The sequence below is a fragment of the Sprattus sprattus genome (assembly GCF_963457725.1).
Source record: "Sprattus sprattus genome assembly, chromosome: 12".
Classification (NCBI taxonomy): Eukaryota; Metazoa; Chordata; class Actinopteri; order Clupeiformes; family Clupeidae; genus Sprattus; species Sprattus sprattus.
Window position 1 is genome coordinate 6892425 of NC_137910.1, and position 72089 is coordinate 6964513.

General features: G+C 42.4%; 3 protein-coding genes across 5 annotated transcripts in view; all 3 read left to right on the forward strand.

Moving 5' to 3' along the window:
* Positions 1-401: 401 nt before the first annotated feature.
* On the forward strand, positions 402-18424 carry LOC308373157 (uncharacterized protein; the record flags this gene model as incomplete). Its single annotated transcript, XM_080848572.1, has 25 exons — positions 402-480; positions 1149-1272; positions 2915-3320; positions 3507-3584; positions 4016-4111; positions 4479-4532; positions 8181-8234; positions 8328-8381; positions 8485-8538; positions 8696-8749; positions 8890-8943; positions 9064-9117; positions 9815-9868; positions 10226-10279; positions 10370-10423; positions 10517-10570; positions 10799-10870; positions 10957-10992; positions 13619-13663; positions 13760-13792; positions 14645-14791; positions 15545-15721; positions 16645-16735; positions 17782-17859; positions 18144-18424. 25 exons carry the CDS (start codon positions 402-404, stop codon positions 18422-18424), a joined length of 2337 nt encoding a protein of 778 aa, XP_080704698.1.
* A 4833-nt stretch (positions 18425-23257) lies between these two features.
* On the forward strand, positions 23258-59187 carry col21a1 (collagen, type XXI, alpha 1). Its single transcript, XM_080849390.1, has 29 exons — positions 23258-23413; positions 26780-26910; positions 27252-27812; positions 29258-29423; positions 29592-29820; positions 30540-30713; positions 30979-31056; positions 33409-33498; positions 34013-34075; positions 37643-37696; positions 38265-38318; positions 38660-38713; positions 40394-40447; positions 40558-40611; positions 40932-40985; positions 41522-41575; positions 46672-46716; positions 47050-47103; positions 47359-47412; positions 48128-48181; positions 49025-49096; positions 53728-53763; positions 54802-54846; positions 54980-55012; positions 55414-55560; positions 55886-55940; positions 56666-56857; positions 57295-57372; positions 57791-59187. The coding sequence occupies exons 2-29, from the start codon at positions 26811-26813 to the stop codon at positions 57976-57978; spliced, it is 2892 nt and encodes a 963-aa protein (XP_080705516.1). The 5' UTR covers positions 23258-23413; positions 26780-26810; the 3' UTR covers positions 57979-59187.
* A 1631-nt stretch (positions 59188-60818) lies between these two features.
* Positions 60819-72089, forward strand: part of bmp5 (bone morphogenetic protein 5) — a gene marked incomplete at its 3' end in the record, with an annotated part of 15458 nt that continues 4187 nt past the window's right edge. For 2 of the 3 annotated variants that reach the window (XM_080849312.1, XM_080849313.1), the window contains exons 1-3: positions 60819-61716; positions 65325-65517; positions 68885-69037. In XM_080849312.1, the coding sequence (XP_080705438.1) occupies positions 61227-61716; positions 65325-65517; positions 68885-69037 (836 nt within the window). In that variant the 5' untranslated portion in view covers positions 60819-61226. The remainder of the gene's footprint in view (positions 61717-65324; positions 65518-68884; positions 69038-72089) is intronic. The other variant, XM_080849311.1, reaches the window with a different exon arrangement.

The window sequence follows — 72089 nt, forward strand, 5'->3', positions numbered from 1 at the left end:
CCCTTTTGCTGTAGGCTATAACTTGGTCATTGTCATTGACTCGGTCGCTTGGGTTTTCTTTTTTCCATGGAGACATTAACACATGTTAATATCACTATTAAAAATGACTTACATAAACTAAGTGTTTGTCAGATTTATTTTCAGAATCAAGGTATCGTTGCCATAGTCAGTGCAATGACAGTGGTTTTCGAAGGAGAGTATAGTTATAAAATGTGTTAGGCCTACACTTTGGGCAAAATTTCCAGACTAGATACATAACAGCAGTCTATAACCACAACCTTTCAAACTATTTTTTTTGTAATCCTATAATTTCGAGTGATTATTCATTTGCTTTTTCAATTAACCCCTATCATGATATTTCTTCTAGGAACATTTAATTCCTGACTGTCAAACTTTTGAAAATGCCAGCTTTTGACGAAATGCTGGTGGTTAAGGTTCTTCTCGTCCTCTTTGGATACATTACATGCCAGGATTTGCCAAGTGAGTGATTCACAGTCCCTGTGTATTGTTATCATCTGCAACAAAGCGTTAACGACTGAAAAACTCGACCACGTAAGCTCGTGATAAACAGGCGCGAGATCCCTCCGAGGTCATATGAAGGGTCATGAGCCAAATTATGAATGGGTTTAACGTGCAGGCACATATTTAGCCGCTAGGTGACAGTGTGAGCTTAACTACTGACATCTCATGGCAAGCCATGTTCACTGAAGGATGTATACTGACACGCTTGTCATAAGAAGGGCACGTTCTTGATCCCCATGTCACCCACATGTTTGTACTGATACATCAGGAAAAAGAAAGTGTAAACTAAGTGATTTTTATTTTGCCTAGCCAAATTGCCACATCACAAGGAGTGTGTACAATTATTCATTGAAAATATAAGGTGGTTATACTTCAGAAAAAGTAAATTAATCTGGAGTCATCTAAAAAGCATTGTAATGACACTAAATGTAATACTCTTCTCTTGTACTCTACTTTTGTACTCTGACTATTTTGTTGATGATGCCCAGTCTAATCTCTATGGTCACAACCTCACCATCAAGACCTTTGTAGATTTAAACACTCCGTCACTGAGTGAGCATTGTTTGACAATATGACAGTCCAACCCCATCTCCCAGATCACTAACACCAGGGCTGTTTATTTTCAGGCTTTGACCTCTTGGAGGAGTTTGCCTTGTCAGAGTCCACAGGGGTGAGGGTGGTGGACGGATCCGAACCAGATGCAGTGGCCTACAGGGTCAACCCCTCCCTCCACCTCAGGAAGACAATGAGGTACCGCGCGGAGCTGTAGCTCAAAATCCAGCACTGCTCATCCACAATCACCATCTTCAATGTGGTCTTCAATTTAATTTGGCTAGGGATGAACGCTAACGAGTGTAGGTCTTACTTATATGGACTAATATGGGATCAATCAGTGTCTCATATCATGAACAGCTCAGGGCAGTGCCAGGCTATCTAGATAATTAATTTGCCAGGAGGATTGGCCATGATATGGTCTTTTAAATATGATCTTTTCTAATCTACGTGGTAGAAGCAGCAGTGTTCAGTGAAGTAAAATCTTAAAAGAAAAGATTTCCTTTTTGTCATCACCCACCCCAGTGACTCCCCATGGCTTACTGATTGACAGAAGACAAATCTGGTTCTATTCACTCTATTCTATTGAGAATTCCCAGACTATACTCCCAGGTAAACGGAGCTGAGATCAAGTCTGGCAGCACTTTGCCAGAGCGCATTCACATCCTTGGCAGCTTGAACCTGATGACACTGCCAAAATTGTATTCAGATCAGCATGTGAGGGACTCAGCTCCTCTTAAAAATGTTAAGGGAGACAGAACACCATAAAAAAAGACACAGACAATTCAGGACCTCAGGATAGCGAGTGTGCTTATTTGAAATGTAATCATGAGTCACTCAAACCCTCATCTTTTGAAAGTGTAGTTAAAAGGGAAAAGGTTTCCATCACCTCTGCTCATCAGCTGAGGGCAATCATGCCCACCTCCAAACAATAGCTTTCATTTCCTTTTCTACACATGGCCTCTGCCTTGTCTGTTGGTTGCCCAGGGTTTTAAAATGAAGACTGGGAATGGGTCAGTGTATTGGAAGCTTAGCGTACTTTCGTATAAAACAATAAGGGGCTATGGGTGAACCACACAACAGAAATCACAACTTACTGTCAAAATGTTAAATGAACTTGGCTACCCTACTACCACTAAGAAAGTGGTAAGCTATGTTATAAGAAATGCTTGATCATCTCAATTTCTTAAAGAGTGACTGGCATACAGGTTGCATATAATTAGAATTAACTCATTGTAGAGTGTCTTGAGCTCGTAGCAGTGTCTCTCTCTCTCTCCCCCCCCCCCCTCTGCTTGTGAGGCTTGTGAGTGGTTAATCCATGTGTTGGGTCTTTCCTTTTTGTGTCGGGGCCAACTACGCTGTCCTCGCTGAACTCCCATTGCCTGACAACGAGGCAGTGTTTGTGTACGGAGTAGGGGGAACCACACCACTATAAATCAACGACAAATTGTGGGGAGAATTGGGATCGGCAACAGCACATGGGAAACAATGAAGGGGCTAGATTGGGCAACGTTGCACATTGTGAACGCTTTTGCGTTTGAACCGGAGTGCTTTTATTTCCACATAAAAAACAAGCACGGAACTACACAGAGGAACACAAAACCTCCGATCCACAAACAGGCAGCGCTGAGAGTGAATAAAATGTTTTAACAGTAAACAGTCAACAGTTTGGTTTCACTTAGTGTGCGGACTCATTGAAGATTGAGGCCTTTGTTATGCAACACATGGCCGCACTGAGATCTGCTCAACATACGCTCAAGTTGATTAATCGACTCCCTTGTGTCTCTTTTACGTTCTTGACATGTGACACCTCGTAACTTTCCATGATGCCTTGGTGCAGAGACGTATACCCCGACGGCCTCCCCACCGACTACTCCATCATCGCTACGTTCAAGATGACCAAAGACGCCGCCAAGACGTCCTGGAACCTGTGGCAGGTCAGCGACCCGCAGGGCCGGGAGCAGGTGGGCCTACGTTTCCACGGCAACACGCGCACGCTGGACTTCTTCTACGCGGGGCCGCGGGGCACCCAGATGCTGCGCACCTTCGAGGGGGTGGAGAAGCTGTTCGACGGCGAGTGGCACAAGCTGGCCATGAGCGTCAAGGGAGGTGAGGCGAAGCTGCTGGTGGACTGCGCGGAGGTGAGCGCCGAGCACATCGATGAGCCAAGGCCCGTCATCCGCCAAGGGTACACGTCCATCGTGAAGAGGGCAGCCAGGGACCGCAAAAGAGAACGCACTGTCCAAGTAAGTATTGGACACAAGGGTGAGATGACCCATTTTGAGCGTGACAATGAGAGATGAACTTTCTGAGTATGTTGCCATTGTCTACACAATTGAAACATTTCCATGTTTATTTATGAAGGTGCTCGAACCTACAACTACAAGGTAGCATTGCTATGGTCCAGCTCACACTGTTCCATCTTATCACAGGTGGACGTTCAGAAGATGCAGGTGTCCTGTGACGCTGATCAGGCCTATTCTGAGGGGTGCTGTGAGCTCTCGAACGTGGTGAGCCGCCATTTTGTGCTCAGTCTACAGTGACTGTTTAGGATCAGAACGCAGAATGCAGCCAGTGTAGTCTTGCCAAACTTGCGTTGTCCCAATGCCAGGTTGATTGTAACAGCCCATACAAATGTAAAATCTGTTTGTCGTCCTGTCTGCCTTTGCCTGTTAACTGCTAAACGTGAACGTAAATGAATAATAATGAAAGAATATCAAAGTGAATTAGTATTTAGCGTCGTATGGTACAGAGTGCTGTCTGTTAGATAATTTTTTATTTATTTATGTATTTATTGGTTTATTTGATAGGGACCATGCATATTCATGAACATTGTATATAAAACACCATGTAAATATGCCAGAGTTAGTAAAAATTACTACTTTCCATCTGCAGTCCCTAGGCTGATTGGCTGACTGTTTGCCATCTCCTCTTTTCCCAGTGCGGTGGGTATGCAGAGATTGGCCTCACGGCTGGCCGGGCCTCATGCAAGTGTGCTAATGGACAGCCAGGTGTGCAGGGGAAACCAGGTCCAAAGGTAACAGCTTCACAGTGCCAGAGTAGTGTCTTCTGTCCATTACAGACACACACACACACACACACACACATACACACACACACACACACACACACATACACACACTCACACACACACACACACACACACACACACACAATCACACACTCACACACACACACAGAGACATGCTCGCTCAGAAGCCAAACTCATTTAGTAGATTTGTACACAAATAGACTGTCACAGCACCCCACATACTCAGCAGAAAAGTAAACACAGAGACATGTAGACGTAATATTCATAGTCACACCCACGCAGTTTCGTACAGTAGCAGCTCACATGCTATGCTTTGGTGGTCATGATGTTTATCTCATCTGTACATCCATAGGGACACAGAGGTTTCCAAGGCAACACAGGAGACACAGGAAAAATGGGAAACTGGGTAAGATTCAAAACACACACACACACTCAAACACACACTCAAACACATGCACACCCATGCACACAAAAGTCATTTGCGTGCTAATTGAAAGTGATTATGGGAACGTCTGGAAAGGGGTCCCCTGCACTGCCTGTTTCAAATGAACCAGACTGAGACCGGAGCTGAGAGTTAAAGTGTGAGTGTGAGTGTGTGGATGAAACTGGAAAAGCCCCCGTTTAAGAGAGAGAAGTGAAGTTGTGGAAAATGGCAGTGGACGCATAACTATGAGACGGCATGATGGAAACAGGGCTGCAGGCAGGACCGTCTCGAGACGGTAAACACTCTGGGCTCGCTCTTTCTCCCCTTTCTTTCTCCCTTTCTTTCTCTCTCTCCCTCTCCCCCCCCCTCCTCTCTCTCTCTTTCTCGCTCTCCTTCTCTCTCTCCCCTCCTCTCTCTCTCTTTCTTTCTCTCCTTCTCTCTGTCCCCTCCTCTCTCTCTCTTTCTTTCTCTCCTTCTCTCCTTCTCTCTCTCCCCTCCTCTCTCTCTCTTTCTCTCTTCTTTCTCTCCTTCTCTCTCTCCCCTCCTGTCTTTCTCTTTCTTTCTCTCCTTCTCTCTCTCCCCTCCTCTCTCTCTCACTCTTTCTCTCTCTCTCTCTTTCGCTCTCTCTCTCTCTCTTTCTGTGCTGGAGGAATTGTCTTCAGTGCGTCTGTCAGGATAAAGAAACTTAATTGACTCAATTGAAATGGAAGTCACAGATTGTGAAACCCATAAACAGGCTTTCCCCATATGACGAACATTTCCAACTGCTTTATTAAGTGCGCACCTTTTCGGTACGCGTTATAAAACACTTGGAAGTGGACTGACAGGAATGTTTTGGAGCTGAAACGAATATATCCCACATTTCTGAGTGGTTCAGTGTTTTCACCCCCTTTTTCTCCAAAACATTATCTGTCTTTCAGTCCCGCTTGCCCCAGTGCCACAACACACACACACACACACACACACACACACACACACACACACACACACACACACACACACACACATTTTCAACTGCTTTATTAAGTGCGCACCTTTTCGGTACACGTTAAAAAACACTTGGAAGTGGGCTTACAGTAATGTTTTTGAGCTGAAACGTATATATCACATCTCTGAGTGGTTCATTGTTTTCACTCCTTTTTCTCCAAAACATCATCTGTCTTTCAGTCCCGCTTGCCCCAGTGCCACAACACACACACACACACACACACACACACACACACACACACACACACACACACACACACACACACACACACACACATAAACAGCCGACTCATAATAGAGAAACTACTCAATCTTGCTTGAAGCACTAGGGAATTCATTTCGAATGGCAAACCTTAAACCATGCTGGATATAGTTAACATTCTCAGTCAAGCACTAATACAAACAGTATTTTTCATTTTTAGTGTGTAATTCTAATAGACAGGCAAGGGATTTCATATTTCACAGGCTTGTAAACTCACTTTGAGCCTATCCACTGGAATGGGCGTTGCAAAGGTTTTCAAACAAGGAGGGAAAGGAAAGAACACTCTGGTTTGTGTACCAAATAAATAGGATGGATTGGAACCCCATAAAAGCGTCCCGACATAGCCAGGAGGCTGAAAAAAAGTGCCATTAGATCCAGGGTATGTCCCAGACTGATCGTCCTAATTAAAAGACAGGATGTAATTACTTGTATACATTTTGTCTCGACGAACATGGCCATGTTTGCATGCCACCCCCTGGGCAAAAGACACAAGTTTTTTTCCACTCCAGAGTTATGACTAATTTACCCCCTTTCATGTGGTTCCAGTTTCTCAGCGGTGTTCCAGAAGAATCTGGAACAGACAAAAACAGTATCTTTTTTAAACATGACCCGGAGAAAATGTGCAGATTCTCAGTTGACTGTCTATTTACAGGAGAGGGGGAAGAGGAAACAATGTCTTGTACGGCACATGAGGGGAAGGGATTTACCCGCACGTTTCCTACGTTACAGGGCACAGGTTTAGTGTTCCACGACGCGTTGTATAATGTTTTACCGGTGAAAGTAAGGTTGCGTGTCGGGAGGACACCCAAGTGTATGGACGATGAACACACATGCGCACATACCCACACAGCCACACACACGTTTTCTCACATACTCAGAGAGACAAAGGGAAAGACAGAAACTCCCACTCACACACACACACACACACTCACACTCACACACACAAGGACAGTAACAGTGAAAGAAAACTAGTCACACACAAATTCAGTCATACATGCAGAGGGAGAGAGAGAGAGAGAGAGAGAGAGAAACAGAGTCTGCACACTAACAATCACAGACAAACAGTGACACAGATAGAGAGAGAAAGGGAGCATGCACACTAACAATCTCAGACACACACACACACACAGTGATTGAGAGAGAGCCTGCTTAGACCTAAAAAGGGAGGGGGGTAACATCTGCCCTCTGTGATTCAGCCAAGCCCCCACACCCCCCGCTGGTGAGTGAATCACAGAGCTTGGCCATGTTTAAAACCCTCTCTGCTGGAGCCAAAGAGGTGCATTTCCTGACCAGGAGTTGTGTGCTGTCCTTCTGCTCCTGAGTGTGGTCCCTGCTCTGCTCCCACCACTCGCCCCTTCCTCTCTCTTCATCACTCCATCATCTCTCTCTCTCTCTCTTTCTCTCTCTCTCTCTCTCTCTCTCTCTCTCTCTACATCACTCTCTCTCTCTCTCTCTCTGTCCTTCTGCTCCTGAGTGTGGTCCCCGCTCTGCTCCCACCACTCGCCCCTTCACAATCACAGTCACGCTCAGGGTATTCCCTCTTGGCTCACGGAACCCGGGCTGTCATCGGACGCTTTGAAAATAGAACTCTTCCTGAAACGCGTAGGTGTGTGTGTGTGTGTGTGTGTGTGTGTGTGTGTGTGTGTGTGTGTGAGTGTGTGTGTGTGTGTGTGTGTGTGTGTGTGTGTGTGTGTGAGTGTGTGTGTGTGTGTGTGTGTGTGTGTGTGTATGAATGTGTGTGAGTGTGTGTGTGTGTGTGTGTGTGTGTGTGTGTGTGTGTGTGTGTCTCAGCCGTTAGCTGAGTGGGTCATACCTTTTGCTCTGGGAATAGTGAAGGGAAGGATGCAGTTAGGGTTAATAGGGGCTGAGGGCTTGGCTGAATCACAGAGGGCAGATGTTACTCCCTGCCTTTTAGATCTGTGCAGGGTCTCTCCCAACCCCCCTGTGTGTTTATATCTGTGTGTCTGCAACTGTTAGTGTCTCTGTCTCTCTCTCTCTCTTTTCTCTCTCTCTCTCTCTCTCCCTCTCTCTCTCTCTCTCTCTCTCTCTGACATACTCTTTTGTCCAGGGTATCATATATATATATATATAGATGTACTATTCCCTCAGTATTTAAGCATTAACATATGGACAGTGAGGCATATTTGTCATCTACACTAAACAATCCAAAAATAAGGTCTAAATATGAAGCAGCCGATAGCCTGCCTCTCTTGTGGAGCTGCAGCCTCCAGCCATCTCTGCAATGAAATAAAGAGAGCTGTCATTGCTTACACACCTCTTTGGGCCAAGGCCAGTGAGGTTCATCCCAGAAGCACTGGCCTGCAGTGTTTTTGCTCTATGATGTCTGTCTGCTTATAAATCCCCCTATTTCCAACCAACAGGGGGTGCGCGGAGAAACCGGAGATTATGGAAACATCGGAGAAACCGGCCCCAAGGTAGGAGCAAGCTCCTCTATGACTGGCGGCTGTGACTATCGTTAGCCTGTATGCTAAACATTAAACTTGTGTATCCAACATGTGTGCCCTTAGGGTGTTGGGGGCATCGAAGGCGAACAGGGAATGAGAGGACTCTATGGCCAAGAGGTAATACATCATCTCCAAATCACGAATCAGCTCCTCATCCTCCTTCCTGCTGCTTAGCTGTGTTGGGTTGTGCCAAATGATTTGACTTATTTCCCTTAAACAGGGAGACAGGGGCCCCAAGGGCCTGAAAGGATTACCAGGTGCCGCAGGCTTCAAGGTAGGATGCCGTCTCTTGTTTGTGTTTGTGTGCATGCTAACTCGGCTGTGGTTATTGACAGACAAAGACAGAGTGATGCTCCATGCGGGACACATTTGAAAGAGTAACGACCACGGCATGAGGTAACGACAGGACCTCTGTGCTCTGTTAATTACAGGGCGTGCGGGGACCGTCGGGAGATTTGGGGCCTCAAGGAGAGCAGGGAGAAGTGGTATGTTCTTTGGAAATTAATCCGCTGGACGGATGATCCCTTTTCCTGATCCCGTTCCGAAAGTGTTTCCCTTTGACGTTTTAATGACGAGGAAAAAAACATCGAGGCCTCTTCACCTCCTATTTCTCTCTCTCTTCCAGGGTGCCTCAGGTGATACAGGATTCAAGGGTATTCCAGGATACCAGGGCGTGAAGGTGAAACACCCTCTTCTGCCACTCTGTCTCTCGTTCTTTTTTTTTGCATTACTTTCGCATTCGTTTAACTCTCCCAAAACTGTGCCGATATTTAAGCATTATTGCATGTCTGTTTTGTAGGGACAAGAAGGCCGGACTGGTCGAGATGGACCCCTTGGACCCCAAGGGTCCCAGGTATGTTAACTAGCCTCACCACTGGCCCCTCGTCCACCATTAGTCATCATAAGGACATTTAAGACCCAAGCGCCACCCTTAAATCCAAAAAGCCTGCCACCTAGGGGATTGCCCAGGCAGGCAGGCAGGCATACTCAAGGAATGATTCATTCAGTTAAAGCGGGGGAGTGGAGGCCTTGTGATTTGCAAAATTCTTTGGCGCTTGAGCTTCACTCCACATACAGCAGCAGCAGCACCTGGAGCAGAGCGGTGCTGTTGAGATCCTTGGGGGGGGGGGGGTCACGGTGAGTTAGTGCTTCCCTCCCAACAGCCCCCATCTGACTGAGACGAACGGATTTGCCACCAGCAGGGCCATCAGGGAGAGGGTCCACTGCAGAAGGTCTGGGATTCAGATTCCCCATCACCTCCCCAAGGAATGGCCCAAGCCTCTGGGACACACTTCCCAGATCAACACAAGAATGTTGGAATGTTAGCTGGTCCCACACAGACAGAGAAGCTCTCGCTGTAGTTTCCTGCCGTACCTTTCGTACCACACTGATAAAGCACAGTGAATGCACTGTAGCTTCTATCACCACTAGAAAAAGACCTTATGAGGACTTCTAAAGGAAGGTTTTGATATTTGACACACTGACTGTATGGTTATGTGCCTAATCAGATCCTATAACTGTGGCATCTTTCCTCTTCTCTCTTCTGATAGGGTATTGTTGGTGATCCTGGAGAACGCGGAGCAGCAGGCGAGAAGGGAAAACCTGTACGTATGCCTTTCTGTTCATTATTCCTCTCCCCTGTAACTGATTTTATTCATTTATTTGATCTGGTTTTAGATTTTAATGAAAATGTTCTTTTTTTAAGGGTGTTCAAGGAGGACAGGGAAAAGTTGGTGGCCTAGGACAAAAGGTCAGCATAACTGAAATGACAATGACATTTCACTTTTTCATATTTTACAACAGCGTGCCAACATACAGTATCTGTCAATTTAATTCAAAGTCGTTTTGCATATCAGGTATATGAACAATGGCAGCTTCTGTGATGTTTCGAGACAAATTTTTTTGATTGAATAATGTCATATCATCAGTAAATATGATCAGTTATCATTGATTGATTGCAGGGAATTGTGGGAGATCCAGGTTTGCCAGGAAGAGATGGAGATGCTGGTGTGGAGGTATGTTTTGGTCTCTTGTGCCTAATCCTGACACTTTTGTCTTCTGGTTTAAACTTCTACTTTGAGACTTTTCTAATTCCCGCCCTTTAGGCCTACCAAGGACGACAGGGCAAAGATGGCAGGGGTGGACTGCTTGGAACAAGGGTAATAAATACAGACTAAAAGTGCCGTTTGTGATTTGTTATTGAGCGTGTCAGTCAATGGATTTGTTGGATAACACCCTTTCACGTCCACCAGGGTGAGAAGGGAGCAGTGGGACCTCCTGGGAACATGGGACCTCAAGGCCAGACCGTAAGCCCTCTTTCCAGGCCCGCAAAAGGCCATTTCCATTATTCTCTGTATCAGAGTTTTCTTGTGTAAAAAAACAAGGGGGGTTCACAGTATTCCCCTATTTCCCGGGATTTCCTCTCCTGCACAGATATCAGATGAATAGTTGTGTGTTGTCTCCAGAGAGAGCAGACCGTAGAGAAAATAAAAGTTTTGCCTTCAGGTAGATTTATAAAATGTTACTCACTTCAGGGCCTGAGAGGTTACAAGGGCTCCGCCGCGAAGCCAGGAAGGCCCGGATTTATCGGACCCCCAGGACCCACGGTGAGCGTTCCGGACAAATATTTCGCCTGCCTTTGAAATACAAGTTAATTCTCTCCAAAACACTAAAACATGGCGTGTCTCCACAGGGCCACATAGGATTACCTGGCCGCCCAGGTCCCAAGGTAATGAACTTTATACATTTAACTGCATTGTTAGCCTCACGAACGGAATCTTTATTGCCTGATTATTTATGCTTCGCGGGTGGCTTTCAGCTGGCAGCCAGCAGCTTGAATCTATCCCTCACCTAATCACCTGATTAAATGCTGTGCTGTTAGCAGTCGATAAACCATAGCAGGGTCTCTTCCGTAGAGGTAAGCTAGCTCTGTGATCATCTACCGTGATGTTGAGGCACTGCAAACATGGTGTTCTGTTATGGTATTCACAGTGTTCTTGTCACAGCATTTAGGGCCACGCCACGGCTCACATTCATCTCTGTCTATGCACGGCCATGGCGGGTGCAGATGTCAGGGTCAGCCTAGCCCAGCACTGTATCATGTAGCACCATATGGTTTCCATAGTCCTCCTCAGTCCTCTGCTGGTAACCACACATACAGTAAGCCCCCCTATGAGGCAAAGCAGGCACACAATTGAATAATTCTTTGAGATGTCCAGACAAAGTTTTTTACTCTGATGGGTGGGGTGGGGGGGGGGGAGTATTTTTAGATTTCCTGGTAAGTCCCAGCCTCAACATCTGGACCTTTGGTCCCTGCGTTTGCTAGAGGCCACTTAGGCACCTGTGTTTCATGTTTTCAAGATGCCTCTCAACAACAGCAGAAAGGGCCCTCTGTAAAGTGAGGTAACAGCTTGCAAAAAAAATAACAGCCCCTGACAGTAATCTGGTGAGTCACAAGTTTCAAGGTAATATCGAACAAATATGTGCTCTTGTGTTCACTGGGCGAGATACATTAAATATATTCTTACAGCTCAATACATAGGGAACATAGACGCATGAACCTAACAGATTCAAGGCCTGCCATGTTTTTGAAACGCGACCATGTCTGATCTCAGCCTATCAGACTGCGGAGTGCACATGCTGGGTTTCGGACGGCCAGCTGGCACAAACGTTGGTCACACACTACAGAGTGTGTGTGACTGAAACCACAGGCTCTTCTGTTCTATGTCCAGTGACAGTTCTCCATTAGAAGGGAATCCTTTTGAAACGTTCTCCGACACCAGATAAAAGCAGAGCTCGCACCAATCGAAAGTAAGTAGTCCAAACACTGTTAAAATATGGCTGGCATACAAGAACACATAAATGCCATTGCAAAATGTTCACAAACTAAGGGACCCTACATGGATGGGTTCAGCCTTGAAGTAAATCTGATCTTCTAAATAGAGTGTCATTGAAGAGACCAAAGGAATCTGACCCTGTGCCAATAATCTGAACTGACTCTGATCTTCTGATCTGCAGTCGTCTTAGTGTGGTTCCTGCCTTGTTTATTTATTCAGACGTCAGTAGCATCTGTAGATTAGTATAATGAAGGGATTTCATTAGAGAACCTGACACTTTGGAGTGCTTGTCTAGTCTTTACACTCCAACATCAAATAGAACTTAGCGGTCATAATATCTTCAGCACTGATATGAAATCAATAATACTGACAGTACTAGAGTTATAACAGGGTAGCGTGACCAGAGATAGTGGCCAAATGCATAACAGGCCATAAGAGGGCATTGCTCAGAGGATGAGTATGTATTTAGACTTTTATTTATGCGTTTATTTGAAAAGGGACAGTGTACATTGATAAACAATTCCCAGAAAATGTAAATGCACCGGAATTAGCTAGGTTAGCTAGTTTTAATCCGTTGTCCCTTGGCAGGGCATGACAGAGAGATATGGAAATAAAAGAAATAATATTAAAAAATTATATAATCAAAAGAAATAATAATAATAAAAAAAGATAAGCAACAGTTTGACAAAACAGTGCAATTAAGAAAACAAATTGTAAAAACCAGACAGACATACAAGGTATGACAAGACAGACTACAGGATGTCATCTCCATATTTTCCATCTATGCACACCTGCCTGAACTCATCAGTATCACTCTTGATTAGCCAGAGAGGAAGAGCTTAATAGAGAATCTCTGTATTAAACTTCACATTTAGATTGACTTCACAGCATGGTATAGATATATATGCCGTATTTAGACATGCTGTTTGGGATTAAATCATATGCACCTGGCATCATTATAGCTATACAGTGCAGACTTGCCAGCAGGAATGAAGGAGCTCTGTCCGTTTCAGCAGGGGTGATGCCAGACCCAGGAACCCCTCTGCTCTCCCTGGTGGCCGAGCTGATGTCTCAGTGTAGACAGCCACGTCCAGACCTGGAGATTGCAGCAGTGTGATCTGGGACTGTGTGTTGGCTTTCAATTATTACCCAGAGGTTTGGATGGAGAAGTCACAGAAGCTGGAGATGATGGGAATTTAAATATCAGCTGGAGAGATGGGCCCCTCTTAATGTTTCCCTTCTGTTTACTGACTCTCTCAGTCAAGCCCATGGAGAGAGACAACCGCAGATTACATTGATTAATGAACAGTCCCAAGGGCTGAGAGAAATAACGTGTCAAAGAACTATGCAGATCAAGAGAGGCTTGATGAGTATAGGCTTCTTTTATACTCATTACTGTGGGTATATTTCAGCACAGACTGACAGCTATGGTGATACCTACAAAAATGAAAATGTGAATTATTGCATCTTGTCAAATGGCATTTCAATCACTGAAATAGTTTGTTTGTTTTTTTTCAGGGGGATACAGGTATACGAGGAATCCAGGGTGTCAAGGGTGGAGAGGTATGAAGAGTTCTAGGAGATGACTGTGTTCAGAGACATTGTTGTATATTATGTAACCTTAGTTATCATTGTCTAATATGTACTTTCTTTTCCAAGGGGGACAAAGGCAGTAAAGGTCCCAAAGGCCAGGTGAGAAATTCTATAATATTTCTGTCAGCCTTAATTTGATGCTGATATTGATGATGGTATTCATTGATTTACTGATATTGATTCCTTTGAACTGGAAGAGACCTGGAGCAGGTCCCAGCTCATAAGGGGGACCCATCTGCTTGGTACATGAATCAATTAGGATAAAACATATTAGCATATCTGCGGCATAAATACACTCAAGGATGTATACAAGATTGATACGTAGTGGATACAAATGGAGAGCGGAGCCAGCATTCAAAGTATGTGGTTGTACAACAGCTTGGTAGGTATACAGTGTGGTTATAAGGTAAGCAGAGCTATGAAAAATATGTCAATGATGGCATTATACTGCAGGTAAATAGGCGGTATAAAATAGATATATAAGATCATTTCACTGTACATTACAGTGTACAACCTGTGTGGTTTAGTTGTGTACATTACACAGTCGGTGTGGTTTAGTTGTGTGTTGCTTACACTTTTAAGTTTTGATGAGTTTTGATTTTTTTCTGATAGCAGATGATGCTGGAATGGACCTGGGGGGTTGAGAGGATCCCTTCTAGACTCAGGCTCAAATAAACTTTGGGATTAAATCATATGCACCTGGCATCATTATAGCTATACAGTGCAGACTTTCCAGCAGGAATGAAGGAGCTGTGTCCGTTTCAGCAGGGGTGATGCCAGACCCAGGAACCCCTCTGCTCTCCCTGATGGCCTAGGCCCTAGCTGATGTCTCACTGTAGACAGCACGTCCAGAGCTGGAGATTGCAGCAGTGTGATCTGGGACTGTGTGTTGGCTTTAAATTATTACCCTCAAATAAACTATGGTGACCATTAATCATTTTCCCCCTCAAGGTTGGTGACGGAGGCCCCCTAGGGCCCCAGGGAGTGCAGGGCGTGCGGGGCCCAGGAGGAGAGCCCGGTCGCAAAGGGCCCGTGGGAACCAAAGGCATCCGGGGCGAGGGAGGCCTACTAGGCTTCCAGGGCCTGCCAGGACCACCTGTAAGTGCAGACACACACACACACACACACACACACACACACACACACACACAGACGGGGCTGGGATGAGCTGTGCAACGTTTAAGCTGTTGAGTAACTTTGTTTTGGGAGTCTTCCACGCAAGTGTTTGGAATAAAGATTTTATTAACCACTGGGATTTGAAATGGAATGGAATCTTCGCCAGTGTTACCTTAACTAAGCTATGAGTCATGTGGTAAAACAGATCGAAATGTTACACATACTGCCATTACGAATACAAATCATTCCAAGTTCATCTTAAGCGCGCTAATGTATACAATAGTGTATCCTCGACTTAGAAATGTTGGCAAAAAGTACCTCTAAAGGTGCTTCGACTTGTCTTCCCGAACTTATCTTCACTCTTTTCATTTTAGATTTTACCAGATAATCAAAGTCCCACACCCATATGTCATCAAAGCTTGTGTGAGACCCAGTTGTTATGGCGCTTGGCACATTCAATATGTGGTAACCATTTTGGTGTCAAGAATGCTAGTAAATGGTTTCTCATTAGTGTTGCTCTTTCTGCAACAGGCAGGAAAGCTTTTCATTTTGTACGGCCGTAAACCCATAATGAGCCTAACGAAATATTGTTGGCTGTATTTGTTTCTCGTTCATTACGCTGCCACCCATTTTCCTGCCTACCTCCGGGGGTTAAACGTTAAACGTTTTTTTTGTTCCGTGTCCCAGACTTGGGCCAACGCCAGTCATGTATGTGGTAATGATTTTCTCGCTCAGGGCCCGACCCTCTCCGCGCAGCACGTCATCGAGGTCTGCAAGCGCGTCGCCCTTGAGCAGATGTCCACCTTCGCCAACTCTGTGAAGCGGACGTGCGCCGCCGTCTGCCCCCTCTACGGAGACGTGCCCATGGGTGCCCCTGGACCCCCCGGTCAAAAGGGACCCCCTGGACCAGCCGTAAGTCCATCTCCCGATTCTCCTCAAAGATCCCTTGTGGTGAATAAATGTGGACCAATGCATGGTTGTGTTCAGCTGTGTGTAAGTGTCTGTAAAAAAGCAGCACATGCTGTTAAGTCTCTGTTGACAGGAGGAGGACTCTGCAGCCCACAAACGCATTGTTTCAGGCTTCATTGCCTTTGTAGACCTGTAGCCATAAAACAAAGGATGGGATCAGGCTCTATATATTATTTATCTTCGCCTCTCCTGGGCCAGCTTACATCCTCACCGATATTGCAAGGGCCCTCGAGTGAAAAACACTGGAGTCTTTGGCAGCCCGGCCTGGAATTAAGGCGTTCAGAATTTCCGAGTCCCCATGAAGACAAATAAGAACTCACAGACGAGACGAGGCACTTGCCTCTGCGTTCAATAACTCTTGGAGAGGACGGCCGTCTGAGCGGGAAGTGGAGAGGCCTTTCCCCATTTCTCTTGAAGGGCTCGTTTGAACCCCCTCAGACATCCCCTCTCAAGTGGCCCTAATGTGGATGAAAGTACATGGGGTTTCCACCGCAAAAACATCATAGGAATATGCATCAGCCACAGGTTCCTCTGGCCTGGCACCTCATGACATTAATATTTACTACTGGGACTTCAAGTGATAATGATAAGTAGTTAAGGTAAAATAAATGTTCAGCAAAAACTGTCATTCTTAGTTCAGGATGGCCAAAAAGCCACATGTATTGCCCCATTGCCTATTCAGAAGTCTGTCTACTTCTCATCCCTTAACATGTCATAAGATCAGATCAGCAGCTCCTACAGTCTTGCATTCTCATCACAACGATGTAATGTCTATGAACTTGTTAGATGTTAGATGCCAAAAATGTGTAGCTTAACATGCTTGAGTAGTAAAGAGCACAGACATAAAGGTTTTAATATGACTGTAGGGTGACCCTGGTACTGATGGTGTTGATGGTGAAGAGGGACAACAAGGCTTCTATGGAGAGGCTGGTGACCCAGGTAGAGCAGGATCGGGAGGTAAGGATCTGATATATATTCTACATGGCTTAAGAATCATTACATTTTCCTCTGTAGATTTGTAACACTTTGGTCATTGATGTAAGTCATTAACATTGGATTAGTGAGGCTGAAAAAAAAAACCTGGTCTGAGGTTCACTTAGCAGAAATAAAACCATGACTATTGACTATTCTCAGATGAGAGGACAGAACAGCACAGTGAATGACTTACAAAGTAATAGTGAAGTAACATCAAACATGATATCCAGGGCCAGATGATGATCATTTTAATAATAAATGAACTGGCCATGTACTGAACACTGACATAATTGAAGAGAACAATGTACTTCTCACATTAGTATATGTTATTACAAGATATGCTTATGGGTCAAATAATGATTAGATCTGTGGGTGTAGTGTGGGATGAGACCTATTTAGTAATGGGTCATAATATGTACCTACACACATGATACATACATAGTATACATACATGGTACATGGGTTTATGTATTCTTAAGTACATTGTGTTAAGGAAACTTAAGTCAACCCACATTTTAACAATTATAGTTAAATATGCATGAAAATATAACGGAGCTTAGCAGGTGGGAGAGTACCCACAAATGTTAGCAGGGGGTTAGCTCCAGCACTCCCATTGGCTGTAAGATGTTAATAATTAGGGGTTCACTTTACTGATCCCCAAAAGGTCTCATAAATACTGTAAGTAGGTACTGTAGGGACCCAAGGTTTTGTTTGCATTGGTATAATCGCAGTGGTGTAAGGATCATTTACCACTCCAGGAGTTCTCACGAGTCAGACCATCTCAACGTATTGTTATTTGATCCGCCATGAAGTCACATGTATGGTACAGTTCCCGAGCCAAGCCAATGAAATTAAAGAGTATTTACAAGCCGTTTTATACATTTATTCCGCCGATGATCTCAGTAACACACATGGTCGTTAATCACGACAAACAGCGTGTTCCTATGTACCAGCTTTCTCCCCAGGGCACAGCAGTCAAGCATGGGGGTTGTTAAGCATCACTGTAAATGGTTTTCTCTGTGTCCCAGGTGAAGAAGGAGAACAAGGAGATAAAGGAGCCAAGGGCTACGGCCTGCCGGGCTACATGGGAGACCAGGGTTCATTGGGTAACTTCATCTTGCCATTCATTCAACTAAATGTTTCCATACCATAGTTTGTGCTGCTCACCTTTCAGCATGTATAGCTTTTGTGAGACGTTGTGGCATCAGCATAAGGTACTTTCGTATCAGTGTAACAGACATTTCATCATGTCATTCTGTGTCACGCTATTCTGTGTAATAATCCATATCACAACCAGCACTGACCAGTGCTCAATGGAAGCTCGGCCACATCTGTGTCCAAATCATGTCCTCCTATACATTTAGTGTTTTTACTTCATCCACAACAACAGGTCAGAGAGGCAGGGTTGGACGAGCCTTTAATGGACGTGCTGGAGAGACGGGCGAGAGAGGCCATGGTGGACGCCCCGGCCTCAGGGGTCATCCTGGCCTGCGTGGGGTACCCGGGCTTTGCCTGACCAGCGGCTGCGCTGACCTTGGCACAAGCGGAAGTGGCGCCCCCCTGGCCCAAGTACCCCAAGTACCAGAACCAGAACCTGAACCTGAACCTGAACCTGTCCGCCCAGCATCCAGGCCACAGTCTCCCCCCAGGCGCTTCCGAGGACGCGGTTAAAACCATCGACAAATGAAGGCAAAACTAAACAAACACTTTTTAGTCACTTTTTTTAAGGGTGGGGTTGGTAGAAAAGGAGAAGAACCTTGCTGTTCATGCGAAGGTCTGCCTATGATTGGAAAATGGTGAAATATGTAAATATGTGTGCCAAATCTGTATTGACAAAGACTGAAACACACTCACTGCTCTTTTGTTTCGTTCACCATTCAGTCTTTAACATCAGGAAGGAAAAACAACCAAGAAACTTTAAGGAAGGCAGGTGGATTATTATTTGACTTGATTTCGAGTTATCCTCGGTCATCGCTTTTGGACTTGGAATATTACTGTTCTTTGTAATAAAATGTGGAAAAAAACTACTAGCTTTGCCATGCCACCTTTTCCACTGTTTCTTATGATGAATGAGTTGTACTGTGTTCTGTATTTGAGCAATGCTGGATCTTGAACATAACCACAGGGTAATGATCCTCTCAAATTATGTGATTTCAGCTCCATTATGATAGGAATAAATGAGTTGTAATCACTTAATAATAACATATCATTAGATCAAGATAAGCAAGTATCTACCCTCCTAAGGCTTGCCAGCACGCAATTAAAAAATGTGTCAGATTATGCACACAACCTGGTGTAGGGCATTATTTTAGCCACAGTGTGGCACATAGTCTGTTTACCAGCATGGACGTTTGAGTAGCAGCTTTTCTTCAACGTCTTTCAATAGTCAATTATTTCAGATGTTCAATATTCCTGGGACGTTTTTAGAGGATGTGTTTGTGCATGGTTCTTTCTATATCATGTTGCCGTGTTATTATTTAATACTCTGTTATCCATTTAACAACAAAAAACTTGGATTAAACGAATTTGCAATGTAGCAATGCTACATTGAAATTGTGAAAGGAACTGTTTCAGATGTGAGTCGAGATGTTTGTTGCATTTGGGTGTCAGAATCTGATTTGGTGTTCATGACTTCAAGACAGAGTTGATATAGCCTTACACAGTTAAGAATAATTACAGTTGCAACATTTCCTGGTACAAAATATTTGTCTTTACTCTGTTCTTTTGGCCTTTTGTCCACAATCGCTTCTCTCCATTTCACGTGCAGACTAAGTCACCATCTTTGAAAAGCGTGCTTTGTCACACACTTTGGTGAACAGGTTTTGTTTTTTGACAAAAAATACTAAAACAGATCTATGAACATGTGTCCAACAGGCATCTGAACTAAAGAAAAATCCAAACAAGTTTTGCCCTTGCAACCCAAACCCATATAGATCCGTGTACACAAGTCACATTTAAAGTGCAAAACTCTATTGCAATGCGCTTTCCTGTAACGTATGAAGAGTGGTCATCTTTCAGTAAGTTTCATCTGTGAAACCATGCATTACACTGGTGCCCGTTCTCTGGTTCGCTTACATTCAATAATTAAGTTTTGTGCATTTTTCTCAATTGTTCTGAACACAATGTGCAACAACTTCTGTTCGTCTTAGTCATGCTGTGGTATAGAGCATAATATCTTCCCTGGCTGCCCTGAGAAGGGAAATAAGTAAGTATGCATACTGGTACAGTTTAGGGCACTGAAGTACACGACCATTTTTTGTGTTTCTGCTGACTGGAGTTAATAGACGCCTACTGCACCTGACCATTGTGTCGAGAGCTTCCTGTGTAATATAGCCTCCTACCCGAGGTCCATCATTCCATTCCCACTCATGGTCCTGTGGGGTGAAAGAGAGAGGCCACACTGAATGTTTGGAGGTTCTCTTTTTTTTCTCAGTCCTGTTTCCTGGCCATCCTCTCTTCCTCCATCTCTCCCTTTTCTTCTCTCTCTCTCTCCATGTTCCTCTTCTGAGAGGCCATCTTTCTTCTCTTGTACTTCTGATGACACCTTCCCCCCACTGCAGTGGAAGTCTCTCTCTCTCTCCCTCTCTCTCTCTCTCTCTCTCTCTCTCTCTCTCTCTCTCTCTCTCTCTTCTCTCTCTGTCTCTGTGGTGTTCTGTCTCCAGCGCGTTACAGCCAGTTCCTTCCATGGAAACTCTTAATATTTTGCTCCATCTCATTTCCCCGATGCCTCGGTCCATTCGCCCGTCTCAGCACCACGTCGAGCAGATCTCCCCGGTGCAAACCGCACAAGTGATCATACTAATTGCCGTTTATTGCATGGAATTATAAACCATTACTGCTCAACCACTATCCTTTGCCAAAACAAAGACTGACTGTTGCTTTTGCTGAAGTTCACAGTAAGGCTAATAAAAGAAGGTTTTAAAAAGAGAAAGCAGCTTTATTGTGCTTCTGGTTAACCATGATGAACTCTTATTTGGGACCAAATTAGCACATGAAACCCTAAAAGTGAGTGGGTTAGCGAGAGGCGACTAAAAGGGAAAACAATGAAGGTTATTTTATACAACCACAGAAACAACAATACAGTGTGCGTATGGTCTCAGCAATATAGTAAAGGGATTTGCTTTGCATATCCGTGTCTGTATGTCTATTGTCAAGCTGGCTGCATTCAGCTACCCGGCCATACAATAACATTACACGTAATGCAAACCACACATGTTCTGTTTTGACCATTATGAAACAGGGACGGGCCTTCAAACCCTGGACTGTGTCCTTGCCATTGGTCTCCAAGTTTGACGGAATGCCCCGTCTTCGGAGCCCCCACTGTACATTTTAATTACTGGCAGCCCGGTGTTAGGACTCCCCACAAATCCGAGAGGGGTTTTCCAGTTTTCCAGGTGTCCCTCCGTGTGCGGATCAAGCAGCGCCATGCAACTCTCTGATTAGGCATTTGTCAAGACTGGAGTCAGGGCTGCCAGAACAATGTCAGCAGACCGGGCCTCTACATGACAGAGCTCGGAGACCTCGAGCCTCCCAGCGCTGACAGAGGGAGCCAGCCGGGGCTTTAGACAGCAGTTCATGTCCAATACATTAGCTGGAGGACATTTTTTCACTCCAGCATAACACTGTTTTTCGAAAAGTTCTGTAACATTTATAGCTTCTACGTATGTGCATTTAACAAAAACACTCTGGCTTACAAATGACATAGAAAAAAGCGGAGGGTTGTGTTATTTTAGAAAAAAATGCTTATGGTTTGCAATGCCAGTGTTATTAAAAGCTTGGGTCACTAACAGGCTTTGTGCTCCAGTGATCCCTCAACTCCATTCTGCCTATTATGCCCTCACAGTAAATGTAGTTTCACATTAAATGCTAGAATCTGTTGATAAGTTCTCCTAAATGCCTTCCATACCTCATTGATATAGCCAACCCTTTGTCTAGCACCAACCAAGACCATATAAAATGAATTGTTTACTGCATAAGGCAACACAATTAAATCATCAATGTACAATGATCATGAATTAAGATGCCATAAGGAATATCTGCATGTTTAAATCAGGACCATCCACGCCATTATTCTAATTTAATGATAATATAATGATAATTTAGGATGTAATGTCACTTTAAAGTTGTATTCTCTGTTGGGATTCATGTTGTGTGGTTGTGGGCTGTGACTTGCCCAGGCTAGTGTGTGCTGTCAAACTGGGGGTTGATCTCCTCAGAGAATGCGGGTGATGATCCTGCAGAATTTGAGTTGATGGAGGGTTGCGTGGGCAGGAGCGAATATTGCTGCTAGTCTCTACTTCCTGAATCACTCCCCACCTGTCGGTCTAATCAAGTCTCTTCCATAACAGAGCCACTGTTATGAGAATTTTTTTGCTGCTCTAAGTACTACTATGGTATGAGCTGCATTTGTTCTGGCATGACAGCTGAACAACTATTAAACTATCTGGACCACAATCTGTATGCAATGTCAGTGTCTCCGAGAACTCTGAACAACGTCCCTTTTCACACTATGAACTGACAGCAGGCCTATATGGCAGTATGGTAATACACAGGGACTGAGAATAGCTGTACAAGGTCAACTCCATTCATGCACAACAAAAAAAGCATTTATAACTTCCCCTAAGATTACATCAGTTATTGTTATGTTACCCAACAAGGATTATTTGAACAGCTCACAATGGAGAGGGATGAGACATCAATTCAAAATAGAATTGGCTGTTTGTAGGTAGTGAATGATAACCACCTAAAATACCCTAATTACATCTGACATTTAAGGTCAATGTGATGTTCAAAAACACCCTGCTGCACATTGAATCCTTCAACAGGACCACACACACAGCGCAGCAAATTCTGGACACAGCGAGAGAATGTGAATGTAAACAGTTTCGGGAGTAAAGGTGATCAAGTCCCATTAAAAACAAACTGATAAAGAGACTTCTACAAATGGGCCATTTCAAAAACATTCTGTCCTATCTAATCTGCAATTGCCTTCCAGAATCCCTCACATACTCTTTAATCACCCAACCATCATACTAAATCCAAATCCCTAAAGCTTGGAAGGATGTTGCCGGCATTACTACTATTTTCCTCTAGCTTCGACAAAAAGGGGGCTGTTCTTTTTTAAATATTTTTTTTCTAAGCTTTTCTTATCTGTGTCTCTTTCCACCCACTGTAATTGAGAGTGGCTACAGTCCAACAGATCTATGCTGGAGGAACTGAGAGAGACGAAAGAGAGAGAGAGAGAGAGAGAGAAGGGAGAGAGGATGTGCAAGAGAGAGAAAGAGGGATAGAGAGTGAGAGAGGAGGAGAGAGAGTTCAAGTGAGTGGGGGGTGGGAGAGAGGGGTTGAGAGAGGGAGAGAGAGCAATTGAGAGAGAGAGAGAGAGAGAGAGAAGTAGAAGGGGAGATAGAGGGTGAGGACAAGCAACAGAGAGAGATAGAGAGAGAGAAAAAGTTGGAGAGAGGGAGCAGGGGGAGAGGGAGAGTTGGAAGTTGGAAAGTGACTGGAGAGGGCAGGCTTTCACAGTGGAGGAACATCTGCAGCGCTGCAGCCTTCTCTTTGCACTCTGCACAGCCAACGCTATGGAACTCTAATGAAGAGGTGAGGAGAGCAGGGGACTGCTTTAGGAAAGGGTCGTGCCTCAGCCAACCTCGGCATCAGGTAACCTCTGTTTTCGCTTCGCCAGACAGGGCAAAACTGTCTCGTGCCGTAACCTGCAGGCGTGGATGTGTTTAGGCTCACGAGGCACGTGTCCTTCTGAACTTCTTCTGCAGTCTGTCAGCATTTCTGTCTGTTCTTCTCCTTCTTTTTCTTCTTCTTGTTAAGTTATTAATCAAAATATCCATCAGAACATGCTAACACAAAAAAATGACATGTAGACTTAATCATACCATTTAACATGCACTGCTGTCGAAACATCCCGTGCGTATGCATTCAGAAGACCTCACTCAGTACATGTGTGCTTTTTAATGTAGCTAACATGCTCTGACTCGTTCCATGTTTGTGTTGGTTTGCAAGTGATCACGATATGCAGTCTGATCCTTTAATTGGGCTAAAACAGTACATTTAAGTCACATAACAAAGAGAAGGAGGGGGGAGCCTCATGCATTTCATATCAGCCTGGCTCCAGAGGTCACTGAGCATAGCTTGCCAGAGTGAAGGCTGCAGACATGCTGGAAGCATACTGAAGACATTAGGGGCAGTTATCAGTCCCTTGTTTGTGACACAGTCACATTCAAAGAATGAATGGAATTGTTTAACTGGTCTGACAGACACTTAGCCCTGCTCAAGAAGGTGAATATCTCCTCAATCCAAGAGGATTAGGTACAATACCTCACCTCCTCTGCAAAGGATGTATTTTGTTTGCAAGTTTGTGCAAGTAAGACAGACTTTGAAAGCCCACAAAAGTATTTATTTTGGAGCCAAATTGTCCATGTTGTTGCGAAATCTTGACTCTGTGTCGAGATATTAGATAAAACATTGGCTCAGTAGTGAGTTGTAAGGCAACACATCAAGTAGAATCCCCTCTGGAAAGAGAATGGTTTGGTCCACATTAAGATGTTGGGTTCACGGCTTTGATTATTTGAAATCAATTCAAAGGCTTCTCTGATATAATGTTTTGGCTCTCCTTTGGTGCCCCAGGATCGTGGCCGTAATTTATTTTCCCTTCATCTTGGCAAACCAATTGAACATGCAAAACAGAAGTTGCTGATTTTGAGATCAAATTACCTCCTCAGTACAAACTGCTTGAACCAAAAAGAGGCAGATTCTGGGGAAAAGTAGGCTTACCAAACCAGAACCATCCACCACAAACACATGGAAAAGGCTAAAAGTGGTTGACAATGATGCTAGGCATATGTGCACTGCAATGAATTACTGCTACCTTCCCTTTTTCTGTCTTATTGTAACCAAAAAATATAGAAATTTGACAGGGGATTACATAACCATAAATTGTGATATTGAATTGCTCTGCTGGTTGGTTGGTGGGAGATACTCCGAGGTTAATGCTTCTGGTAACACCTCATCTGGAGAAGTGAGGGGAATCAGCTGTTCAGCAAGGCTTTTCCTGCCTCCCTCGTCCAGCTGGACCCGGCCCACCAGACTTAGATAAATCTTTAATAAGTATCACTACAAACAAGACCAGTAACTCACCACCGAAATCCAAAGGGATTCTTGATGTCATGTTTTAGAGTGAGGGAAAGATTCCCAGGGAAGAGGCATTGTTCTGAAATTTTTGAGTGTTTCATTTGTGCTTTTCTTGTAGCTCAGGATGTTTTAACACATTGCATTCCAGCAACATTACTATGCCTTGTTTTCCTTCATCTTGACCTGTGAGTAGAGCCATAAAGTGTCTGGAGAACGCCAATAACTTTAAAGGTCAGTGAAAGGGTCATGGTCCACAGAAGTGCCATATGGCAAACTGAGGAACTGACCAGCGGACCCACACACACACACACACACACACACACACACACACACACACACACACACACACACACACACACACAGACACACACACACAGACACACACACACACACACACACACACACACACACACACACACACACACACACACACACACACACAAACACAAATGTGCAACACAACACAACTCAGGCCTACTGAAACAGACATAAAGACACACATGATCATCATCATCATCATTGGAGAAGTTCAGTAGGACATATATTCCCAGCCGACAGCAAATTCTATGGCGTTTTCATGCAATCAGCTCAGGAGAGTGTAATGTTGCATTACCACATCATGAAATCGGAATCAGTCCCTTTTTTTTTTGGTCCAGAGTTGCCTTCTTTTTGTCACGAGTACATGTGTTTGGTCATCGTCCAGAACTAGAACTTCACTGTCTGACGCTGCAAATGGGTTCCATGTGGGATTGGCTGGGATGTAGAAATATTCAGTTCTGGGGAAATTCAACAAAAAGGGAGGGGGGAGGGGGGGATGTTGGTGGTGGTGGTGGATGTGGGAGGGCTTGTTGGAGACAAGGGTTGGAGTTTGGGGTAGTTGTGATGGGGGGTGGACTGGCTCTTGCTGATGGTTGCGCCTTCCAGATAGCTTTTCCCCCAGTGCTTTGATTGGGAAAGCGCTGGAGTGGGTGGCCTGTTCCAGCTCCTCCGCCATGGCCATTTGACGCATGCCTCAATCCCATGTCCAAGAGTGGAAAAGCGTGATCACGTTACAGGCTAGACAACACACACATGCGGCATGCCGGAATGACGTGCGCAAGGGGTAAGACCTCTGTTCCGGTCCAGCTGGCTATTCCCAGGCCGTTGCCGTAGAAACTGCCTGGCTGGCAGGTGTTAGCCTCGACAGATCGATTAACCAGTTAGCATCCCTTCTCTCCCCCGGCAACCTCCCCCCGTCCACACAAAAAACATCGTCTGTGGAGCATATCTGTTACTCATTTATTTCTGGGTCTTTTTATAATGTCTACGCTTTTTTTTCACTCTCTCTTGCTGGAAAGTTCCATAAAATACACAATTCCCCGAAGCAGACGGAGTTGCAGTGCGTATTTGAAAATGAGAGATTCCGCGCTGTGCAAGGAAATCAAAAAGAATGAGTTCTCCGACAGTTAGCAGACGCTCAACTTACGGCTAAACGCAGCCGTTAGGGAGGCAAAGCTAAACACTAATAAAGAATAAATCCTGAGGAGAGGCATCCAAGCCTGGCTGTGCTTCCAAATTATTTGACATCTACTGCAAACCATTTAAGGCCCTACCCAAGGCTGCTAATACTCTGCTACCATGTTTAGCCTGAAATGTTTGTGATGGCCTGCAGTTTTGTTGGCATGTTCTTAACAGTTACATAGTTTGTTTGCCAAACATGCAATTAACAGCCTCTTTGTCTTTTTTTTTGTCTGAAAAAAAGTCTATTGAACATCAAAACAAAATGCATGCATGCTGATAAGTAACCGTTCATGCCATCTGATTTGTACCTTAACATCTAAACTGAAGATGTTCATGTGAAGGCGTCTGAGCAATGCACGTCTCATTTTCATTTCTCTTCAGGTTCAAAACTGGAGCTTGGTTCTTGCGGATCATGGGTTACAAAACAAGGTCCATGCATTATGTCTTGTGGTGTCTTTCCTTCTTGCTCCTTCACTTGTTTTGTACAGCCCAAGATGAGGACATGAGATTGAGTAAGCGTGCTTCTCACATCTTCATCACAGGATGTTGCATAGCTCCATTTTGCATGGTGACCATTGTCTGAACATTGACTGAACTTTCACTGTGACTTTCCATACCAACGTAATTTGCTAAGACAAGCATTCCATTGTTTATTTGTTTAGGCAAAAAGTTTGTAAAACTAAAACTAACTTCTGAAACTAAAACTGGGTTTTAAGCTTAGAACTGTTTTAATTTCTACACTGCTCTATTCAAGTAGGGCAAATATTCATTGGATGTCTACTTTACATATTATGCCACCATTTTACAAACCACCTGGTTTCTAAGGAGCATTTTACCCACTTCTCTTCTGCAGGTTGTAGAACTTCTCAGAGCGATCTGGTGTTTATAGTAGACGGATCATGGAGTGTGGATGATGTAAACTTTGAGTTAGTTAAGAAATGGCTGATGAACATCACCAGCAGCTTCAACATTGGCCAGAAGTTCACCCAGGTCGGGGTGGTCCAGTACAGCGATGGCCAAATCTTGGAGATACCGTTGGGCAAGCATGATTCCAGTAAAAACCTCCTCAAAGCCATGGACAACATCGTCTACATGGGCGGAAACACCAGGACGGGATCGGCTATTAAATTTGCCACTGACAAATTATTCGCCCTCTCTGAACGAGGTCCAAATGGCATCGCAAAAATCGCTGTTGTTCTGACAGATGGGAAATCACAGGACGAGGTACTGGCCGCCGCCGAGGCCGCAAGGAAAAAGGGGATAGTTATCTTTGCAATTGGTGTGGGGGCAGAGACTGCGGAGTCGGAGTTGAGGGCCATCGGCAACAAGCCGTCGCGCACTTATGTTTATTATGTCGAAGACTTCAAAGCCATCTCCAAAATCCGCGAAACCATAAGGCAGAAACTGTGTGAAGGTATCTATGCTTTTGATTAATACATTCTGAAGTTCCCTCTGTCGAAATATCTCAGTTTTGAGTTTAAAACTGTCAAATCGTTGTAAATTACACACAAATGTAGCCCATAAATAACGCATATTTGTTAAAAATAGCAAGTTTTATGCGTTTGGCTCTCGCCTGAGAGGAAGCGCTGTTGTTGCCCCTCTGCTGTTTACCTGGAGGCCCCACCAGAGGATAGATTTGCGCCGCGTCCAAGAGTGTGAGCTGCACGGATCGTTTGGTGCCTTTCACTTCACAGGAAAGATCACAAGCTGATTTACGGAGCGGAACATTTGAGTGCTCTGTGCCAATATCACATGCAGTAAATAATCCCGAAGCATGAAATTAGGTTTATTATCCATATTGCTTTCTCTCTTCTAGAAATTGGGTTATCAACAAGCACAGCAATTCTACACATTAGTCCCTCCACAATGACAAACCTTACAATTGTGCTGGCAGGCTTAACTTCCTTTCAGAGTTGTATTATTCTTGGTCTTTATATGGACAGAGTCAGAAGGATTCTTCGTGTTAGTACTGAAAATCATTACTGTGATCAGGCCATTGTTACACTCAAATGGAGGATACAATAGACTTTGGAAATGCTGCTACAGGGAAAGAAATAGCTCTTTACAAAACAGTAGCAGATGTTATTGTAAACCAGACGAAGAAACAGCCAGCCATTGGGCCATTACAAACACTGTCAGAAAAAAAACATCTCATCCAAAGTCATTTTGATTTGGGGTAGGTTGCCATATTAGTCAGCACACTCTTAGAGGACTTGTAAAAAAAACTATATAAAAACTGAGAAACAATATTGCCATTAGGTTGGAAAATGTGACTTGCATTACATTTTATTTGGACTCCAGAGAAACATAATTTGCAAGATCCAGGCAAAGCCCACGATTAAGATATATTCAGCTTGTGATGGCCATTTCTTGTCTGATTTCTTTTTTTTTTAAAGGGAGGGATGTTCTTTAGACAGACTGCATATTTGCAAAATGTCCAGATAGCCATGCCAAGACGTTTTACTACAAATTCTTTAGATCAGTCTGAGGCCAAATGAAATAAACAGTTGCATTCCATAAATACTTAACCCTTTCATTCCATTATCTGCTGACCGAACACTCCCTTGGCTAATCCCACAATTTGCCTGAAACTTAAAACCCATTTAGTAAAGCTTTGAGTTGAGTTCAGTAATTTTTATTCATAAAAAAAAAAAAGATTCAGGTAGCGGAGCCAGTAGTTGCCAAGAAAAAGGTTCAAATCGGAGTTCATGGAATGTAGTTCATGGATGAATCCTAAAATGCATTCAGGTTCATTTGAGGGAAGTACACTGCCCAGCTGAAATACTATCAATATGATTTTCTGTGACTTTGAGTTGGATAGATATTTAACCTTAAAGCCTTTGCCTTCCTCCCTTCCAGAGGCTGTCTGCCCAAATAAAATCCAAGTAGACTCCCGGGACGAGAAGGGATTTGACATTCTGCTGCACCTGTCCCTGGCCAAGAAGCTGAAGAAGATACAAGGATCTTACGATGGCAAAAGGGCCTTTGAAGTAACACCACGAGTTGATTTAACTGACAACACCCAGTAAGCGTTTTCAACATTTAGCTGTCGCTTCACTCTGCAACAGAAAACAATCAAGGACAGTTTAGGCCCGGAGCTTTTAATTTGTTAGCGGAACTCCACTGTGTCCACTTTAATTTTCTTTGTGTTTCGTTGAATGTCAACTGACAATGTCACTGATTTGATCCCAAGGTCATTGTTCCCAGATGGGCTTCCCCCGTCCTATGTCTTTGTGGCCACGTTGAAGTACAAGGCCTCAGTGGCCAAGGAGGAATGGGACCTGTGGAGGATCCAGACCCAGGACGAGAATCCTCAGATGGCCGTCAGTCTCAACGGCTTTGATCGAACAGTCTTGTTCACCACCACCAGCAATGCAACAAGTGGCACTCAAACCGTCATTTTCAAAAAGGGTCCAGCAAAGGTAACAGGCATGCCTTATGTATTCAGAAGAGATTTGTTTCTTTGATTTGTCAAAGATTTGTCACTGTTTTCTAAGCTGACAATGTGAACTGTATATTTGCCAAACCTCAACACTAGCCGTGCTTCCCTATACAGTCTGTACGAGAAAAGAACGGCCGGTCCAAAAGTGTACTGATCTTACAGAATTTATTCTATCCAATACAAATTGGCTACAAGGCTACAATTAATGTAATCCAAACAGCCTATAAACTGAGGATAAACTGCTTCCCTGTCGTTTTGTAAGCTCTTGTACTTGCTGGGCTCGCTTTACAACAGTTCCTGGAATGCCAAGGCCAAGTGTTTTAGATTCCTTACATACTAGCCACCATATGGATTTAAAAACAATGGTGGCTGAAAAAAATGGAAACTTTTCTTTATAGGCTATTATCCTGCTCTTTCATAGTTGTTGTAAATTCTTTCAAAAGCTCTTTGGGAAAAGAATTCTGTAAAATAAAACTGATGCTGTTTGAAGGACAAGTAACGGTTTTTTTTAGGCAATCCAGAATTTATTTTCTCTTCCTATTGTTTTTGACAACATCAAATCAATGTCCACCATTACTGGTTTGTTATTGTAAACTCCATATGACACCATTTATATTTCACAAAGAAGACTGAAAGAAAGTAGACTGAAGAAATGTTAATTGGTAAAAAATAAATCTTTATTTTGTTATTGCACAATAGAGACTTTTTGATGAGAGTTGGCATCAACTACGTCTTCTAGTCACTGAAGAGGATGTCACTCTCTATGTTGATGACCTGGAAATTGAAACACTTGCTTTGGAGCCACCAATTGGCATTTTCATAAATGGAAAGACTCAAGTTGGAAAGTATGTCAGTAAAGAGACTACCGTACCAGTAAGTTCATATTTTCCTCTTTCAACTCTTTTACAGTTTTATCATTGTATGTGAGATGATTATGAACTGCTTGTGATTCTATCTGTAAAACATTATTTGCCAGGCCAGTATACACTGCTTGCAAAGCTGCTGCCATGATTACTAGAACTACATAGACTGATATCACAGGTCCCATGCCTGACTTGCATGTCTTATTTTAAGCATGTTCATAAATTATCTAATGTGATCTTTTTATTCTGACCCTGTCTGATCGTGCCATCAATAGTTTGAAGTTCAGAAGCTCCGAATCTACTGTGATCCAGAGCAGAATGAGCGTGAGACTGCCTGTGAGATACCTGGAGTTGTGAGTACCTGATCCTTCCTGGACATTTTTTCAGAAGAATGTGGAGTTCCAGAAAATTGGTTTATCATTAATAGGTTCATCATCAGTACAGTACTGAAAACCATTCCGATTCTATAGACAGACATACAGCACTGCACATGTGTAATATAAACATACAGTACAGTACAGCACATGTGTAATATAGACAGACATACAGTACTGCACATGTGTATTACAGACATACAGTACTGCACATGTGTATTACAGACATACAGTACAGCACATGTGTAATATAAACATACAGTACAGTACAGCACATGTGTAATATAGACAGACATACAGTACTGCACATGTGTATTACAGACATACAGTACTGCACATGGGTATTACAGACATACAGTACAGTACAGCACATGTGTAATATAGACAGACATACAGTACTGCACATGTGTATTACAGACATACAGTACTGCACATGTGTATTTCAGACATACAGTACTGCACATGTGTATTACAGACATACAGTACAGCACATGTGTAATATAGACAGACATACAGTACAGCACATGTGTAATATAGACAGACATACAGTACTGCACATGTGTATTACAGACATACAGTACAGCACATGTGTAATATAGACAGACATACAGTACTGCACATGTGTATTACAGACATACAGTACTGCACATGGGTATTACAGACATACAGTACTGCACATGGGTATTACAGACATACAGTACAGTAAAGCACATGTGCAATATAGACAGACATACAGTACAGCACATGTGTAATATAGACAGACATACAGTACTGCACATGTGTATTACAGACATACAGTACTGCACATGTGTATTACAGACAGACATACAGTACTGCACATGGGTAATATAGACAGACATACAGTACTGCACATGTGTATTACAGACATACAGTACTGCACATGTGTATTACAGACATACAGTACTGCACTGCACATGTGTATTACAGACATACAGTACTGCACTGCACATGGGTAATATAGACATACAGTACTGCACATGTGTACTTTTGATCAGTAGAAGTTGAATGTAGTTGAAAAATGTGGAATCTGTGATTGTGACCTAACCATTATTTCCCCCCTGCCAAAGATGATCAATTTGGGACAAACAGCGCAGATCCACCTGTGCTGCTAGATATTGCTAACATGCTATTTATTACTGGAAACACTGGATGTGAGGCTGCTACCAAATGCTTCATTGGCTTGGCAATCTCACTACTAACAAAACAGGGCCAGATTTGACAATAGCACTTAATCTGCAGTTGCAGACTATCTGTTTGGAAAAGGATGATTTCTCAGAAGACCGACTGCTGACCTGTTCATTATGGTATTTCCTTCTCCTGCTACTCCTCCCCCTCATTAACCTGTCTGTCTGAAAACGCTTCATGACCCTCATGGCAGGTGACTCAAGACAAGAGCTGGCCCTGATGCGGTTGCTATCGGAGATGGCTCCCCCCCCTTAAGAACCTGGTTTATCTGTGATGATGTGCTTAGGCCATGCTGCTTTTGTAACAGTTTGACTCCTTTTTTATTTCCAGGATGGAGAGGTATGTATTTTGGCAGATGGCTTTGCTCGCTTTCATGTTTTGCATTTTCAACCGCACAGGTAAGACTGGGTTTCACTTCAGAGTCTTACAGTAAAGGGAGCTCAGAAATTAGTAACTACTCACTTTAGAATTGGGCCTGATCACACAGCTTTAAAATACAGTCTTTTGTCTTCAATTTAGCCTGGACTATGTTTAAAAGTCCAGCCAAATTACTTTAAGTGGACTCTTATTTTGTAAATTATTCCAATTACAACTTAAAATTAAATTTGCGTGCACAATTTGTTCTTTGGAAACACTGAAATTACCCCTGATCCTTGGTGTTCAGTGTCACTGTTTTGTTTTATAGAACTTTACCTCATGCACAAAAAACGAGGCTTGACTACAAAATAAACACACATATTCAGGTTCAAACTCCATATGAAAGGCTCCCATCAGCTTCATTAGTAGTTCACCCAATATGCTGAGAAGCTTTTTGCTGAAAGTGTGTTTGCTGCATTCATACTCCTGGGCTGTGTATTCTGCCAATGGAATGGTTGACTGAATGGATGAATGTTATTCATACTCCTGGGCTGTGTATTCTGCCAATGGAATGGTTGACTGAATGGATGAATGTTATGAATAAGGCTGATGACAGGCAAGTGAGGAATGCATTTTTATTTTTTTTGGCTTCATGTTTCTAAGGCTAGCTGCTAAGTGGTTGATGACTTCAATAGATAAAAAAGCAGGACATAACAAAATAGCCATGGGATGTTTTTTCTTCTGACTATGAATTCTCTGGCTTGATAGTGTTCGGATGGACCTGGTGACATTGACCTTGATCCCACCCCGGAGCCGTGTGTCTGTCCTCCTGGTCCCTCAGGTGTCCCCGGCATAAAGGTTAGATTCTTCCTATACTCCCTTTACAAGGCCGTGCATGCCCTGGCATGGAGCGGGTCACAGTCAGAACAGGTTTCCTGTCAGCGTAGTGTACAAAAGCGAGAGTGCCCTGCAACCAATCTTACACCACTGCATTTAAACCCACACTAAGCCCATTCTCAGATAAATACAGGTTTATAAGGTCAAGTTCTACGCATGGGAACACATGCTGTTTTTCAGCAGGCGATGATTGTAAGAGGCATTTAACACAAATAGCTGTCTACTGAAATTGAAAACATACATGTCATAAAATATAAATTGCATGATTTATATCCTCTAAAGACCTTATGTGGTAGCTATGATGCTGTCTTTGAGGGGGGGGAAACATCAACGCCAACATAACCATGTAGAAAAAGGGCTTATATTTCTGTGTACAACTGGCATAGACCTGTCACGGCTGTGTCTATTAAGTATGACTATGGCTTGTTGCTAACAACAACAACAAACTTGAACACTTCCTTTTTTGTCTTTGTAGGGGGAAGCAGGGCAGACTGGGAGCCCTGGCAGACCTGGTCTTGCTGGTGCTGATGGTAAGCCTGTGAGTACTGAGTAGTTTAATATACAAACCTCAAACAACTGACATGACACACATGACTCACTATAGAGATTGCTAATGTGACGTCATGAACGCAACGCATTTTGGGAATCCGCGGCACAAACAAGTCGGCGCGAGCATAGACATGTAGGCTACACTCATAGATATATGGATGCTGGAAATTGGGCAACAGGTTGATGTCCCCGGACCAGTCGCTGTGCTCATAGGGATCAACTCCTTTGACTCCTTTGAGTTTTTCGATATACCTTGTCTTTGCGTCTTTATTTAATTTAAGTCTGTATGGCCCGACAATGTTTAATTTATCTCGCTGCATTTGGTGTGATTTTGAAGTGCTTGAAGCCGCTAACTGACAGCTTACAGCTACTGTATGTTCAATACGTACTAGACCAGTTCGCTACTTGCTGCTTGGACTTCAATTGTTTTCAAGCAGCAAGCAGCGACCTGGCCAAACGTACCCACAATTCTATGCGTTTCATGACGTATATTAGCAATCCTTATACTCTGCATTAGCATACTCAACTGTCAGCCTACTTGGTATCAGCATATTAGCACGCGCCTATTAGCATATTGTAGCGAGCTAGCAAGGAAGAATGTGCAGAGAGACAGAGATCTCAGCTTTAACAGGCAGCTGCTGTGTCCCATATGCCGCCGCACGACCCCAGGAGTGCCACTTTATTGGCCACTTGAACACACATAGAACAAGGAGGACGAAAGGCTGACCTTACATCACACTGACACATAACGCTAACAGAAGGTGGGCGATACTAAGGCATTAAATGGCACATAGCACAGACAGCAAAGCTAACATTCACACATGCCAATAATGGACATGAAAGGGAGGCATAAAACACGGTATTCTGACAACAAACACACAGCAGTCCCACACCAGTCTCCTTACACACACAGAAGCAACACTGAAGGACATGTGGCAACTGACTATTCCAGGAAAATGCATACCACAATGAAATGGCTGTGCACATGCATATCAGATAGTTGTAAGCCTGCATTTTACTCATTTGTTTACTTTTGAAAGTGAATGACCATACTCAGCTGAATAAGGTCTAAGAATTTGGGTGTTCATTTTCATGTGTGATTTACATGCGTTAGTCAAGCTGGGTGTTAGATGAAGAGTGCCCTGAATACAACAACTGCAAGTCTCTTCATCCCCAGAATTCCACAAATTAAGCTCTTGTTTATGGGAAATCCACCTTTGATTAATTAGGCCTGAGTTAATTACAGTCATGAGACTCAATCAAGATCTGCTTAGTGTTTCATGGCTAGTCAACACTAAGTGAATCAGCGCTAAATGATGCAAGTGATTTTCCTACTAAATGTCAGTGTCAAAAACAAAGGAAAATGCATTGCACTGATGATAACTTGATGATGATTTGAAATCTCCTTTTTTGCAACGACCATTCTGCGTAGTGCACTCACAAATACAAAAAACAGAACTCATATAGCGTCAAATGATACGGATACATTTGAAAATACACACACTTAATCTACCATTGTGTGATGAAAGTCAAAGCAAAAACTGTGTCACTTCTTGCGTACAGTGGAGAAAGGAAAGTGCAAAGGGGCCCTGCTGTAAGTGTGTTGTCTACTCAATCAACTGGTATTTAAATCCATACATCCATACTGGATTATTCGTAATACTATATGACTAAATACAGTAAAATGAACAAAGTAGTAATTTAAGGGGGGCATTGAGACGGCTTTCCTTGTAGTTATGTATATATTGAGTAGAATAAAACCGCACTCTCAAGCTTTCCTCATTAATATTAAGAGCAGTTTATTTTGCACAAATGCGTTTCGGCCTTAAGCCATCGTCAGTGTGTTAATTCTACTTATAGTTCTTTTACTCGCACCCGAAAACGCATTTTATTTTTTTTGAAGTAGAGCGAGCCTATCCCTACTAGTTATGTATGTGTGCCTTTTGGAGTTAAATAGGCTCCTGAGAGGTGCCCATTGTAAGTAGCAGCTGTACCAGATAAATCTCTCGTGGAGTGATAGAGGATTGCATGGTCTTTACATTTCACTCCGGGGAATGAAACAAGATAAATCAGTGAGGGGTTGTAAATGGATTTTTGTGGGCATTTGTAGGTTAGCCTTTTGGCTATCCTTCAAGTTTTCTTTAGCACGAGTCAAGGCTTACCAAAACTACATGCAATGTGTGTGTGTGTGTGTGTGTGTGTGTGTGTGTGTGTGTGTGTGTGTGTGCGTGTGTGTGCGCGTGTGTACGTGTATGAAGAAGTAGTATGGGGATTGGAATTGAATAGGTGAAATGAGAACACACCTGGAGCCATATGTTAGGTCGGCCTGTTTGTTTCTTCATGAGTAACTTTCATTCGAGGTCTTTCAGAATTTCCCTCTGCCATAAACAACTACACATGAAAAGAGAGCTGTGGTTTGTTTGTTAGTGTTTCTTGTACGTGAGGGTTTAACTGCTGTTCGACAGTGGGAGCCACTGTTCAACTGCTTGGCCACATGACATTTGGCTCTGGTCTCTTTTTATTGTTTTTTCCACTTCTAACAATTTGAAATAGGGTTCATTATGTGCTGTATTGGAAGATGGCCTACTCTTTTTTGCCTTTGACTGTTATACAGAAGGTCAAGTCACTCTAAGACTGTCTGTGTGAATACAAAGGATAATTCTGTTCTGCTTGCTTGTGGCCTCTGTGCACTCACTGCTATATGAAAAGTAGTCTTTCATCAAACACTCGTAAATTTTAGGTTGACAAAATGTCATCCAAAAAAAAAACGTAGGCAAGAATGTTCTTCAATGGAGGGGGAATTCACTACTTCGATTTTATTCCTCGTCAACAATGGCAATAATGTCGTCCTCCCCCAGAAGGGAGAACAGATGTTACTTTTGGGTCAAATCCAACAGGGTTATGCTCAGAGCACACGCGGATGGACAGACATGTGCATGTTTTAACGGAGGCCACTAAAAGTATCCCTCTCCCCCCCAGCAAATGAATACTCTCTGGTGGAGCATGTATAAGGTTATTTAAATGAACGTCCTCATTTATGTTTGAAGAAAAAGAAACTGATGGATAATGGACCACAAGTGTGTACTCTAATAACTTATTATTATTATCTTATCAAGGCCTATGCGTAGTTTTTTCCCAGCGTTTGCTGCTGCTGAGGCAGAAGTATAAAGGCTAATAGATTAATTTGTTTCATATGTCCTCTTGACAACCTAAATGATGAACTATACAGCGCTTGGCCCTGAAGTCTACACAGCTCATGAAAATTAAAGTACGATATATAAATTAATTTTGAAAGCCATGGAAAATACTACCTCATCGCTATTCATTTCCATGTTGTTCCAAAAAAGTGTTGGGGGGGAATCAAGATGCTTGATCGAATAGCTCATCATCCTGGGGGTACAGCTCTTCATTGATTGTTGCTAGTCTCTGTTTCTAGATTTGCAATGATCAGTAATTGTAGCCACCCTGTATGTTGTACAAATTAACTCTGATCGTACGTTAACCTGTGATAAAATCTCCTAAAGTGACTCATTACAACCTCTCATCATTACTCTAGGGGGTCCCTGGCTCTAGAGGAAGTCCTGGTGTACAAGGTCCTCCAGGCCTACAGGTAAAACATAATCTGTCGCAGAATAGATTTTGAGTGCTATATTATTACCACATTGAACATGCTGTACATTTGATTCTAAACCTGATTGTTCAAATCCTTGATTGTGATTGGCTAAAAGCCGTTGTAAAATCCAGCATTACCTTACAATTTGACCTGATTACATTCCATATTACTGCGCAGCGAATGGCAAGGCATTCATAGCGCATTTAATACCCAGTGTTCCATCTGGCTGTTGCGTTGCTTCAAGGGTTGCGTGGCAACGATTTATTTAGGAACTATAATTTTTAGTGGCGGAAGAATGACGGTTTATCATTAAACTATTGCTTCGCGTCGTGCCTAACAACTCCCTTACCTGTTCTAAAATCAGCGCAAAGCACGGCCTCTTGGGGCTTATTGCTTAATTGATGAACAACTTGCCAGTATATATGTAAATATATATGGGTTGTAATTTGTACATACTGTGCATACTTGTGTCTGTAGATCACAGTGATGTATTTACCTTATACATTGTTAGGCAGTGCAGTATCCTTTTGACTTGAGGTGATGTCAGTAATCTTTTTTTTTTCAGGGGCCTCGTGGAGTTGATGGGTACAAGGGTGATAAAGGAAATCCTGGGAATATGGTACAATGTTGTTTTTTTTTCTTTTCATATGCACTTTCACAGATTTATTGTTTAATGTTTTTCGTAATAAAAACACAAAAGTGCTTTGAGGCTTACAGCCATGATGTAAATGTAAAGGCATGATTGAAAGACAACATGGTGGTGCATTGCATCCATCTTGTTTTTCTTATGAGCCTTTTATTGCATTTGTTTACATTTTCTGGCCCATTTCCATTGTTTTCTCAGAATACCATCATTATGTCACCAAGCTTGATGTGGAAAAGTGTTTTTCTGACTGCATAAACTACATTTTGCACCTTTAAGTGTCAGAGATTAGTAGTTTACTCTTGCTGTCTGTGTAGGGGGAGAGGGGAGTTCCTGGATTGTCTGGATCACCTGGCCCATCAGGTGAAAAGGTATGGAAAGTCTTGTGTAAACATATACCCATAGTTGCATTCAGTTTAGGTTCTCTTAAAGGTCTTCTTTGCATTGTATTTGTGTGATGTTTGAGACAGACAGCATACATTTGACTAAGATAAACTAAGGCTAAAATGTTGTAGGCCTCACTCAGGAGTCGTCCATAAACACTAGGAAACATGGCTGTCAGTTTTAGAGTTTCTAGCTTGAGTTTTTAAGAAGGAGAAACACGCTGTTACTCTGAGGCTGTGACCTGGTTTGGAGGAAGATTTCTGTCAACATGTGCTGCCAAGGTAAACAAGGAAGAGATAGTAGGGATGTTCATGAGTCTAAGTACCCCCCCCCCCCCCCCCCCCCCTAGTTACATAAGCACTGTAGAAACACGACAGGATGTTTTTCAAACTAATCTATAGTTGAAACATCCTCTACATGCGCAGAGAGAACAAATTATGTTTTAGGAGCGTGATAAAAATTATGTTTCTCTGGAGGGCGAACTCCTTGGCAGGTTGTACCCGTTATTATGGTACATTCTTGTGGTCAAATTAAGACCTGAGAAAATAAAGAGATAATCCCTTGTGAAAAATGCAACATTGAAGTTATGTTTATGGAAGTAAAACCAATGGCAAAAAGAGTACTGAAAACATAAAACCTTAAATTATACAGTGTATTAAATCCAGGAAGGGTATCGGTCAGTGGAAATACATGATGAATGATGTTTTAAAGTTAAAACATTCACTGACTCTGTATTTATGAAAGAAAAAAAATGCCTTGGGGTATAAAACAACCTCAATCTCATTTCATTTCACACCTGCAGCTCCCCAGATTTTATAATAAAAACCACAATAAATGTATGGGATCAAAATTCAAGACTTAAAGGTAAAGTCTGAGAAGCACCAGTTATTAGGAATGAAGAACAGCCTAGTTATTTCAAAGGCATATCTCCCTCCCTGATGTTAAATTCCAGATGGCTGAGGCCATTTGAGGCAAATCGGCCTAGACTTGGAACCCTTATTATTTTTAATTTAGCCTCAGCAATAAGGTGCAACATATCCAGAATATTAATGGTGGTTTAGATGTTTGATTTAATGAGTTTGTTCCTTTTGGCAGCCCTTTCAGCCTTCAAATGGACGTAATAGCTGCTGTACTGTGCTCATTTCCTGGTCTGTTGATACAAAGCCAATGGCTTGATGCTCTGTTAACCAATCAAAACTACTGAGTTTGACTCCTAACATCTTGCCCCTCTAACAAAGCAATTACACAACTTGCTAAATCTCCATGTGATCTCAAAGATTAGAAATGTCCAGGCGCAACGTCATGCTATCAAGCTTCAGCCTCAAGTGCTAAGCAGTTTTATCTTTTTGCTTCTGTAGAGCTAGCTTTCAGCAATGATCTAAAGGCTGAGTGAAGGTAGTATCCCTCATCATTGGCTCACATGATGACTTGCATAAAATCAGTCTATTTGTGTAAACCCTGTGCTTCACCTGTTGGGTACCCATAGCTAAGATAAGCTAAGCAAAGCTGACCTAAACTTACCTAAGTGTTGGTTACAATTTGAAGGTATAGCCTCTGAATATAGCATGTCAAGATGTACTTGCTTAAGTTTGTAACTATTTTCGATGGTTTGTTTCCAGTTACACTCATGATACCTTCTGTGTTTTCCTCTTCTGTAACTGTTCCAGGGTTCTGTTGGTGCCTCAGGTCTTCATGGACTACCTGGCAAAGATGGCCAGTTGGTATGATCTTTATATTGTCATGATACCAGCACAGACTGAATTCACAATTTTTTGGGGGGGAATCTTGAAAGTGTTCACGGGTATTCTTCATTCTTTAAACCTTTCTTTAGGGTGAAAAGGGAAGCAAAGGAGAACTTGGGCCTGCAGGACTTCCTGGAGAGCCAGTATGTATGCAAGCTCTAGAGTTCCTACTAGTTCAATAACTCTGCCATTATATTATAGCTGGCACTTACACAGAAAAACACAACAAACAGTAAGCTACCCTGTCCTGTATCCAAGTCTGTATCCTGCGTCCACCCTCACTTGTCTCTGGGTTTACAGACTTAGCTTGCGCTAACATCATTTTAAGAGCTGAAAAATGTTTAGGCTACATGGCTACAGCTACTCGAACCACGCAATCATTAGTTATATACACTTTTGAAGTTGCTACTCCTTCAGCCCTTAGACCTTAGCCTGGCTAATGTTCCCATTGTTTATTTTACAGGGCAAACCAGGCAGAAATGGTAAAGATGGATTCCATGGAAGGCCTGGGCCAAAGGTTTGTAAGAACTAGGTTTGATTTAAACTAAATTACAATAACACTACAAGCCAGGTAAAGTGCTGTTTGGTGTAAAACTCACTACTCAAGCCCTCCAAAGGTGGACTGCACTTGAACTGAAGCTAGCGGTTGACTCCTTGATAGCCTGCCAGAATTCCTTCCCGGCAGTCATGGAACTATATTATGACTACATTGTACTTTATAGGTTGATTCACAGAATTCCTTTTATATCTGTGTTTGGGGTCTTTTCATCCAGTTATTCATGAGTAAACCATCCAAATCCTTGCCAATTTTAGAAATCCTGCCGTGTACTGTAGGTCATGTCTTGCCTCATAGCTCCCCTTTATAGTACATTCCTACATATCAGGACTACTATAGTAATTTGGTGCTAGTCTTGAAAGAAATCTTAACAATAATCTTGCATAGCAGCTTCATAGTACTTGCTTTTCCATAACTTGAAACAGATATCTCCATTACTACACATTTAAATGTCTCTTAAATGTGACTCTTGAATGTGATTGCTTTACTTCACACAGGGAGAAGCAGGTGCACCTGGTATGCCTGGTACAGATGGAAGGGGAGGACATCCAGTAAGTGCAGCTTTGCATACTTACTTTTCAAAAGCAGCAGGAATAGTAATACTATACCATACTATATTATACTATACTATGATCAAATAGTGAGAAGTTTGCCTCTGAGGTAATGTTTATCTTCAGCATTAGATTAATCAACTTAGCTGCAGGTTGCTTAGCTGCGCTAATCTCTGTCCAAAACATTTCCTCTCATATGATCGTTTGACTCCACACTCTCCTCGCAGTTATATTAGAGGGCAGTGGACCAGGTTACGTAATGTCTCAACATCATGATTTTGGAGCAACCGGCAGAAAAAAACTAAATAAGAGAGAAAAGTACTGGACCAACTCTCTCTGTCTGCATTAAGGGTTTTGCTGATGGACTCAGACAGTCAAGCACAATTAGAAGCTAAGCAGTTAGAGCACGGGCAGTCTAGCCATAGTCTGGTGAGTGGAGGTGGTCTCTGATGCTGATTCAGTGAAACGTCTCGGTTACTTACGTAACCTCGGTTCCTTAAGCACGGAACAAGATATAATAACGGGACTTGACCTAGTGTCTTCGGACCAGTCCATGACACTTGGTCAAGTCCCGTTATTATATTGCAGCTTCCTGCGATAAGGAACTCACCATGTGAGCTATCACTGCCTTGGTACCAGAACATACTCATATCATTGACCTTTTTATCTTCTTTTGGCCTCCAATTCTATTTCCCACCTTTTCCATCCCCAATTTACTGACCTTTTTTTCTATCCGTTGGCCACCATCTCCTTTGCAATCAAGCAAACCCCCCCCCACATCTGTCAATTGGATCGGCCAGTGCACCCATGGCTAAGGCCACACTAAACCCAACACTTCATCATACATCAGGTACCATCAGCCATGCTCAGAGATCAGAGACTGGCCACAGGTGAATAAATCTCTTGCGAGCGTTTGATCTGGTCTGTGTCGTGCAGAAGAGCATACCAAATAAATCAGCGGGAGTTGTGGTGTTGTTTTGCAACATCAATGAAAGAGCACTAGTTGCATATCCTTCACATGTTTTGAATTTGATTTACATTCGCAGGTCTGAATGAGTTTCAGATTCCCCTTTCAAAGGTTTCAGATTGAGTTATGGTGGAGGTACAGGATGTAGACCCAGGGCATATTGAGGTTAGCTCTTGCAGTATCAAGGGCAACTTGTTCTGTGGCATTGTCTAATAGGACTTTGGGGTTTAAACGGCTTTGGGGTTCTGGTTAGGACAGAGGTTTGATACATGGTTATTGGTTACAAATGTTTCAGGCGATAGTGCATAATGGTTTGGTGCTGGCTTCATTCTAGGGCATGATGACTACGGTTGAGGTTGTGGTTACTCAAAAATGTAATATTTGTTGTTGTTGTGTGTTGGCAGATGTTATTAAGCTTTTTGTGGTGTTCTCCTTAGAGATACATGTCTAGTTTTGCTGGCTTGTAATCAGGTTTATCTCCATCACTTTTAATTCTCTCATTCAGAAAAAAAATGAAGAGGGGAATACTGAATGTCTTCCAAATGTTCATGGCAATTATTTTGCAACATGTTTCCATCTTCCTTTATGAATCCCAAAAGAGGAAATCCCAACCAAACATCTGCCTCCGCTTGTCATGGAAAACTTACTGATGGGCTATTTCAAGGTAGCTTTCTTGGATATGTTAAAATTGTTAAGTGTTTATTTACTTGACAAATAAAAGGATTTACCATTTAGCTTCATATAAAGTCCTGAGGGATGTTTTAAATAATAACTATCTTAACCCATATTCCTATTTAAATAAGAAATAATGTATTTACACTAAAGTGACTTGAAATTATAATAATAATGAAATTATACCTCCCAAGCAAGGCACCAGAGAAACTGTATCACTTTTCCATAAGAGATACCCGTATGTGTTACATATTCCCATAGCAGGGCTCAAAGACACGGAGACACTCTGAAAAAATGTATCGTTTTCTCCTGAGAGAAATGATAGGCCCGTCAGTTTGCTCATTTATACGAGCATTTAATCCTTCTGTCTGGAGGGGGGGGTGGTGGGCTGAGATGTGTGTTTTCTTTGAAAGCGCCATCAGAGTGGTTACTGTTGTTGAGGTGGCTGCATGTACTGAGATGCACAGGAGGCTCAAACAGGGGGAGTCCTTTGAGGGTCTGTAGTGCAACTGTTCTCTGATCAAGGAAATAAACCTTGAGGAGGAAGGCCTTTGCCAGGAGAACTGAGGAGACCCCAGTCCCAGACTAAGTAGCTAAGTGGCAAAAACAGACAGCCTGGCAAAAAAACCTTAAGAGGGGCTGTGGTCCAGGGGTTCCCTGCTCCAAGAGTCTGTCAAACAATTGCTACTACAAAGAGGAAACAATGAAGTTTGGGGTTGGTATTTGAAGATTGGCATCACGTTTTAAAACAAGGGCAGTGCCAGCACTGAGGCTATCGCGATGATGTGAATGTTTTTGGCAAGAGAGCAGAGGAACAGGTGATGTAACCGTGTGAAATCGAATACGGCCCAGGCTTGGAAGTGGCCGCCCAAGCAGACTTTCCACCCGCCGTGTCTCAGATATATAAATTAAGGCTTAAATGAGGAGCAGTGTAACAGTAAATCATGGCTACCTGAAAAAGTCATCACTGTATTCCCAAAGCAAGGTGGACATTCATTTTCCAACAAAATGTTTTTGCACGTTTTCAAATTCCCCCCTACCGCATAGAATTGCATAGAATTTACTGCATTGTTTTTTGCGCATTGGTGTTGTAAATTTGCCGTTTGTTTGCTGGTCTATACTTAGCTACACACTGCCACAAACTATTCTCTCGCAGTTCCATTGGTTACAAATAAACACTATAGATGCACATACTCCCGAGCTTCTGATTCCCACTTTTCCCACCATTCAATTTTATGGTGCAAATATCTCCTCTCTCTGACACACACACACACACACACACACACACACACACACACACACACACACACACAAGCAGGCCCCTTATTCACTGTATTTATCCACCAAGACTGCAAACTAGCATGAACTGCCCCTGCGAGATTACGGCTTTGTGTAAACAGGTGGGGAATGTCATGGCATCAGCAGTCGCCACAAATCCAACTCAGCTGTCCGTGCTAAATGAGGCACCGCAGACGCCACTTACCAGATGGGAGCACATCAAGTTATGAGTCTGGTGCTGAAAAACAGTGTGTTGGACCAACAAAGCTGAGAGATAAAAGCTTATCACTGTGATTACAGTTGTCCATCTCGTCCACACTAAGGGTGCAACAAGGTTAGGCAGTGGCTCTTGAAACAGATGATGATAGAATAACAGTAAGACTTTAGCTGAACTAACTGTCCGGGTTGATATAATCATGTCTCGAATATGTCATAGCAGATGCCGTATGCTGTCACTAGCTGTAATGACATAAAGTGCTTTGTTACGATTACTGGTAAGTGTTATGACAGCTCGCATCATGGTAAAGACATCCTAAATCGGATGCTATCGAGATGTCATAACAATTGTAAGTAATCACCAGTGATATAAACACTAGGGGAAATGACATACTGCATACTCCCCATATAGAGGTGTTCTTGTTATACTACAGGGGGAAATGCTTTTTTAAATCAAAAGTGAAAGTTGCTGAGTTATCATTGCTTAATTACAATATGAAAGTAAATGAACAAGACAACAATTTTCCACTTTACAAGAGTAATGACACCAAAACAAAAGCTGTACGAATAAATGTCATAGTTAGTGCGATGAGTTGTTGCGATCCATGTATAAGCATGCATCATTTACAGTTTATTTCTCACATATAGAGCGTTTAAATGCGTATGTGCTGTGCTGCATCATTGCTGGCAAATAATTGCATTGTTTTAGATACCACAAATAGAACCAGAATTTCCGAAGGGAATATGTATCTTTAGGGAGGCTTTGAAGTGAAGGAAATGCTTTCAACAGATAATGCACATGCTCATTCATCTTATCACAAAGAGGAAACATACATTGTCGTGGGACTACTTAAATACGATGAAATGACTAACCCTGGCAAATGTACAATAATCTGCAGTTAACCTTAACTTTCAAAGGACGAGCCGTATCTTTCCGTCGTAAATTTAACACAGTCTCTAATGCTGTTTCACAGTGGCTATCACTGTGCCTACCCAAAAGGGTTACACAATGCATCTTTCAAAACAGCTTGTCTGAATTAAGTTATAAGCGTGCATGATGCACAACTTATTCAAACGTTTTTTTGTTATTCAAACGACGTCGTGGATAGTTACAACTTCCCTTTCCGGGGCACCCTAACAGCCATGTCCTCTGACACTCTGTAATCCTGTTGACCCACTGATATCCCAGGTAGCACTGGTCTATATATTAAGGGTGACATTCGCTGTTTTGTCTTGAATGGCATGCTGCTAAAGATAGCATGCTGCTAAAGCTATTAGACGTCCTGGCTGATAAAGTCTTGCGGTGCTCTGGAGGGAGACGTTTCATATGTGATTAATCCAGACTTCCAGAGGAAAACAAAACCAGCGATCCCAGACCTGAAGCATGTTAGCTTCATTAGGGAACAGAGAGCGGGCCCCTCTCTCTTTCTCCCAGCCCCTTTGTCCTCTCCCGTCTGATGAGGCCTTTGCTAACCACACGGCTAAACAAACCAGGAGACAGGAAAGCTCAAAAGGCCAGGGGAGGTTTGCAACATAGTGGTTCCCTCAAATTAGGATCCCCGCTAACAAGCAGCGATGAAGGATAGGCATGCGTTATTACAATGTCAGTCCTTCATCATAAAACACCGCAATACTATATGGGATGTTTAAGACATGTATAAATGTGTGTAAGTATGCTGTGTGTTTCTTTTTCATTTGATTAAGTTAGAGTTGAGAGGAAAGAAGATGACAATGCTACTACTGTTCAGTCTGTATAATAAAATAGGCTTTCATTACAGTAACTATTCTAACTATCCAACAGTGGACCTCTTATGGTATGCACTGAAGTCAATGAGATCACCTTTATGCAGGAAGGGGGGTACTGTTGAAGAGATTTCATAATGCACAGCCACAAACTAGAACCTCTATATCACATCACCAGATAATGTATGTGATTGCACAGATTTGATCTGAATGTTTCTAGGGCATGCCTGGCTTACCTGGCCGTGGAGGGCTACGGGGGGAGAAGGTGAGCTGACTTTATTATTATGTTGAAAATATACACTGAACACCTGAGGGGTAACATTGACCCATGACAAGGCTGTAATAAAGTCCAATTTTGAAATATTGTAAAACATTCAAGTATTGTTTCTGTTTATTGCACATCATATCTGTGAAATTATTGGGCCTATTTTGACAGTTTAAGTTTATATGAACTTAGGTGATTTAATTTGTGTTTTGATAACTGTGCATCCAAAGACATGAGGTGAACGTTGGCCTTGGCATTTCATTTGAAGATATTTGTGCAGGTGTATGCAGGTAGTCTACTTTGTCTTGTGTCATGGTATTATTTTCTCTTTAGGGTGAAGCTGGACTAGCAGGGCAAAAAGGAAATAAAGGTTCTCCAGGAAGTTCTGTGAGTTACAGACCCTCTTTTTTGGAATCAGGACCATGAAGAAAATATGAGTTTGTGTCTTGCTATATGGTTTTGTAATAAATCAAGGCATTGTGCCATTCTAATCAAATTACATTAGACAGCTAGATGTGAATCAGGTAGGACATCACGCATACATTATCATTAGTATTGCTATTGTATTACCATTAGAATTTAACGGTTGATTTCTTTAATGTTTGTTACAACAATATATCAGAACATTTCTTTGTGTTTAAGGGGGAAATAGGATTACCTGGGATTCCTGGTGAAGCTGGACAACTTGGACCTAAGGTTACAAAGCAAGTTTTCTGTCTTTAAAAATGTAAAATGTTTAGTAAGGAGTTTTTTTTGTTTTGCTGTAGGTCTTAGGTTTTTACAACAACCCTGTACAGTGCTCTGCTTGTATTCTACTCATTAGTTAGCATGTGCTGTGATTATGGATTTGGCACTCTAGTCAAATATATTGTTTTTAGCGGCTTCAAGCCCAGCAAAGTCAGACGAATTGGACGCCCAAGCCCAAGTATTGCATTCGTCAGTGGAATTTCGGGGGGAAATCAAAAGCAGTCTGCTTTGGTCTCGACTGTCTGTCTCCCCCCATTGATTTTCATTAGCAAACCCTAAAGAGTGCCAGTGTGCATTGGTTAATGGTGTAGAAGTGAATCAGTAGAACACAGACATGTTTCGTGAGATTTTTTACTTCTCTTTGGCTTTGATTCAAGCTGCGATTTAAGGACCCTATTCATTGAAAAGGGAAAAAAGAAGAGCTCAGTAAATAAGCTCCAGATCTCCCCTACTTTATGATGTAAGCAGCTTTAAATGTTATACATTAAATGTTTGTACTGTATTGCATGTCTTGAGAACTACCAGTGAGTCATGCCTATCGGGACTTCATGTAAAAGAAAAGGGGCACAAAGTGATGCGCCAACATGACAGTTATTCTATTAATAACTTTATATTGTTAGGTCATTCCCTGTTATTAATCTTTCATTCTTTTGCTTGAATGTAGGGAGGCAAAGGGGAGGCTGGAGAGACAGGTCTATCAGGATTTCCTGGGCAGGAGGTAACCTCAGATTCAATCTTATATTATATTATCTTATATTAAATTACATTTATACTTACAAGCCTCTGGTTTGTTTTTGGTTGTATCTCTGCTACGGAGGGCACATTTACGAAGGGTGTTTTTCTCTTAGACAAGTCTAACTTGCGATCAGGTGTTCAAAATGAATCACCAATCTTTAAAGAGAGATTACCCAAGAGGCATTTAAATGATAACATGACAAAGAAAAGGTTTAGACATCCGTGGGGGTTTAACAGGTGTCTAATGCAGTTGGCAAACTGGATATAATATAAATACTCAGGTTTGCTCAAGAGACGATAGAACAACATTGTCGCAGCAGATAGAAGCAATCCACTCAACGGGTTTAAAGATACAATTTTCAAAAGATTTCAAAAGAATATATCATTCTGAACCTTATATAATTAATTCAATAAAAAAAAAAAACATGAAATGTTATATTATAAAACTATAAAATTAATAACATTTCAAATTTTACATTTATAAAATTTCATAGGTGAAATTTTCATTCCTTTTCTTTTCAGAAATGTCAGCGACTTCGCACTAGGCCTTAAACATTAAAAATTGATTCATTTTGAACACTTGATTATCATGCGCTTAGAAGTGGACAGCAAAACAGGGGATGATCGTCATTCGTAAATGGCACTCACCATGGCTATTTGACTGAGCGTGTACGAGCTGTGTTTAAGGCTCTAGACGTTGACCAGAAAACGCAGGCCAAACACCCTTTGTAAATATGACCCATAGCGGACATAGCACTGGCTAACTGACCCCTGTTTTTGTGTGGATGGTTGTGATGGTTTTCTGAATGGTCTGGACTGTGTCAAGGGTAAACCAGGAAACCCTGGAACAGCAGGTCAACCAGGACACCCTGGGATGCCAGGGCTGAAGGGACTAAAGGTATTCAAGCACGGCACCCTCATAAACACTTACAAAGGAAGTATTCTTACATGCTGTTAGAATATGCTCTACTGGTAAAGCAAGGTGCAAACAACATCAAGGTCATGGTTTTGTTTCCCATACTGCTGAAATATACATTCACTGTATTTTCTGTATTCAGAGGTTGACGTTATTGTGCCTTTAGGGGGAAATACGTTTGGTTTTTGTTCTCTAATGAGTGAGGAAAATCACTGACAACATTTTCAAAAACTAATTTGTGCCAACATTAAATTTATGGTCACTGTTTTTCCAAAGTACCTCTATTAACTCCAACAAAAATCTATAATTTATATAGTGGCAAACAAGCAAGCTATTCACGAAATGGAATAAACAAATCGCCAGTAGCCTATAATACACACATTAACTGAAGGCAATAAAATGACTAATTGATGTCCGTTTGATTGTTAGGGGTTAGGTGAGCTCAAACAACTTGACATTTTGTTATTATGTTATATCGCCACATAAATAAAAGATACCCCAACCAACCATATTTCACTGTAATGGAGGCTGTTATAAGAAAAGCACAAAAGTGTTTTGGTCCATCACGTAACGGTTGCTGTTGTCTAGCTTTGCTACAGAGGAATTCAGCCACTCTGACTCAGTGAAAGCTGTGCAGCGAGGTGCTGTAAGAATAAGTGGACAGCAGGGCTTACACGTGAGACTACAGCTGTTGCAGAAAACAGAGCTGTAAAACAAACCTGATACTCCGGCTTGTAAATGGCCCAAATTACTATCCAATGAAGATATTCTTCCATCTGGCCACGCTGGGTTATGCTCACCGCAGCAAATCTTACAGTTTGTACGCAGTTAGCCTGTCTGTGAAATCTGGACTGCCCATGTTTTGCCCTCTGGTTGCCAGGTCACAGATTTTAAAGCAGGCACACCAACCAAGGCGGCATGTTTGGTCATCTTAAGCAAGCTAAGCAGTGCCAACATCATATCAGTGTTGATACTGTAAAAACATCAGACTGACTTTAACACCCTTTTGGCAGTTGGTCCACATGACTTGATGGCCTGGCACATGCAGTGCACCCCTCTCTCCTTCCCCTAACAGCCTCTGATTTATAGTGGAAATTGGGTGTAATGTTGTTCATGTGCCTCTTTTCTACATAGCCGACATAAAAATAATTCACTTACTGTCATTTTCACCTTAGTTCATTTGGATAAACAACCCCTATGCTGGATTGTGTAACTTCAGCGGATGGCATCTGATTAGTGAGTGGGAATAGTTGGCAGGGAATCTGTCATCGTGCCCTGAAGGGGTTCTATGAAAATGGCAGTTGTGAATTGAAAGTTAGATGTTTGTTTTTTCACGCATGATCGTTGAAGAGTTGTGTAATCTGATGGATTTTCCTGTATTTGCTTTGTGTCAGTTCAACTGTGACTTCCAAGAGCAACGACCACGGTGTCATTTTGTCAGATCTCTAGCCTACAGTCCTATCATAGTCTACATGGCAGCACAGGGACACAGAGAACATCCAGCACTGACTAATTCTTGTTTTGTTTTTTTCCTTCAGGGGCCAGTAATATGTGATCATAATATTATCGGTTCATACATTATTTAAAACCAGTATCACAAAGTTGGCTTGATTGAGATTATGCAGTCTAATTTCATATTTCCTTGCGTTCGACCCTGCAAGGCCTAATTTGAGACAGGTTTGGCTCACTGTACGTGGAGAAAGAATAAAAGCCCTTTTGGGGGCGATTGTGGTTCAGCGGGAGTCGTTTAGCCATTGGAAGGATGCTAGTTCGATCCCAACTCCTTCTTACCAAGTGCCAAAGTGTCCTTGAGCAAGACACTGAACCCCCAACCACTCCATATGTGCTGGTTGGCAACCTAGATACAAGCCTCATCTGTGAAGCGCTTTGAGTGGAAAAGCACTATAGAAATCCAGTCCATTTACATGGTACAATCCAAAAGATGTATTAGACGGGTCAGTTTACTAAATATAATCACCTTACCCTAAAATAATTGATAGAAAAGGTTTTTCAATTGATTTTGATACCGCTAGGTATGCTTAATAATATACTAAAAATCAAGTAAAATCTCACTTCCAGAAAAGGGGTAATTTTTTAAGATGGCATCCAGGATGGCAGCAGGGAGCTGTTAATGGCTATACCTGAAGTATTATTCAACCTAGAACGGTGTTTTTTGTGTTTAACCTTATGTTTTAGGAACCCAATAGAACCAATTGATTATTTAATTAAGTTCAGTGTGATTCCCTAGAATGCTGAGTTACTTGCTGATTTGGAGAAGAACAATTCAAAACTGGTCAGATGCTCACCTTTCTCACCAGACCCTTCATTAAGGAACATTGTCAATGGTGTTGTGGCTCAGGTGGGAACACGCACAAATATAAGTCTGTTGGATGCAAAATCATGCCACATTTACATTATCCTTCAGTAACAAGGATAAAGTCTAAAGCCCTGGAGAAATGTCAGCTGTCAGAATTGCTCATGATCAAACCATTGATTCTGCACTTCTATTTCAAAGATTCCTGGTAGTCTCCAAAACTGGCAAGCTCGCAAGAGGTTATGAGTTATGAGCTCAGTCTTTTCACTCGTGCACTCTTTAAAGCCAAAAAATGTTTTCCAAAAGGCTGATAAGCATGAACTAGCTTCCACCAGAAACAGAGTACCAGTGGTACGACAGTGGTACAGGAGGTAGTGGTACAGGAGTGTTACAGGAGGTTGCTAGTTCGATCCCCTGTCGAAGCGTCTCTTTGAGCAAGACACTGAACCCCTAATTGCTCCTGATGTGCAGTGTGCCATCAGTGTAAATGTAAAAATGAGTATACATCCTTGTAAGTCGCTTTGGATAAAAGTGTCTGCTAAATGACTAAAATTACTAAATGGTACGAGTACCAGAGTACCTGTACGGCCAATACGCACACGGCGTAGTGGCACATAGTTGGCTGACTGTTTTGATTAATAGCATATTGAAGGAAGTATTGAACTTGAAGCAAAATGAGTGGAAGTGAAGTGTTATAACTTAACTTTAAAGTAAATTGAAAGACTGTCAGAATGGATAAAATGACAGTGGTACAGGAGGTAGAGAAGTCGCTTAGTAATCAGAAGGTTGCTAGTTCAATTCCCTGTCGAACCGTCCTTGAGCAAGACACTGAACCCCTAATTGCTCCCGATGTGCAATTGCCATCAGTGGAAATGTGAAATGTATACATTGTAAGTCGCTTTGGATAAAAGCCTCTGCTAAATGACTAAATGTAAATTGCAATAGAAAACAAGCAGGCGGTGGAGCTTAACTTTACCATCACTGAATTGGCAAATACCCCGTGTGCAAGTGGCAGATGCTGAGCAGTATTCTGTTTGCACCATCCTAAGAGAGGCGGTGGACGTGTACGCAAACATTCACAATATAATTAAAGTTAAACTGATGATGCCAGTTTCGAACATCAATTACTTTTTGTTATTTGCACACCTTTGCACACGAGCAATCATGTGTAGCCAACCGTCTCTGCTTTAGTGCCGTCTCTGCTTCGTCAGAACATCTGCCCCCAACTGAATCTGCTGCTGAACCTCACTGTCGCAGAGTACACTTTCAGACCATGATCTGCATGGGGAAAGGAGAGGGTATAGAAGCCATGAACTGGGGGTGAATCCGGCAGGATAATCAGTTCGCCCCAGTTAGGTCAAGAATGAACTCTTCTCCAGACAATCTCTTGAAGGTCATTCGCTGTAACTGCTGTGCTGCTTTTGTTGAAGATATGACTACCATGTACTACTACTTCTCCTAGAGGAGACAGAAGATGATGAGTAATGTTTAACTATATGTTTAAAATTGGACCATGGACTGGTTAATCTGGTTTACTGGATTATTTTATTAGTTACATTATTCAGTGGCTGTAATTGTACTTATTGCAACAGACTCTTTGGTCACTAAAGCCTATTACTTAACCTCAAAATCACCTTTCTAAGGTAAATAGTAATTAAGATATAGCCATTTTAAGTTCCTGGACACCATCTTGAAAATGAACTAAATCTTTTCTATGTTGTTTAGTCAACTAGTACCAAAATCCACCAGAACACCTTTTGTATCCATTTTTTGGGGGATTCAACCATATATTGAGTCACCTTCATCACATTTGAACTTCCCACCCAGATCAGAACTGACACTGGTTCTCCTATTTTCACTTTCCTTTGCTTTGTCATGCACTCTCAACTCTCTGTCCCCAGCATGTCATTTCTGTAGATCTAAGCAACCTAGTTCATTTATCAGATAAGAACAGATCTAGGTAGGGAGCATTGGGTAAAACATTGGTGAAAGACGATAAACTATTAAGAAGAAGATGCCCATCTCATGTGGATTGGGTCATGTGCATTCACTCTGTTGCAGTGAAGGTGATTACATCTTTATCCATGTAGCATAATGCTTTTATCCAAAACAACTTTAGCACAGGTATACATTGTATTACTATGTTTGATTCCTGGGTAATGGAACTGATGACCTTGATATTCTTTCAGCACCTTATCCTATGATTTTAGATATAGGAACATCCCTTGACATTGGCCTGAAATTCTATTGACTTGTCTCTCTCTCTCTCTCTCTTTCTTTCTCGGGTCTCCTTTGCCAGGGACAACGAGGTGATTCAGGGGAACGAGGTCAAGAGGTATTTCTTCTTTTTTTGTTTATATCTGTCCGTCTAGGTGCTAGATTTAGTCCAGTTGCGTTCCAAACTCCAGCTATTTTACCATTCCACGGACTGACTCCTGTGATCTATTCGAACGTACAACTTTTAAAGTTTGGGTTTGCAGCATTCCACCATAACAAGTCATTTTTCATTTGGCTAAAACAGCCAAAACATTAGGTCTGTGCACGGACCCCTGCAGGAGCCAAAAGACATCACAGAGATGGCTCACATCCCTTTACTCAAACGTCATTAAACATGCCAGTTTCCCTTTACCTTCTCTTCTTCCAACCCACATAATATGTTTGTATCTGAATGCCTGCCAGATGCAGTGAACGCATAAATCACATTCGTGATTCTGATACTAACTTTCACTTGATACAGCGCTCTGTTTTCCCTTCACACATACCAGTGGAATGCTAGACTTTGCAAACATTTTGACCTCGTGCTTTGCCGTGTTAAATCCAATATGACCAACTGGATGGAGTCAGGTTTAAGATTGTTGAAAATATTGTACATTTCCAAAGCCACACATCCGAGCACACTGCGATCTGCTTTGGAAAACGTGAACGGCTCCTTCTTTGTGCAGAGACTTTGTCCAAGCATAATCAGAGTCAAGGTTTTACTGCAACCCTTCAAGTGGTCGCTGTAATCCTTCACTCATTCCTCATGGAAAATGGGTGGCCACAAACTGGATTTCCAGAGGGAGAAGTGGATTGTGAAATAAAATGACAATATCACAAAAAAATATTTCTTGGCTACATGGTATGGATCAAAAAATCAGACCACCTAAATACAGTGGCTGAATGATTTCCACCAAATGCCACATGGCTTCACTTCTGTGGTCAAGATGGCTGAACAGTGAGGGTAAAACGTGCACCCTGCATTGCAATTATGACATCTCTTTGAAGATACTGTTTGGGCTTTATTTTAGTTTTTGGTGACTAGTTTGTTCTTTGTTGTATATTGATCTTCCAAATGATGCAGCTCCTCTCTTTATTCCTTTGTAACACAACACAGGGTTTGCTAGGTGAAAAGGGAGATCAAGGTGTTCCTGGAATCCAAGTACGTTTCATTGCTTACTAACTATTTGAGGTATCTTTAGTTTTAGTTTCGTAGGAAACTCAAAGTAGCCTTAATTATCTTTGTAATATTGGATTTTTTGTTTGTTAACGAGTGCTCTCTTTTTCATTTACAGGGTGGTGTTGGCCTATCAGGACAAAAAGGAGAGGTTAGCCTGTCACTCACTCTGCTAATGTCCCAGAGCTGGTTAGCTCACAGTTCACTGTAAAGCCCCAGCATAAGATCTTCCATACATGCTCTGTTTAGCTAGCTAATTGCACTCATACATGCTACGTATTGATTTAAAACTGTGTATGTGATAACAATATGGTAAAATATGGTAAAGGTTAATGTAATGTTAAAAATGCTTGCCACAATAGAACTTAGTGAACACACATGTAAGTGCCCCAGCCCTTCAAAGGCCAGTGATGGGGTCCGGTCCTGATGCTGTGCTTGTGTGCATGTAACACATGTAAGTGATGGGGTCCGGTCCTGATGCTGTGCTTGTGTGCATGTAACACATGTAAGTGATGGGGTCCGGTCCTGATGCTGTGCTTGTGTGCATGTCAGAAAGGGACAAGAGGAGAACCTGGTCTGAGAGGACAAATGGGCCACCTGGGACTTCCGGGTCAGCCGGGCCTGAGGGGTCCGCCTGGGCAGATGGGACAGAACGGAGACTCTGGTTTACCAGGACAACCCGGACCAGAAGGAAGACCTGTGTGTGTTTACTCTTTACTCTACCTGCCTATCATGCACAGTCTAGAGCAGGGGTCTCAAACTCAAATTACCCGGGGGCTGATGAGCGTTAGGTCTGGTCATTGGGGGGCCAGATTTTTACGGTAAACGTTGGGGTGGCTCATTAAAATCAATGGAACTTTTCTACTTTTATTTTAATCAATGGATCTTCGCGGGCCGGATTAAATCGCTTGGGGGGGGGGGCGAAATTGGCCCGCAGGCCTGAGTTTGAGACCCCCGGTCTAGAGGCAAACCTTGGCAATTTCAGATAAACATTCATGTGTATTCATGTTTTTTCATGTTGCAGGGAAGAGAGATGTCTGAACAATATATTCAACAAATATGTAGAGAAATCCTTCGAAGTAAGTAGACATCTTTTTTTTTAATGCCGGCATGTGATTTAATACAATGTTTAGATGTTGCACTTTGAAGGTATTGATAATTAGATATTCACTTCACTTCCAAGTACTTTTTGAAACACTACTCATGCTCATTTGAGCAGTCAAATAAATGAATAGAAGTGCAGTAACATCCAGTATGGTGAAAGTTAGCCGTTTTGAAACACCCCCTTCTCTTTAGTGTTTTCTTCAAAAATACCTCTCTTTGCATGTTGCCATGGCACTGCCATGATTGACAGGAAGACCATGTCCTGACTTTAAGGCCGTTTTTTGCCCCTCATAACACAGACTGCTGTGGCTGTGAATTTTTATCCTGAGAGCGTATACTGCCCTTATAGCCATCGTAATGTACTGAGAACAAAAACACACACACACACACACACACACACACACACACACACACACACGAGCACACTAACATGCAGAGAGGTTGGCACAGAGACTACAAGACTGGGAAAGAAACTCACTGAAATATTACATAATGGGTTAAGCTAGACAGCATTGTAAAAGATGTTTTGAAGCCAAAAGATGTTTTGGTGAATCACAATCAAGTTTTTGAAACCTTTGATTTGGCCTTGTTGTGTGTGTGTGAACTTGCTTCAGAGAGGTAGCTCTAACAGCAAAGGCCTTTCAAGCTGACAGACAAAAAAGAAGAAACAACTGAATCCTGCCCCTGCGTTTCATTCTAGCCGAGATCTCGTCCTATATGGGGAGCAACCAGCAAAGGAGCTGTGACCACTGTTACACTCAGACTGGGAGCCCAGGCCCAGCCGGCCCTGTCGGACCCCAGGGCGGACGGGGTTTCCCTGGCATGCCCGGAGCCAACGGCATGCAGGGCCACCGTGGTTTGCCTGGGCGGCCTGGCGTTCCTGGCTTGAAAGGTGATGAACGATGATAACACACAGGGCTGTGTCCGTCTGTGAGCACATTTTATAGCACTTCTTAGGGAATCCACTATCCAGTCCAAGCTCAAGAAAAAGGGAAAGAAAAAACTGTAGCTCCTGTCATTGTAACCAATGGTTTAATAGTGTGGATTGGCATATGCTGCAAGATTCCAGATCCATTCAGAATTATTGTTGCCGTAAAATGATTACCTTGGCTGTTTAGACTTCACATAAACAACACAAATGACATGGCATGTCTGTTGTTTATGCCGAGGGCCTTCATGGGCTTTCTCTGTTTAGGTCCTTGAGAACAAATAGTCTTCCCGACCTTTCGAAAAAAAACTGCAATAAAAGTCAGGCTGCAAATGCCATTGAAGGAAGACAATTTTACAACAATGGTATCTGACAAAGTCATTTGTTTTGGGGGTTTTCAGGGGAGCTCGGTGAAAGGGGTGAAAAGGGGAGTCCAGGTAGATCAGAGGTTGGACAAAGAGGCATACCAGGACTTCCAGGTATAGTATAGATCTGTTCCGGCTCTCTCTTAACACTATTTGACTCTACATTCATACACACTCACACAGACACACACACACAGACGCACACACACACTAACACACTAACAGCAACATAGCCACAAGAACACTGGGTTCAATCTGAATATCATATGCTCACAGGCCTCAAGCTAACACGTGATTTACTCCCATTTCTGTTTTTTGAGTATCTGTTAGCTAATGGACTGGATTTGAACTGCATTCAGAGTTTTTAGTAACCCCCTCGTAAACTCTCAAATATTGAGTCATATTGAGTAACTCTGTTCCATGTTTTGCATTTTGCTGATTCAGCTTTAGGGGGGTTGCTGGTCTCACCCATGCCAGGTCCGTATTAAAGTTTATACAAGTCACTGGCATTTCTCCCTTTTCTTTTGAATAGGTCCAACGGGACCCGCAGGGGTCAGCGAACCAGGGCAGCCAGGTAATCCCGGGCCTCCTGGCTTGAACGGGGAGGAGGGCAAGAGGGGCTACCCCGGAGCTCCAGGCCAGCCGGGGGTTTGCCACCCTTCCATGTGCTATGGTGCCATCATGCGGAGAGATTCTTACAGCAAAGGACCAAACTATTGAGTAACACTCACAGATGCTGATGTTGCAAGACAGACCATTCTTGGGGGCGAGGTGCTTTGTACATTAAAGATGGAAAAAAAAAAAAAGAATACAGTAAATCTTTCCAATCTCAGGAAGATCTCATTTTTGTCAGGGTTTCCTCATTTTGGGAGCCCGAGAGTACCTCTAAGTGTATAAATAAAAACAGATCCATGTGTGAGTGTATTTCTATCATATTTAAAGCAACACCGCCAGTCATTTAGCACTCACCTTCTCTTTTTAGATCATTGCTTTTCTTCAGTCATCCACTTCGTCCAGTAATGATGAGCTGTGTTGTGTCACAATCCAGAGATGGAATCGAATGTACTTGCCAATGAGTATGTCGGAGAGATTCCTACCTAGGCCTCACCCTCTCCCAACTCATCCAGCAAGGCATGTTTCCTTGCTCTCTATCTCCCCCTGTTGGATGGTGCTCTCAAATTTTCCTTGGCTGGCAAAATGTATTTCCCATTACTTTGTGCCACTAATAAATTCCAGAATCACATCATTCAAAGCCTTCGCCAAAAGTTGCTATTATGTAATTGCCTTTGCAACAAGGGTTCCTCCACTGCAACGCAGTTTAGCAAATGCATCATACTTTTTCAAATTTACACATGTTCATATTTTCCCATTGGGTTAAACAGGCACCACTATTACACTGTATGGCATTATATACAGTTCCTACCTTTTTTTTTTTCATTTAAATCAAGCTTGCCTTAAATTGCATTAAAGCTGCTGTTGTGAGCAAGACCCATCTTATTAAATAGCATAAATAATAGCATAACACTACAATGCTAAATTGTGAAATGAGCCAGATTTTCATCATGCTACCACACTTGCCTAAATGCAATGTCAATATTTATTATGTATGTATGAGCAATACTTCATTTCATAAATAGGCTTCTCTGTCTGAAGGTACCATGGTTGTGAACTCAAATGTTTGGCAAACAGTGTCTGTACCTGTACACCATCACCTTTGACTGTGCATGGCATCAATGTGCATCAATCTGAAACATTGGCTTAGCTTTTCAGGACATTTCCATTAGTGTTTGATGTTATTTATAAAAACTGAATTCAGTTATTGCTTTTTACTATTTTAATTTCTTGCCTAATTTTATGCAGGCTTTTACTGTGTTTGGATGAGTTTTGTATTGCCTTTTTGATATTATTAATTAAAACTTTTTTTATTAAGTTGAAGGTTTTTTGTCTTTTCTATTTCAGACAATAAGAGATAAGACACCCCCCTGGAAAATATGAGATAAGAGACCCCTTTGAAAATTGAATTTAAATAGGTTATTGAATTCAATTATTCACACTGTTCACCCCCCCCTGAAATATCTCTTGGTTATGCATGGTCAATAATGTGTTGTGCTCTGTGGGTGTCTGCCATCATGAATGCAGATATTTGGAGCATAATGTGCATATTTTCTGATGGAATTAGCTTCAGGCATGTGTTCTGCATATTCTTGAAGAGTCTGCAGCATGAAATGTTTCAGGAAATGATGCCCCACAGCTAAGGAGTCTTGAGTTGCTTGGGTAATTTACGTGCGCTGTGGCTTATTCTCGCGACATAAAAAAACTAAAATAAATCAATAAAAATACCATGTTGGGAGCAGGGCCTGTGATGCTGAGATAAAAAAATGTGTGGATGTCGCTTGTAACGACGTTTGTAGACCCTAGGTGTCACTGTTCACCTATTTGCATGGCTGGGACTCCCACTAGTATAAAACACCTCAAAGACATGAATGAACCCCGTTGCTTTTAGCAACGCTGTTCTTAATGTAATAGGTGCTCTCAAAAGTTAAAGGTCATATATCACTTCTATAGGTCAACGGACGTGAGGACAAGGACATTTTAGGTCAATGGCCAAAGTAACTTACTTTCACTTTCAAACAACAATCTGCTAACAAACACAGGTGATCATTCCGAGTCATAACATAAACAGTTGTTGCAAAAGAGTTGCAAAGTTGATATACAACTAATAATACTCACAGGGTACATGAAGACAGACAGATAGCATAGAGAGATGGGTTATTTTAAATAGGCAGTACTTAGATGTACTGTTGCATAGGATACATACTGCACATGAGCTACTACATAAATGCATGACTACATACAATATCCAACACGCACATGGATACACAGCCTTCAAATGAGACGACTGAAGTTTTAACAATGTTCAATGACCATGAACATGAAGCCCGGGGAAGGGCAGGTGTCTGGAACGTTTCTGGCGGGGTGGGACACAACATTCACCTGGCTGCCTCTGTATTTAAAAAAAAAAAAAAAACATTTTGCTCAAGCTTGAATTGTAAAGGTAAATTTCGTTTTCCCATTGTGTCATCAAGTTTCATTTAAGTAGGCTACCTAGAGCGCTAAACGATGAAAATGTTTGTGTTGGAGCTTGTTATTAACATTTCCAGAAGAAGAAAAAAACGACATTATTTGAAACCACACATTTTATTAATTCAGGCTGAACATGATGAATTCCCTTTGCTGTCGATAAAAAAACAGTCAAGCTCAAGATACTCACGGATATTTCACGTAGAGGACGTGTTTAAGCCAAGCTTTCAAACGAGCGCTGCAGTAGTTTTCTTTGACTAATTAGCAGCGGTTTCACATTTCAAGTATCTCCCCTTTCACAGTAGAGATGCGTATTCATCCTCATGTCACCGAAGTTTTATTGCGGCCGCTAGAGGTAGATACCAAAAACCCCTGTGTGGGATGGACTACTGGTGTCGACACATTTCCCAGAGATGAAGTTCGCTGGCTCAAAAACTTCAGCTGTGTATGCTGGGTTCTCTTACTCCTCATCAGGCTCAAGCTACCTGTTTCGATGCCCCGTTTGAATAGTCTTTATTATCGCACCTACAAATTAAAGTGTAGGCCATAGCCCAAGGAGAAGATTTTTAAAGGCTTTAAGGCACTTTAGAGACGAACCACTTGGTGATGTGCTGTAACTTAGACAAACTTATTGCAGGAAAAGATGGGATCCTGGAGTCAGGGGACAGCAGCTCTGTACTAGACTCCGACATTCTGCAGGTGATCTGAGGCGTCACTGGAATCAGGCGAAAAACGGCATATTTTGGGAGAAACCTTACTCATTTGGGATGTGAGGACCTGACCTTCGATATTATTTGAAGGGGGATTATAAAAGTTGTAACTTATGGTTCTTGTACTGTCATGGAAGTCGGGAAGAGATTATAGATTTATTTTTAGCACGAATAAAGATGAAAGCGTTGACACAATTTGACCAGGCCACATTTGGACTACTGTGGAGTTGCCTTGGTTTTCTTCAGTGCGTTTACTGTGGTTTGGGGGACAACCATGTGCATTCCAGTTTTATTTACAGAAGGTTGCGTAACCACGAAAGAAGAGAGATTCAAAGAGAAATTCTGTCGATTTTGGGTTTGCCACATTGTCCAAGGCCCTTTTCCCCAGGAAAACAGGCATCATCTGCTCCTCTGTTCATGCTTGACTTGTATAATGCCATGGCGACTGAGGAGGAAGACGGAATACTTGAGGGCACAAGCAAAAGTCTCAGTGGGAAAGCTCATGGAAACTCGCGCAAAGGGTACTACAGCTCTCCACATGGATATACTCGCGTGGCACAGTCATACCGCGCGGCCCCCCTCACGAGCCCAAGTCCTCGTCTAGCAACTTCTCACGACACCAGCTTTCTGAACGACGCCGACATGGTCATGAGTTTCGTGAACTTAGGTGAGTATGTGGTGACAAAAATGCTTCAAGTTCGTAGGTCCCCGTTTCATTTACTCGTGCGTCTTTACGCGCAAAATCTAAAACTGTCCATGTGTGTTTTGTAAAAATGGATCTGACAAGGAATAAGTCATTTATAAGTTATGTAAATATAAGCGCAATCAGCGATAGTGGTCTTCTGGTGTTGTTATCTCAATACACAGGTTACATCGAGGCCATACATTTAATCAATTGCGGAACAGTCCTTATTCTGGGCTGTGTAGTTAATTAGCAATTATTAGTTCAAATGTATTTTTCAAGTATAATTCTATTGAAGGAACATTGTTGAGATCAAGCTACAAACATCTGATGTTTGGCACTTGCGCACTAAACTTGTGCAGAGAGGAAATGTAAGAAACTTGTTACCTTGATTTTGAAACACAGCCATGTGAAAAGTCTTAGGAACTCATTTAACCATGTTTCTGTTTGGTGTTTAAAAATATATATATCTAATAGCTTATGCCTGTATACCCTCAGAAGTTACTGTAGTAAACAGTAAAAATGAGTTAGTTAAATTATCACATACATTGTATCACATACATTTATTTACTTTTGGTCTTATCATTTGTGCAAAACTGTAGATCAACTTTTCAATCAGAGTAATATGAAGTATGATTGTTGTGTCAGACCAAGAGCATTGTCTGTAGTAAGGAACAGATAACTATACCTACCATTGCAATTACCCTTTTGTGCCTCAAAATATCCCTATAAAGTCTAATTCACCACAGGCTACTACAGTCATTAGCTTTTTTCCCACTAGCATTATTTTTCTGAGGTTACTCAAACTTTTTGGTGTATGTTTTGTTTGTGATACAAGCAATACAAACAAATAGCAGCACTTATGTGCCCTAATACTTGTATCAACTGTCTGTGAAACATACTGTAAAATAAGATGTGTGCGGTGAAGTCCAGGATGTTATGATCCACAGACAGAATAGTATGTAATAGTATGATCCATTGACAGAATAGTAACAATTTGTAGTCTTCCTTCATAGTATATTTCTTATTAATATCAACAATATGGATATTAAAAAGGGCATGGTACAACTGATAACGTTACCTGCAGTCCTCTATCTATCTTATTTTGTGAATGATTCTTGCAGTTTGTCTTTGCTTTTCTGAAGTACTAGGACACTTTTTGACAGCGCCATAAAGATGTCAAGTTGTTAAGTTCTCAGTATAGTCTTTCCTGTAAAAAAAAAATAGTGAGAAAAACAGTCTAAAATATATAATTATAGCATTATCATACGAGGAAAACATATTTTTGAAGCAGCAAACTCAGTTTTAAAATACAACCCTCCAATTTACTTTCGCAGCGTAATCACTAGTTGCCTGCTACTTTATGACTTTACTGTTCTCCGTCTTTTTAGCGAGAGGCCAGCTATGTTTGCTGAGTAAAAAAAACTACAGCGTGAGTGATACCAGCATTATTTTAACATTGATGAAATGCTGTGCAAGTTTTAAATGACCAGCATGGTGATAAGCGTGATTAACACTCTACAGGTTCAGTAGCCGTGACCTTTCACCCGACAGTTCATACAAACTTATCGAATGACTGTCTGACCTGGGGATAATTTGGCTTAATTACTTCCTGTTGTTAAAGAAAGGAAAGAGGTTGAGTGAAGCCTGTTTTTTTCTCCCACATGGGCCCACATGGCGGTAAGCCGTAAAAGAAGTAGCTTTGTATACCTGTAAATGGGTCATTTATAGCTGGATATTGCTGTTTGTTCTCCGTCCATTAAGAGGGGTTGTGGTGCTTGTCCATATACATTAGGCTTGTTAAACTAGCAAGGACCCCCCCCCCCCCCCCCCAAGTGTAGCTCTGTTGCAATGGTTGTTGACCCTTTTTGTGGATTTTTGTGTGAGGAGGGCACTGAACGAGGACACTTTAAATATTGGATGATCAAAGAAAGATTTTACCGAAATTTAAACTTAATGGACGGTTTTAAAGTATTGAAATATCAATCGTTAAGGTAACGCAGGATGTAAAAGCCTTCACCTTGACAATTTGCCATCTGTTTTTACTTAAGAGCAGCAGGCCATGTACACTGTTTTCTTTGAAAGCATAGCACTTTTAATTTCAAGACAATCACAGGCAACTGGCCCGTACATTACACCCTTCTCTTAATCAAACATTTTTATGATATTATTTAAACAAAGTCTTGTGAAAAAAAGTAAATTCAAACTATCGTCCCTTTTTTTCTCCATCACAATCTGAGCTCTGTACACTAATTCAAACATGTAAAATTATACTTTGTGACATGTGTTTGTCCTTGTTTACATTAAGGAAGTGATCTGAATATGCTCTGCAACATGCTCGGACAGTGTTATTGAAATACAATGCTCTAATGTAAGCTTGCATAAACATTTACTTAAGATGCCATCAAATATTTTCGACCGAGCCACTTCATCCGAAGTTCTTTTGTCCCCGAGCCAGGCCCGGGCCCCGCCGGTGAGCGGTCCAGGGTTCTGACCCCTTTTTCTGATGTGTGATGCAATCCCCAATTAATCTGCCGTTATCTCTCGCCTGCCACCCCATGTACGCCACCACCTCTGCTTCTAATTAGAGGCAGTGGATGGAGGCAGAGTGTGCCTGTCCGGTAGAGCAATGCTTCAACCCCTGACCTGCTTGTGTTAAGTAACCACAGACTTTCACTGGAGATAAACTTTGACTGAAATGGACCCCGGTTTCTCCTTTTTTATCTCTTAGCAGTGCCGGAACACAAATGCCCTCCCTCACCTAGTAGGGCTTTTCATCACTCTTCACCCTCATTGTGTGTGTGTGTGTTTTTCTCCTCTTGTAGGAGATGTGTGTATGTTTTAAGAGCTTAGAGTCGAGTGTGTCTTATGGAATTATCACTTACCACTCTTATGTCAGTGTGTCTCTTGATACCGAATACGAACCACTGATAAATACTGTCTATGGCAGAATCTAATCATGAATCTCTCCCATGAGTATGAATTTTTCTGTCTAAATTTGACAACAGCTTTATAGATGAATGCCACCCATGGGACAGGGATCTCATTCTTATTGGTTCAGACGGGCTTTAGATTATTAGTTCAAAGAAACAACAAAGGTTTACTTCCAAATGTCCCTGGACAGGGAGTCAACATTGTTGAGCAAATCATTTCTGAGAGGTCTGTCTGATCCTTTTTTTCTCAACGTGAGGAACGAAGGCTAGTGTCATAAATCGAAATTGGCCTGTTTTTCCTAACTGACAGCTCATTCATCATGGGTTGGAAAAGACTATGAAATGCTCACAGTGGAGGGCCTGTCTAGAGGTGGCTACCTGTGTTCAGCAGGGAGATTTCATGGACTGAGGACTGCTTTTGTTGGTAGTCAAAATGTTTAGATTAGCCGTGGAATGTTAAAGCCATTTGATAAATGGCTTTTTGAAGGCTTAAGCTTTCGACTGATAACTGTCTGTGCGGTAGTGTGTGTGTAGTAGAAGATTCCCTGATGTTACCTCCAAGGTTAGAAAACTCTGACAGGCTATTGAAAAGGGAGCTGTACTGTAAGTAGCTGTAGTTCTACCATTTCACACCCTTCATTGTGTGTTGTTCACCCCCAGTGGAGAGGGACAAGGAATTCTCACACCAGCGGAGACACTTTAAGGAGTTCCGCTTTGACCTCACTCAGATTCCTGACGGGGAAGCATTGACTGCCGCTGAATTCCGCATCTACAAAGACCACGGCCACGCTCGTTATGAGAACATCACCCTCAAGGTCTCTATACACCAGGTCATCAAGGAATACCAAAACAAGTAAGCGCAAGCAAATGCTTTATCTCCTACTCATAAAGAAAGCAAGATGTCATTGCTACAAACATTACATTACATGAAATTACAACAGTATTTGTTTTAATACTCCTACACACAGTATACTTCTTTATATCTGACATACCATTATTTGAAAGACATGAAACTGTAACAAATGATGGTGATACTTTTATTCTTTTGGTGTTGGCTCGGCGTGTTGGGTTTTTATAATCCATAACAGTTCTGGCCCTCGTTTCTGTGCGGTTAAAAGTCAGGTTTTTTGATGCCCATGGTGATGAAATGTCCATGAACGCTCAGCAGTTTATGGTTAACAGTTGACTTGTTCCCTCCCGAATGAGATAAAAGAATTCCACTACACAGCAGACCAGTCTCGGATAACCCCTTAAGTTACTGTTTATTGGCATTCAGACTCGCCTCTTTATGTGAGACGGCTCTTACCGTCCCGTGGAACCTTAGACGTTCTAAGCGCTTGAGCATACCTTATGCCGCCCTGGTTCCCCTATTGGGTGTTCAGTTCTGAGTTGAGCCGTGGAACTGACCTACCTGAGGGGCATCCTGTCCTCCCGACGGTGACATCTGTGTTTTTTTTTTCCCCCGTCTTTCTCTCTCCCGGTTGGAACCTTTGAAATAGCCCTTTAAAACCGTGGGCTGTTCTGTAAAACACTTTAGGCAGGCAATCATGCAGAAAATAAAAGGACATCCTGTTTACACTAGCGTGTGTCTGGAATCTGTCCGGACTCTTCCCCCCTCGTGGCGATTAGATGGCTCATTTCAGGAAGTTTTAAGGGTGTAATTTGTCACCATTTAAATGGTGACAATGGCCTTCACATGTTTTTTCCCCCAACCCCCTAACAATTTCGTTTTTCTTGTAAGCTTAGCACAGAGGACAGATATAAACAGTGAAATAGAGTAGATGGAAGCAAAAGATGACTTCAACAAAAGATGCATTTCAATGTCCTTGCACACAGTGAGCCTTGTCTTGGAACACAGTCATCACAATATATGGCTGTATTGTTCTGATAAGGTTTCATCACACCATTCTGTAAACACAGACATCAACCTTTAGTGAAATATTCTGACCTACCTAGTGCTGTCTCTGTCATGCCTTCTGGAAGGCTTCCAGCATTCAGTCAGGCAGGTGGCTGTAACGCTATCGGCCCACACGTACTGCGCAAACAAAGGAAATGTACCTCCGCCAGAGAGAGACATATGACCCAGCACTCGTTTATACAAGGCATTATTTGACATTGTGAAAGACACCTCAGAAGGTTGAAGCGTATAAATGACAAAGAGGACATAAATAAGCATAACTCACCTCTGTGATTGGGAACGCGAGGGGGGCCCGGACACGTTGTTCCGAGGCAGCTCCCGCAGACCCCAAATAATCTCCTGTTGATGTAAACGGATCCCTTTCGTCGGCTTTACTGACAAAGAGAGCAGCCATAAAACAGTCGGCAGCGCAGACTTTGTTATTAAAACACAGATGGGAAGTTTTGTCGTTGAGGATTTGGGGGGGCTTGGGTGTATACAGGGGTGGGGGGAGGGGAGGTGATGGGTTATTCTGACACTGATTGGAATCTCCCATCAAAGAGGACTGAGGAGAGCTGAAGAAAAATGACATTATTGTAGTTACTACTGGGCATGTTTTCAAAATACAATTTAGTGGGAGATCTTGTCTGGATTCTAACAAGGCCTCAACACTATGGGAGGGCTAGGCCGATGCCCACTGTAGTAGTTACTGTAGACCAAACAAAAAGATTAAAGGAACACAGCGAACTAAAAGATATCCCATCATGATAGCACAGTGTCCGAAAAGGTCAGTATAGTGCAGCACCATAGTGCTGACCCAGACGGTGCCGTGTCTTTGATGAAGCTGTTTAAAAACTTTACACGACTAAAACATCAGGATTCTCACCACAGCTGCATATCCTTTGGCTCTCAAAGCACATTAGCCTCAAGAGCCAAATCCATTACCCATTCTCTCTCTCTCTCTCTCTCTCTCTCTCTCTCTTTTCTTTCTTCCTGTCTTCCTCTCTCCCCCTACTTAAGGTCTTTCTCTCTCTCTGCTCTGCCTCACTCTCACCAGTTCCCCGAGTTCTGATAGCGGCCACCCACAGATAAACCGTTTCCATTAGCAGTCTTGGTTGCCGGTGGCCCACTTACGAAGCGTCCTGCCAACCCTGTGGAAGTCCGTCAGCCATCACCACCCCTGTATCACCGCATCGCTGTCAAAGCGCTTGCATCTCGGAGCCGGCCATCTGGCCCCAATCGAGGCCCCCCTTCAGGCCGGGGTCCCAGGCCTTCTAAGGGCCGCTCTATTGCCCACTGCCCACCTGCTCCTCTTAACATTGCTCTGGACTGGGTGTGGTGGGGGTCGGGGGTAGACGTAGCGGGGTGACATAGCAGAACACACAGGGGCACACTTAAACCTGGGCCTGCACTCACAGGGGCAAATATGTGCATGGGAGATTTCAGTGGAGATATGGTCCTCCAGGGGCCCGTGAGAGGTCGCTCTCAATGAACTCCTGCCTCCGAGAGGCCCCTGGGAGGGATGGATGGTGAGGGGGGGGGGGGGGGGGGGTTGGGTCAGTCGCTGGGTCTGTTTTTTTTTAAAGAGACGACCAAGGTCTCCAGCCTTCACACGTTCACTCCCCCTCGCCCCTGAAACACGATGATGTTTTTTTTTCTCTCTCTTTCGTCATCTTTTGATAAATGTTATTTAGCGCTTCACACCTCAGCACCCAGTTCTCAAGGCCTCCCCACAGGAGCTCTCTCTCATAAAGGGAGGTGTTAAAGTGTCTCATATCGCAGCAGGGGACGGCCAGGGCTCGAAAGGTGTGTGATATATAGAGTGGAGGTTTCTTTTTGGCCTTTTCAGAGAATAAGACAAGACATTCGGGACATTTTGAATAAATAGTTTTGGAGTTTACTTTGTGCAGGCTAGTGATCTTTTTTACACATTCTGGTATACCTGAGTTGATGTCAAGGTTGTAGCAAAATCGCCTTGATGAATTTATTAGTGCCTCATTTACAAATCCTTTACAGGATACATTTATTTTCACATTGCCAGTTTCACACCAGCAGTCATTGTATTTTATTGTTAATGCTGAAAAGTATAGCAATACCTAGCTTGAACCCTCAGCCATGTTATAAACATGCCAGATCAGATACCAAATACTGCTGTTAGTTGGTATTACATAATATACGTATATTGGTAAAACAGTGTAATGTTGTGATTTGTGACTGATCAATATGTAGTTATTTCTTGATACTTTCCACTGTCCACATTTGACATGTCTGTTTAGCTTTTGGTTCACCGAAAACCGATGTGTTTCTTTTTTTCTGTTACTAGAGATTCAGAAACATTCTTGCTTGATTTTAAGAAAATTAAGGCCTCGGATGGTGGTTGGCTGGTCTTTGACATCACAGCCACGAGTAACCACTGGATGTTAAATCCTCAGCAGAATATGGGACTCCAGCTCTGTGTAGAGACCATGGATGGTAAGTAAGATGGTATTTTAATCTGTGATCTTGTTGAATCTATGATCTTTATTTTGATTGCAAAACTATGCCTGTTGATGGGCAGTCTGAGGGTAGCACCTTTAATGTATCACTCTTTATGACCATGGCGGCCTTCATGGAATGACTTTACAAACTATGAGCAAAACCTCATGCTTTAACTTATATATATATACATTATACCTTAAAATGCCTTACTTTACCATATTGTAAAACCTGTACCCCATTTGTTACCAACCCCAACCTTGGCTAATGACTGGTCCATGAAAGGTTTGGTAATAGCCACATCAATCTTCTCCTTAGAAAGGAAGTACGGTGGTTTTATCTCTCCGCGGTTGACCACGGCCCAAAATTTGTGGAAAATTCCAAAAATAAATGGTTCAGTTTTAAATTCGGCACCCCTCTAAGTAGGCTTTCCACACTGTTGTGCTTCATATATGACTCATGTCCTTAAGCTCATCTCATTCCTCATGTATGTCTGTCCTTGTTTCCTCCATCCTCCTCGTTGCATTCTGTCCTTGTTTCCTCCTCGTTGCATTCTGTCCTTGTTTCCTCCTCGTTGCATTCTGTCCTTGTTTCCTCCTCGTTGCATTCTGTCCTTGTTTCCTCCTCGTTGCATGCTGTCCTTGTTTCCTCCATCCTCGTTGCATGCTGTCCTTGTTTCCTCCTCGTTGCTTTCTGTCCTTGTTTCCTCCTCGTTGCATTCTGTCCTTGTTTCCTCCTCGTTGCATTCTGTCCTTGTTTCCTCCATCCTCCTCGTTGCATTCTGTCCTTGTTTTCTTCCATCATCCTCGTTGCATGCTGTCCTTGTTTCCTCCTCGTTGCATTCTGTCCTTGTTTCCTCCTCGTTGCATTCTGTCCTTGTTTCCTCCATCCTCCTCGTTGCATTCTGTCCTTGTTTTCTTCCATCATCCTCGTTGCATTCTGTCCTTGTTTCCTCCTCGTTGCATTCTGTCCTTGTTTCCTCCTCGTTGCATTCTGTCCTTGTTTCCTCCATCCTCGTTGCTTTCTGTCCTTGTTTCCTCCATCCTCCTCGTTGCATTCTGTCCTTGTTTCCTCCTCGTTGCATTCTGTCCTTGTTTCCTCCATCCTCGTTGCATGCTGTCCTTGGTTCCTTAATGTTATTATTAAAGGGAGGGGCTAGGATGTAACAAAAGGAAGGATGGAAGGAATGGAAAAGGTAAGGGAAAAGGTAAAAACATGAAACTAGATATTTTTCATGGTACCATCGTCCGGTAAGGGTTAAGCAAAAACATCAGAATCCTGTTCATTCGAGAGAGAGAGAGAGAGAGAGAGAGACAGGGAGAGAGAGAGAGACAGAGAGAGATAAAGAGACCACATTCACATACATTTTAGTACAGTATTTTGTTACAATTGTTTTATTTCACTATTATTTATTGTCTTATCGTGTGTAATTTATAAATAAAACTTTATCATAGGTTAGGATGTACACGAAATACATGTTATAAATGGTATTCGCAGCTGTCTGTGATTTTGGCCATCCACGTTAGGTCTTGGATCGCCCCACAGAGACGGGGGAACTGTTGTGTACTGAAGGCCTTGTGATCGTGCAGGTGTCCTGTTTCTGTTCAGTCATTGCATGAGATGTAAGGAAGGGATTTTGGTCTCATCCATGAAATGTTTTTCTCATTGTATATTTGGCTTGTTCCCTCTTGGGTCTTGATGAGTCCCATGCCTTTGTTTTTTAAAAAAACCCACAGCATGTAATGATGACTAAAGAGCAGCTATTTTCTGGTGAGTCATGAGGACAACCCAAACAGTACGCCCCTCGTGTGTGTTTTCTTTTAATTCATGTACCTCACACAAGTCAAGATTTTCATTTGGAGCCGTTTCAAGGGAGACGTGGTTGCAATCTATTTTAAAAATAGCCACTGTTATTATAGGGCATCCATAGACAGGACGATAGTAAGAGAGAGGGAGTCTGTTAGCGAGTATAATCTGCGCTTAGGGAGGAAGAATAGAAACATGTTTCGCTTCTCTTTTGAAAACAATGTCTTTGATGATTTTATGGAAAATGTATTTAAGTCTAGTTTCATCATTCGTGCAAGATGTATGAAGGTTGTATGAAACAACTGACCAAGGTTTAACCCTACCAAAAGAGGGCTGATCATGTCAAGTATTTGCCAGCAGATTGAGACAGTATTCATTTATATTGGGGTCATGTACTTCGTCTTCCCGCTGTCTGAAAAACAAGAGACCAAATCCCTCATAGTTGTACCATGTGAATGCTTGTATGAGAATAACTGCTGTCAGTGGCTGCTGACAGCTTGAAGTGATATGACTCTTTTACTTTGTACCCTCCATTTGTACAGTCCATTTAAGCAGACCTCTTGTTTACAGTAAATACAGAGAGAACCAGACAATTAGACCCCTTTCAGGTGCAGCAAGGCAAAAGAAACTTTTTGTGTTGAGAAACGTCGATGTTGTTAAAGTCCCTATTCCCCGTCCTCCATGGAAGCAGCACTAAAGCCATCACTCAGAGTGGTCTCTGTCTGAGTTGACGTGAAATAGACAAGACAATTTTCACCAGCGCAGATGTCTGTCTTTTTTACAGCCCATAGCTGATGAAGAGTGAAATGGTGCAGAAAATGATTTCATGTACTTAAAGGAGATCCCATTTTTATGGTTCAGCAGCTGAAGCCACTGTATGGCAGTTGCTCCCGCACACTGAAGGTTAAAACAAGGCCCGCTGATATCACAAACCCCTAGACAGACATCAAAAAATTAGGATTCTTGCTGTCAAATGCTTATTCACGATGATTTAATGGGTGGGTCAGGCAGTGTAGATCGGAAGGTATTTAAAGTGTATTTGTTTAAGAATGGTTGATATGTTGGTAGTTTTAATCTCCATTTAACTGGTGGTATTTTGCTTTACAGTCCACGTTTAGACAATCTCAATATTTAGACAGTAGTAGTTTCTTCCTACTTAAATTGATTTACATTCATTATTTATGTTTCCTCCACCCCGGCATTACAAGTGAAATCTTGTCCTGCCCCTCAAAATGTCTCAATTGAAA

Bases quoted from the DNA above. Each gene is read 5' to 3' on its own strand.
- col21a1 (XM_080849390.1), top strand. From the start codon at position 26,811: ATGGGTTACAAAACAAGGTCCATGCATTATGTCTTGTGGTGTCTTTCC. The intron at 26,911-27,251 runs GTAAGCGTGCTT...TCTCTTCTGCAG, and splicing joins AGATGAGGACATGAGATTGA to GTTGTAGAACTTCTCAGAGC. The intron at 34,076-37,642 runs GTGAGTACTGAG...TCATTACTCTAG, and splicing joins CTGGTGCTGATGGTAAGCCT to GGGGTCCCTGGCTCTAGAGG.